This window comes from Cheilinus undulatus, linkage group 2 (genome assembly GCF_018320785.1).
Source record: "Cheilinus undulatus linkage group 2, ASM1832078v1, whole genome shotgun sequence".
NCBI classification, from domain to species: domain Eukaryota; kingdom Metazoa; phylum Chordata; class Actinopteri; order Labriformes; family Labridae; genus Cheilinus; species Cheilinus undulatus.
This window is the reverse complement of record NC_054866.1, coordinates 53385081-53456836: the sequence shown is the minus strand read 5'-3', so window position 1 is coordinate 53456836 and position 71756 is coordinate 53385081. Positions and strand designations below refer to the sequence as shown.

At 39.9% G+C, this 71756-nt stretch overlaps 3 protein-coding genes across 5 annotated transcripts; 2 read left to right on the top strand and 1 right to left on the bottom strand.

Annotated features, from left to right (window-relative positions):
• The first annotated feature begins 17019 nt into the window (after positions 1-17019).
• On the top strand, positions 17020-30855 carry chp2 (calcineurin-like EF-hand protein 2). The gene is made up of 7 exons (XM_041808017.1): positions 17020-17171; positions 20487-20559; positions 21925-22005; positions 22406-22527; positions 25484-25545; positions 29244-29366; positions 30500-30855. Exons 1-7 carry the CDS (start codon positions 17105-17107, stop codon positions 30551-30553), a joined length of 582 nt encoding a protein of 193 aa, XP_041663951.1. The 5' UTR covers positions 17020-17104; the 3' UTR covers positions 30554-30855.
• Positions 30856-37171: 6316 nt separating this feature from the next.
• Positions 37172-48956, bottom strand: LOC121516091 (cytochrome c oxidase subunit 7A2, mitochondrial). Its single transcript, XM_041797185.1, has 5 exons — positions 48728-48956; positions 45545-45601; positions 39548-39634; positions 39327-39411; positions 37172-37381 (listed from the first exon to the last, which is right to left on the bottom strand). The coding sequence occupies exons 2-5, from the start codon at positions 45557-45559 to the stop codon at positions 37323-37325; spliced, it is 246 nt and encodes an 81-aa protein (XP_041653119.1). The 5' UTR covers positions 45560-45601; positions 48728-48956; the 3' UTR covers positions 37172-37322.
• Positions 48957-52750: 3794 nt separating this feature from the next.
• On the top strand, positions 52751-67080 carry rnaset2l (ribonuclease T2, like). 3 transcript variants are annotated; one of them, XM_041809489.1, is made up of 10 exons: positions 52751-53021; positions 53578-53806; positions 54505-54572; positions 54671-54728; positions 54941-55008; positions 55469-55582; positions 55814-55862; positions 59129-59203; positions 62004-62058; positions 66286-66489. In XM_041809489.1, the coding sequence occupies exons 2-10, from the start codon at positions 53600-53602 to the stop codon at positions 66345-66347; spliced, it is 756 nt and encodes a 251-aa protein (XP_041665423.1). In that variant the 5' UTR covers positions 52751-53021; positions 53578-53599; the 3' UTR covers positions 66348-66489. The 3 variants fall into 3 exon arrangements, with proteins under 3 accessions (XP_041665423.1, XP_041665416.1, XP_041665409.1); XM_041809482.1 differs by having other exon boundaries at positions 61998-62058; XM_041809475.1 differs by lacking the exon at positions 62004-62058 and having other exon boundaries at positions 66286-67080.
• The last annotated feature ends 4676 nt before the right edge of the window (positions 67081-71756 follow it).

The following is a 71756-nucleotide window of genomic DNA, read 5'->3' as shown; positions in this document are numbered from 1 at the left end:
AGGTCAAAATTCTGAATTTAAAAGGTCAAAATATGAAATAAAAAGTCAAAATCCTAAGTTTCAGTCATGTTCTTGGGATGCAAAATGAAAATATGAAATGAAAACACAAATTAATTTCTTTCCCTCATTCCTGACTATTTATCTAATTATTTCTACTCTCTACTTTTTCAAATTTTTATAACTTAACAAGGATTTTTTTAATCTTCAAGGTTAAATTTACATTTTTATACTGGAGGAAATCCGCAGACCTCATAGCAGCAGGCCAATTCTAATTATTTGGCATTTGGCCCCGGGCCTTGAGTTTGACACCCGTGGTGTATCGGAACAAACCTGCATTCTTACTACAGCTCTGCATCAAATAAAGATACTGTAAGAAAATGTAAAGAGGCGATTTTGCAGGCATATTTAGGTAGTCTAGTGTAACAACCTCACCATAACTGTCATATTTCACATGCACAAACCTTCCTTTTGAGGTCATTTCTATCCTAAAAAGTACAATATGGCAGCTCCCCTCACTGAAACTCTGCAGATTCTTTAATCTAAATTCAAACCACATTGGTCACGGTACAATCAGGACCATCAAAATTAAGAGCAGGAATATTCTGTAAGCAGGAAGCCTTTCTGTACTTCTGACCTGGCCTGCAGATCTCTTCTAGTGTCCAAGAGAGTCTTCTGCTTCTGATTGACTCTAGGGTGTCAGGTTCTCTGATGAACCAGGACTACAGTCAGAGGAGTTATCCAGCCTTTAGTACTAAAACTAGAAAGACCACCAGGTGGGTTTCTACCTCTACAACTGTGGTTGGAGTTCTGCTGTATGCCAAATAAAAAACAACTGCACAGTGGTATTTCTAAGGCTCCTGAAAGACTCGAGCAGGATGAAAGACTGCTGTGACCTTTGACCTCCAAAATGTATTCACTCACCCCTGAAGTCCAGAGGGAGCTCTGGGACAGATTTAACTAAAATTGTATGTTTTCAAATGTGAATAGTTTCACCAAAACTGTTGGACCAAATCACACGACTTCATTAGAAATGAAACCAAAAGAATAAGAAATCCTCATTTATTTGTTTTTCTCTCCATCGTCTCAGTGGAGCCGCTATCAGCTAAAATCAGAGAGACCAGTTTAGTGAGTCAGCAGGAAGGCAGCTTTATCGTGTTTAAAATGCTTACAGTAAATCACAAACATAAACCAGAAGAAAAGAACATCAGAATCTCAATGAGAGATCAACCTGAGTGGAAACTCCCAACAACAAAAACCAGAAAGAGGAAGAGGCGTCACCGCAGGCCTCTGGGCTTTCAGTAAAGACCTTTCAGGAATAAGAAACCGCTTTTATTGGGATGATTTACGGCTTCAGTTACACAACACGTGTGCCATATGACTGTAAAGAACAGCATGGCAAAATTCAGGAAGGCAGAGAAGGAAGTAGTGAGATATTCCAGCATGTTGGTGATAGTGAAAGTTGAAATCAAACAATTCGAGGTCAGAAAATGCAACTGCCACTGATGTCCCAGAAAGTCTCATTTCCATCATTTATTTCCTGATTAAACGAGAGTGAAGGTCAGAAACAGCTCAGCTATTCTCTATCAGGTGGCACAGACATCACCCATCATCAGCTCTGCTGGAGCTTGATTTTTGACTTTTATGGGGTAACTTTAGGACCAGTTTGCTCAATTTTTAGCCTGATTTGAAGAATTTTAGTTTGGATTTGTTCAGTTTTGTGCCCAACTTGCCCAGTTTTTGGCCGGATTGCCCTATTTTGTGCCCAATTTTGCCAAATTCTAGGCAAATTTTCACAATTTTGAGCCACACTTGGCTGTCTTTTGGTCCAGTTTGCCCAGTTCTTGGCCAGTCTGCACAGTTTCATGTCCAAGTGACTAATTTTGGCTACGTTCACACTGCAGTTAAAAGTGATCTGAATCAGATTCTTTTGCTCACATGTGACTCAGATCTGATTTTGTTCTGACAGTGTGAACAGCACAAGTCACATCAAATCAGAATTAGGCCACTTTCAAATGTGGTTCTAAATCAGACACATATCTCATTTTTTGAGATTTGACTGCAGTGTGAACAGGCAAACAAAGAAATCAAATCTGAGAAAAGATCAGAATCGAGCATTAAGGCCTGAGCATTAACGTAGCCTTTGAGTCCTAGACTTTCTCAGCTGTAGGCCACCTTGTACAACTTGACTGACCTTGGGCCCGATCTGCACAATTTGGAGTCTGGCTTCCCAGATTTCAGGCCCTTTAGACTCAACTTGTGGCCCAATTTGGACAAAAATTGGGTTTGCTCAGTTTGTTTCTAAATTTGCCTGCTCTTGGGCCCTATCAACATAATACGAGGTCTGATATGCCCAAAATCAGACCCTTTCTTCTCAATTTTGGGCCCGATTTAAAAAATCAAAATGAAATTTTCACAGGTTTGCACCAAATTTGTTTTGTTTTAGGCCAAATCTGTTCAGTTTATAGGCATGATTTACCTCAATTTTGGCCATATTTTTCGAACCCTGGGCCCAGTTTGCTCAACTTCAGATCAGATATCTCAACTATGAACCCAACTGTCCTTATTTTGGCCTTACAAGCACAATTTTTTCCCAGTTTGCCCAATTTGCACAACTTTGGCCCTAGTTTACTGATTTTAGTCCCTATATCTGCTCAACTTTGTGTCATATTTATCCTTTTTCAGGTCCTTTATACCCAGTCTTAGGCCTGATTTGCGAAGTTTAATGTCAAAGTTGTATATTTTTTGCTAGATTTTCCCTGTTTTAGTCCAAATTTGCCCAATAGCAGGCCAGTAAAGGCCCAATTTGACAGATTTTGGTCCCAATTTGAGGCCCTATCTTCTTAGTTTGGAGTCTGAATTCTCTGATTTTAGTACCTATCGACTCAAATTTGGGTCCAATTTGGAAAAAAAAAAATCCAGTTTGCTGAGTTTGTTCCTAAATTGCCTACTAGGCCCAATTCGCACAACTTTGGGCCTGGTTTGACTTCTTAGTTTTGGGCACGATTTATCTACTTTGACTGAAAATTCATGTAGAACAAAGAACGAAGTATGGGTGAAGACCTGGTCAGGTCATGTTACAGATGGAGGGTCCTAAAGTTATTAGCTCCAGTTGATTTTCCTCCTTCTTCTCTCAGCGTTTGTCCAAATTTGTTGTTTTGTTTACATCATAATCCACAAAGTGCATGCTCAGCTGTACTTGGCGTGGGCTAGACCCACTTTACAGAGATCAGCCCACGAGAAAATCTGACCAGATCTTCTTTAGAACTTCTAAAAATCAGCTTATTTCTGGCATTCAGCAGAAATGAGGAACCAGGCATAAAATCAGCTGGATGTCTTATCTAGAGATGGATAAATATAAATAGATGCAAAAACATCCAAGCAGACAAAAGTTAAGATGAATTAAGATGCTGTTTCTCAGATTTCTGATCATTGTTGACCTGAAGGTCAATTTTTTCCATTAACTTTAATATGTCAGCATACGGGAAGTGTTTGTTTTGTCTAACAACCACCTCTTTGTGTCATTCTGAAACTAAACCTTCAAATGTGAAAAGACAAAAATGTGGATCTCTTAACCGACGTAGCGTAACCTGATTAATGTGTTTACCAGAAACACTCCATTAACAAACTGACATAATCAATAGATGTCTGTGGGGAAAACCTGTCATTGTTACCAAACTGAAAGTGAACTGAGTTTTAGTGAGTCACAAACTATGTTGTTTTCATAAAGCAGTCAGCTGAAGAAAAAAACTTCCTGTGCAGCTGGCGTTTCAGAAAAAAGTTTGTCATAATCAACAGTCTCTGACTTGTTAGAGGCTAACTGTTGGAGGCTAACTATTAGAGGCTAACTGTTGGAGGCTAACTGTTAGAGGCTAATGCTGTGTTCGATTGTACTTGGAACTCGGCGAAGTGAGGGTTGGAAGTGTCGATTTCTGAGGTAAATGCGTTTCATTGCGTAAGCTCGGAAAACATGGCTGGCCGCGGTAAGCTGATGTTTGCTTTGATGTTTTTCGAGGATCAAAAATTACTGTTGGGGAAATATATTAGCTACTGGAGGGAGAGCGAGAAAGAGAAACGTCATATGCTGTAAGTATGACTTGAATGCACCAGCGAGGGAATCCTGCATGCATCATTGAACTTATATGGGCATCAAAATGAGCTGTGCAGAGGCCTGTACTGTAGTAACACAAATGTTCAATTAGACGTCACATAAAAGTAAAAGTTGAGGAAAATGTGACTCTCACGGTGTCCGACGCCATTTTGCTAAGTCATTCCAACCGACTCAGGCTGCTTGGATCCTAGCCGGATTCCCAAGTCGGAGTCCCGAGCTCAAGGGCCGTTCTATTGCACTTTTCCAATTCGGGGGTCGGATTTATCCGAGTTCCGAGTACAATCGAACACAGCATAACTGTTGGAGGCTAACATTTATTTGTTTTAAAATGAAAGTACATTTTGATTTCATTTGTAAGTTTAGGTCCCAGAATCTGGAGGAGGATCAGAGAGGTCCAGAATCCTTCAGGTCTTGAAGTCCAGTGTTTCCAGTCTCCACAGTCAGTGATGGTTTGGAGTCCATGTCATCTGCTGTTGGTCCACTGGTCTTTATCAAGTCCCGAGTCCATGCTGTCAGAGCCCTTCATGCTTCCATCTGCTGTGAAGCTTTATGAAGATACTAATTTTCTTTTCACCTGCCCACAGTGAAGCCAGAACTAGCAGAAACTGGTTCACTGACCCTGGTGTTACTGGGTTTGATTCTGACCTGAACCCTGTAGAGGATCTCTGGAAGAGGAGAGACACCAGACTCAAAATGAGCTGAAGGCTATCAGTGCAAGCTGGGCTTCTTGTTTCTTTCACTGAATAATGCACAAAGTGGCTTTATAATGGGCTAAATGATCAACTTTTTTAAATTATCACAGATTCTGAATTTGATGTCATGCAACTCAATTTAAAACAGGTGGGATAGGAGCAAGAAAATACTGGAAAGGTTGTTGAATGCTCAGAGAACACCTGGAATGTTCCATAGGTAAGTAGGTAAATTGGTAATAGGTGATAGTACCACGATGGATATGAAAGGAGCACTCCTGAAAGGTTCGGTCGTTTATAGTCAGCTGTGGGACAAACTTCTCCTCTGTATTAACAGATAAAGCATGAATACTGCAGGGCTACGGACCCTGTTCTCAAGTCTGTCTGGTTGAGGACGTCCTGAATAAAGGTCAGTAGGTTCACGGTGGATGATTCTGTGTCACTGTAACAGGTTTCTGTTCCTTTCTTTCTCTCCTGTGCAGAGCTGGAATTTTCTCTCTCATTACCAGCCGGCCCTTCTCAGCAGGACAGTCCTCCTTCTCTTCCTCCTCCTCCCCTTCTTTCTCGTTAGAAGCCATACTGCAGAGCATCACCTCTCATTTGTCTCTGAAAACAATGGCTCAGTTATATAACCACATTCTCTGCATACTTTAAAAAAAAAAACAAGAGTTTTAACGAGACAAATGTTCAGCCTTTTGAAGGAGTCCTTTAATCTTATGACACTAATTCAACCTGAAGGAAAATTCATCGTAGCGCTCTTTGACCCCAAGACGTGAGGACGAGACACTATTTACGCTTTCTAAGGACAGAGTTCACCCAGTTCAAGCCAGTCCTGCTCGAGTTGAGTTCTGAGAACAGACCATTAGTAACCATGGCAACGCAGTCCATACTTATATCAGTGGGAGAAAATTATCACCCAACTTCTGCTGAACCGACTGTCTCTAATTTGATGCTGTCAACCCAAAGTTCTCAGAGTTCCTTATTGTAACACGGGGAAAATCTGCAATCATGTGCCACACTGACGAGGATTTATTTCATAAATATCAGGGCTCCACGCCATGGGTTTGTCCCAACCCACAGTGCATGCCCTTGTGCATTCAACCCATTTTGGGACCTCCTGGAAGAGGTGACCATGTGCTCTTTGATAGGCCAGACCCCCTGGGAAGGTTCACCACTGTTCACAATTTTCTACATTTGTGGGTAATGGCTCTCAGTGTGGTTGGCTGGAGTCCCAAAGCCTTAGAAATGTCTTTGCCTTTCCAAACTGATATATGTCAATGATTTTATTTCTCATCTGTTCTTGAATTTCAGTGCTTTTTTACAGTACTGCTGCTCACTACATACGTGTTCCTCCACCTGTGGAATGAAAAGGTCATGAATGTTAGGATGAACTCCAACAGTTACCGTAGCCCTCTCCTTCTGTGTAGTTACAGTGTGATTTGTGTTGTATAATATCAGACCACCATCCTGCTTTCGTCCATGTCAGAGTTCATTCAGCCAGGAAAACTTTAACCATTTCCTCCTGGCTCTCATCCAACACACACTGACAAGCTTTCAGTTTTATTGCTTAAAAAGCCAGTTATGCTGAAGTGTGGAGAGTACCTGTACTCATACCTGTGCCAATAACAATAACCATAAATCCATCAACACTCATCTGACAATCAAGCTGCCTGTAAATCAACCAACCTGCCATCATTGAAGGAGCTGTGATTTTATGCTTTTTTGGCTTCTTTCTCTGCAGCTGAAGTTTAAATCTGGATCCACATTAAAGGAATGTTTATGCAGGTTGTGAGGAACTTCATGCAAAGTCGCAAAACTCGCTCTCTGGGCTCGTGCAATGCAAATCATGCAAAATTGAACATTTGGTTCATATAAACAAATTCTCCTGATCCTGAGATCCTGCTGTTGACACTGATGGCTGCCATCCTACAGACTGTGTTCATGCTTTGTTAAGACTATGACACACTGATGACCTACAAACCGAACACACACATAGGTTTCTGCACATATCACTGGAATATATTTCAAATCCATATGGGTAACACCTCAGAGATGGAGGGCAGAACCTTTAAGGCAGTGTTACCCAACCCTGCTCAACCAAAGAGCCAAACTGTTAAAAAACTACCTTTGCAAGAGCCACAATCTAAGTGGTAAAAAAAGGTCAAAAAATGGTAAAAACGGGGCAATAAAAATAAGTTAATGTAGGGAATGGTCAAAAAGTAGCAAAGAAGTGGCAAAAAGTGAATGAAAGTTGGCAAAAATGGGGATAAAAGTCACAAAAATTGATTAAAAAATAAGTTACAGGTGACAAAAATGGTCCACTTTCACTGCTTCACGGATGACACCCAGCTCAACCTCTCCAGCAAACCCAACTCCTCACTTCCACCCCCTCCCTCACAAACTGCCTATCTGAAATAAAATCCTGGTTCACCTCCAACTTCCTTAAATTAAACAGTGATAAAACAGAAATCCTCCTCATTAGCACAAAATCCACGTAATCCAAAACTGACAGTCTCTCCCTCACTATTGACAGCTCCTCTGTCTCCCCCTCCCAACAGGTTAAGAGTCTGGGTGTCATCCTCGACAGCTCCCTATCTTTCCAAGCTCACATCAATAGCATTACCCGGTCTGCATATTTCTATCTACGCAATATCAATCGCCTTTGTCCCTCTCTCACCCCCCATACCACTTCTATTCTCATCCACAGCCTTGTTACTCCCGTATTGATTATTGCAATTCCCTCCTCTCTGGTCTCCCTCACAAATCTCTCCATAAACTCCAACTGGTTCAGAACTCAGCTGCTCGTATTATCACCAAAACTCCCTCATTTCACCACATCACCCCCGTCCTACAGCAGCTCCACTGGCTGCAGTCAAATTCAGAATAGAGTTCAAAATCCTCCTGTATGCATTCAAGGCCATCCACAATCTCGCCCCCCCTTATCTCTCCAATCTCCTCCACGTTGCCTCCTCCCGCTCTCTCAGATCCTCCTCCTCCACTGTGCCCTCTGCCCACCTCAGCACCATGGGGAGCAGAGCTTTCAGCCGCTCTGCTCCCCAACTCTGGAACTCACTCCCACCAAACATCCGGGACATCGACTCTCTCCCTCTCTTCAAATCAAGACTCAAAACCCACATGTTCAGAATTGCTTATTCTTCGTAATTTTTTTTTGTCCCATTTTACATTTTATGTTGTGTTTGCTTTTATCTATTGGTTTTATTGTACTTGTTCTTATCTGTTAGGTGACCTTGAGTGTTCAGAAAGGCGCTTATAAATAAAATGTATTATTATTATTATTATTATTATTAAAAACAGTAAAATGGGTCAAAAAATGAGTGAAGTCTGAAAATGGGCAAAGATGGGAAAAAGTAGCATTTAATGGAAAAAGGCAGCTTAAATGGCAAAAATGGGGGGAAAAAACGTGACAAGCAAGATAAACGAGGAAAAAACTGGTGGAAATGGCAAAAAATTATAACAAAACATGAGTTACATGTGGCAAAAATGGTCAAAATGGTTAAAAATGTGGCCAAAAAATGGGTGAAAAGAGATTAACATGGGCAAAAGTGGCAAAATGGTCAAGAAACGGTCAAAATCTGGCAAAAAAATGAGTAAAATGACACTAAAATGAGCAAAAATGGCAAAATGGCAACAAATGGGTGAAAATTGGCAAAAATGGGGAGAAAAAGTGGCAAAATTCATTTCAAAAAAGAGTAACAGGAGGAAAAGAATAGTAAAAATGGTGAAAATGTGGCAAAAAAAAATCAGTGAAAGACTAGAATGGACAAAAGTGGCAAAAATTCAACGAAAGTGTCATTTCAATGGAAAAAGGCAGCTTAAATTGGTGAGGAGGGACAAAACATGGGAAAAAATGGGGAAAAAAATGCAAATAGCAAAAGCAGGACAGAAAAGGAAAAACTGATGAAAAGGAGCAAAAGAAGACTTTGGGCATTAAAAGCTGTATTTTAACAACTTTTCAATGTGTTTTCCACCCATTTTTGCCACTTCTTTTTGCCACTTTATAGCCAATTTGCTTCTGTTTTGCCATTATTTAACCATTTTTACCTTTTGTTGCCCCTGTAAACCCATTTTTACTGCTTTTTGCACATTGTTGCTGCTTTTAGCCCATTTTGCTGCCTTTCACTCCTTTATGCCAATTTTTTTCACATCTTTTGCCAGCTTTAACCCATTTTTGCCACTTTTTTCCCAGTTTTGATCCATTTTTGCCCCTTTACAGTTATGTTATTGTTCTCCATCTGTTTTTTCGCTTTATTCTGGCATCCTGACATTTGTGGACATGATGGCTTAGCGCTGAAGTCTGACTTTACTTTCCAAACGCTTTAGTTTAGTGTGCCCATTCACCAATGAAAAGGCACTCGTGTTTTCAGAAAAGGGACTACATATCTTGAGAAAGGCTTTATTTGAACTACAACATAAATAAATAAAATTCTTTTAATTTTTGTTGCTTTGATAAGAGTGGCTTTTATTCAGTTAAAATTTAAAACATGGTTATTACAGCTTAACTTTATATTGACCATAAAACCCCCCGACCTCCATGGGTCCCCAGTGTGGCTGAGCCCCAGAAAGCTTTCCTCTCTCCCCCTCCTCTGCGCGGCCCTGACTGTCATTGATGTTGGAATACAACCAAACAATGCTGGTTCCTTTTTTAGGCCAACAGCCATGGATGATCAAGCACATTAAATAAAAGCTTCATTGTTAGGATGAAGTCTGTACAAATATAAAAAGATTAAAAAATGGATTGCAGCAGCTCATTTCAAGTTTGCTGTGACAGATATAAGGAAAACAGGGGCATAAAACTGAAGCAGAGATATCCTGTGTCATTCCAGGTAAACTGCTCTGCCAGGTGGTTTATAGTTTGATCTTTCATCTTTGAACCCGCTCATGTGTCACCTGTCACCTCATTCTGAACATACCTGTACTTTCATTTCCAGCGTGGAAAAAAACTTAAGTGGCAGACTGGAAGGGCTGCAATTCTGAGAAACAGAAAATCCCTGTCTGACGTTTCTGACAATAAACAGGACCATCGGACGCCACGAGAGAGCAAAACAGAAATGCTTTTCATAAAGACTGCACACTTCATTCAACACATGCAGGATTTTTTAACATAGGACCCAAATAACATCTTAGATCTCTTATTCACTTAATATTAGCAGTGATAAACGCATCAGCTAGAACGGCCCCCCCGGTGGTTATATTCCAACACCAATGGTCAGTGGTCCAGAAGAGGGGCTGTAGTCTTTTCTGTGGTAGATTTTGTAGAAATGTTGCAGGCAAGAGTTGACCTTTGACCCCCAAAATGTAATCATCTCATCTTTGACTCATAGTGAACATTTGTGCAATGTCTTTAGAAAATACACTAAAGTGTTCTCGAGAAATCACAAGAACGGTCCAGACGTGACAGACAACCCTAAAACATAAGAGTTACACGCATTCTTCATTGTTTGATCATTTTGGCTGTGTTCATGTAAAGGGCATGAATTGAATGAAAAGAGAAAGATTGTCCATTTTTATGTGATCTTATTTCCAGCTCAGCTCCTACAGTAAGTCTAAGAAACACTGTTTACCTGCAAGAGTCACACTCAGGCTGTTAAGAGCCAAAAATGCACCACTGAAACTCATTCAGACTGCAGTTTTTGAACACACCTCCATTTGAACATAATACATGCATTTTATCATATCTGGGTGTCAATCTGGGCTTTTCCATTGGAAGTGATCATTTTTACGACTCTCCACCAGATGGCGTTGTTTTGACCATATTTGGCATATGGAGAAATAACCTGCAAAAAATTATATTGCATAAAACTAAATGTTGTTGCTAATCTTTAACATATCCCCATATCCCAGGCTGTAATAATTCAAAATTACTTTGCATGTAGTATATTAAAAATGATTAATTTTTCTGATTTTTTCATAAAAAACATGGTGGCATCAAGACAAAAACAACCCTGGCATTTAAAGAGTTAAAATCTTTAAAATTTGTAAATATTTGACATCATGATTGGGCCAGTTGTAGGTGAAAAAATATCTCAAAAAATGTAGAATAAAATATTAATGTATAATATTTTTATAACTACCATATGAAAAGTGCATTTTTTTTGCACTTAGCAGAGTCAGTATTTGGCACTGCAAAAAAAGAAAAAACTGCATAAAAATCGATGTTGCTGCGAATCATTGACATATCCTAGGCTGTAATAATTCAACAAAAAACAATTACTTTGCATGTGGCAAATTAAAAAAAATGCATTCTTCTGTTAATTTTTTTTTTCTTCAATAACATGGTGGCATCATAACAAAAAACTGGAGCTCAAATGGTTAAAATCATTAAAAATCAATGAATATTTGGTATCGATAATATAAAATATTATTTTCTAAAATATTATAAAATACTAATATATAATATTTTTATAGCTACTGTATGAAAAGTGCATTTTTGCATTTAGCAGCTTGAGAGTCAGTATTTGACACTGCACCAAAAATAATAATGTTTAAAAATCAATGTTGCCACTAATAATTGACATAACCCAGGCTGTAATAATTCAACACAAAAAAATTTGCGTTGCATAAAGTATATGAAAAATAATTCATTTGTCTGTTTACCTCATCAAAAACATGGTGGCATCATGACAAAAAAAAAAATAATAATAACTGGCAATTTGAGGGTTAAAATCTCTGAAAACTAATTAATATTTAGTATCAGTATAAGGTCAGTTGTGGGTGAAAAAAATGAGCTCCATGAAAGTAGAATAAAATCTTAATGTACAACTTTTTTTACAACTACTGTATGAAAAGTACATTTTTTGTGCTTAGCAGCTTGAGAGTCAGTGTTTGACACTGCACCAAAAATAATGACATATAAAACATATGACGTATATACACACACACACACACACACCCCCCCCCACACACACACACACATATATATATATTTGAATGTGGCAAATTAAAGAAAATATATTCTTTAAGTATTTTTCTTTCATCAAAAGCATGTGGCACCATGACAAAAAAAACTAGCATTCAAAGGGTTAAATCATTAAAAATCAATGATTATTTGATATTAATAATAAGGTCAGTTGTAGGTATTAGCTAAGTGAAGGTAGAATAAACATTGATGTTTAATAGTTTTTATAGCTACTGTATGAAAAGTGATTTTTTGTGCTTAGCAGCGTGAGAGTGACTAATATTAAAACAATCCCTGTGGGTTAAAGGGTTCCGTAAACGTCACCTCATTTTATTTTCTAATATTTGTGTTGGAGTGTTTTCTCTGGAGGAGAGTTAACACACGCTCTCTACAGAATAAATAAAACAGACAAAGCTTGGCCGTGTCTTTGTTGCAGAGCTGCACACTGATGTTGCTTGGAACTGACCTTCAGTGTGAGATGTTCACATTTTAAAGATCTAAACCTGACAGCTGGTCTGTTTCTCCTGCAGCAGCTCTTATTGAGATGAACAGAGCTGTAAATGCAACCAGAGAGGAATGCTAGCTCTTAGAGAGCCTGCCAGCTCTGAGTGTGTGTTTGTGCTGACCTGTTTAGACTTTGGCTTTGACCCAGTTTTAGTTCAGGAGCAAAGGCTTAACTGCTAATGATCAGACAAGAAATAAATGTAAATCCAATGGAAACTTTAGACAAACACTATAAATGTCCAAAAGTACACTTGGAGCACAACTAAAGCATAAAGCATTATTCATTTCATGGTTTAGTGCATGCAGTCCCATGGAAAATATGTCTGAATTCTTTCAGTCTATGGTCTAAAAATGGCCATCACAGATGACAGAATTACCTACAAATCCAGGTGGCTTTAACCTTTCAGATCACACCAAAAACTCAACCACTGTGGACCAACCTGAAAAATACCTGAATATTCACTTTTGTCATTATGCCTTCTCTGGCAGTTTGCTCTCCTTGATATGCATCTTTCCTGGTTTTATGACAGCCCTCATTATGTATGAGTGTACACAGCCTATAAAAACTATTCCTCCCTTTTTTATTAATTTTATAAATCAATCATGGTCAATATAATTTTTGTTTGTACGAGGAACAAATTAAGAAAAAAAAAGTCAAAAAGTAAAGAGATTTCTACAAAGTAATTTCAATTAAACAAAAATATTTAATATAAAAGGTATAGAAGGTCCATCATTATTCCTGGCTACCATTACACCACGAAGACAAAAGAACACTCCAAGCAACTCAAAGAAAAGTTTATTGAAAAGTCTAAGTCAGTGGATGGAGACAAAAACATTTCCAAGCCTCTGAACATCCCCCAGAGTTCAGTGACTGTGTGACGTGAAAATCTGCCGTCCTCACAAACTGAGTGGGCGTGCAAGAAGGAGACTAGTGAGAGAGGACACCAAGACACCTATGACTACTCTGAAGGAGTTTCAAGCTTCAGCAGCTGAGATGGGAGAGACTCTGCAGACAACAACTGTTGGTTCTTCACCAGTCAAAGCTTTATGGGAGAGTGGCAAAGAGAAAGACACTGTTGAAGAAAACTCAGATTCAATCTGGACTAGAGGTCACCAAAAGACATGAGGGAGACTCCATGGTCAAGAGGAAGAAAGTTCTTTGGTCTGATGAGACCAAAATGGAGATATTTGACCATCGGACAAGACGCCAAACAGTGACATCACCACAGATACGTCATCCCCACTGTGGAGCACGGTGGTGGCAGCATCATGCTGTGGGGATGCTTCTCAGCTGCTGGCCCTGGAAGGCATGTAAAGATAGAGGGCAAATTGAATGCAGCGAAATATAGGAAAATCCTGGAGGATAATTTATTCAGTCTGACAGAGAACTACGGCTATAAAGAAGATTTATTCTCCAGTGAGACAATGAGCAGAAGCATCCAGAGAAAGCTACACAGAAATAGTTTAAAGACAACAAGGGGAATGTTCTGGAGTGGCCGAGTCAAAGCCCAGACCTCAATCCAATAGAGAACTTGTGGCTGGACTTGAAGAGGGCTGTTCACACCTGATCCCTGTGCAACTTGACAGAGCTTGAGCAGTTAAGCAAAGAAGAATGGAGTAAAACTGCTAAGTCCAGATGTTTGACCCTGACTGAGACCTTTCCACACAGACTCAGAGCTGTGACTGCAGCCAAAGGAGACTCTACTAAACACTGTCCAGAAGGAGGAATATTTATGCAGTTACTTGTGTTATTACAGATTTTCATTTAATTGAAATTACTTTGTAGAAATCTGTTTTTATGTTGACATTAAATAGGCTCTTTTTGTAAAAAAAAAAAATCAAATTGATTTAACTGGTTTATAAAAAATCAATAAAATAGTAAAACATCAAAAGGGTGAATACTCTTTATGGTGCTGTAGCTGTGAAAGCAGGTCAGTATCCAAACAGGAGGTCAAACCTCAGAGTAAGAAAGCAGAAAATACAAAAACAGTGCAATTTTGAAATGGATGAAGAGGATTTGATTAATTCCGATTAACTACAGGAATTTAACAGTGAAAGAGGGGGTATTATACTTTCAAGTCACAATGTTGGGCGTCCATACTTCACGTATGCAAATTTTCAAACCGCAAGATAAACGCATACTGCAGTAATCTTGGAATTAGTGTGTAAACTGATGAAAACAGTTCGCTGAAAATCTCTTTAAGATTCTCCCAGTGTTCTCCCGAGATGAGATTTCGATGGAGCAAACTGATGAGGTCATCAAAACAGGATTTCCTGACTGGTTCGTGGTTCGTCTGTGCTGCTGGCAAAGCGGAACAGACCGCCCCTACAAGGCCTTTAGCATTTAGCATTTAGCAACACAGTAGTTAAACAATTACCAAACAGATACGTCCTGCTTTATCCTTCGCTGCTGCTGGTTTTATTCCCCTTCTCTCTCCAAACTATCAGGGTCAGACTCTGGGTCTAACACATATCAAAATTCGCCATAATTTACTCATTTGGACCGGTTCATTCAAAGTTTACAAGTACTAGCCTAGCAACATAGCCACATCGGAGGGGGCGGACACAAAACATTGAGTTCTGTCGCCGGCCAGCCTCCGGAAAATCGGCCAATCGGAGGAAAGCAAGTCCATGGAGTGGGGGGAGTTAAAGAGACAACAGTGAAAACGAAGCGTTTCAGACGGAGGTTAAAATAAGGGCTTGTCAGGACACCAGTGTGAGAAACATGAGGAGTTTTTTGAGCTGTAAACCATGTAAAGCTACTACATGTGTATCAGAGAGATGGTGTTAAGCCTTGAAAAAAGGCATAATACCCCCACTTTAACTGTTTAAAAATTGTACTTTTGACCGCCCTTATGTAGATATTCCAGGGCCTTAATTCTGCTGCCTTTAAAGGAAACTGCATATTTTAAACCTCACCTGTAAGTAGGGGCGTAGCCAGGGAATTCGGGCCCCCAGACAGAATAATACGAAGAATAATACTCTATTTGATACAAATTTCAGTCTGCTGACTGATTTGTTTTGTCGCTTTATTTTCTGAATTCCTGCCATGTCCAGTAGGTGGCAGCACAGTTGTAAGCTTTGGAGGGATTAATGTGGACTTTGTTCAGGCAGTGCCAGGGCAGCTAGGAGAGCCTTCTGGGGTCCTTAACATGTGCTCTGTATGAGTTACCCCTTTTTCTGATCGGGACTTCAAGGACTGAACAGCATATGAGTGCATGAGGATATGTAAGTTGCAAAAGACGCTCACTGCATCATTTTTGTCAGTTAATACGTACTGCATAACCCTATGTTGCATGTTCTGCGTTGATTGTGTTATGTTCTAGTGGAGTTGCTACTTAGTAATCCAATATGTTCAGAGCTAATGCTAAGCTTAGATGCTAATATTTGTTGCTGGTCGTTCATCTAAAGTTGACCTGTTGTTACTCTGATGCTGGGGGATGTTTTCCACTGCTAGCATGATTTAGCATGCTAATGCTAAAGCTAATGCTAACTTGCTAATGCTAGTATTTTGTAATGCTAATTTATGCCAGTATGTTTAGTGGGCAAGTTATCAATCCTTGTGCGTTGACTGCCTGTTTATGTTGTGTTGTCAATTCTAAAAACCATTTGACTTTTCATTCAGCAATAATTAAAGTTTAACAGAAAAGTATCCCTGTTCTGTGTTACTCTCTGACCGGAGTCCACGGCTGATGAAGAGCCAGCTTAAGGTTGAAGAGTAGTCTATATTATCAGACCTCACTGTCTCCAATACTTTTGATTCACTAATGACACTAATTACTGAGAAAATAAATGAATAATAAAACACTTTCTTTTGCAGGCTCCTCAAGCTCCCCTCCCTACTGTGGGTAATCAGTACCCTTTTTCCCCCCTGTGCTACACCCCTGCCTGTAAGAGTAAAATTTACATAGGCTTATTTTTTTATTGAGAAATATAATGAAATGTATTAATACTATCAATTATATCCTTATAAAACCTGCTGTAAAACATAATAATCATGTTAGCTAATCATTAAATAACTTTAACGCAAAGGTTAGGTTGCCTAAAGACAAGATTTATAATCAATTAATCAAAAAGCTCTTAAAGGTGCCGGTCAGTTCACTGTGGTTTTACAGCTGTTATAATATAATCTGGGTTATTTTATAACAATAAAGAACTGCTTATATGTGGACTTCTCCGACACATTAACAGCCTATAATCAATCAACACATAACTCCAGTGATACTTTGACCTACAGTCTTTGTGCTGCCAAAGATTAAAGTCTAGAGTCTCTGTGGATGTACCGGAGGATGGTGGATCCTGTGGATTTATATGGAAATGGCTCCACCTAGTGTCCATGAAAGGACTGACAGTGGGACATGCTTGACAGCTCCAACAACCATTGTTTACAGTACATATGCTTCTTCACCAGCCACCAATACACAACCAGGAAAAAATAATCGCTTCCTGTGATTTACAAAATAAAAGCTTGAGATGTCTTTGAATCAGCAGGAATGGTGAAAGCTGGTTGCTTGGATTTCTTTTGTTCTGCACACATTAATGAAGTAGCTGCAACAGAAGAACTTTAAAAAGTGTTCACCCCCTTGGATGTTTTACTCTTTCATTGATTGTGGAATCTTTTAACTCTTTTTGTTGGGGGGGTGGGGGGGGGGGGGTCTGAAATATTTTACCTTATGTCAGACTTTTTCGAATACCACAGTGACCATGTGTCTTGTTTTAAAGCCTGTTCAGGACTCCCATTGGTCGGTAAGTTACAGAAAAGTGAGTCCTGATTGGCTGGGCAGCCTGTCGGTCATGTTCATAGAGCACACAGATGAAATCAGCTCAAGCAGCAACAGCAGAGTCTGAAGAGAACAGAAGTCAGCTCTTTGTGGTTTTTCTAGCAGGATGGGCTCCAGCAGCTCCAGCATGAACCACATCCCCAACGCCGAGGAGCTCATGCAGGACACCGGCTGTGAGTTCAAGCTTTTATTGATTTGGTTGCCTGTTTTTGACAGATTGGCCCTCGACTGTACCAATCCTTTTATTCAAACCCTTTATAAAATAGGAAATAAATCTAAGTAGGCTTTTTTTCATCTCAGTCACGAGTCTGCATGGCACACAGCTGTTTTATTTTGAAAAGTCTCTGATGATGATTGTGTTTTTAATGCTTCAGCTGCTCCCTGATGGTACAAACATTACTAAAGGCAGGATTTTGACACAGTGTCTCTGAGGAACAATAACAAGCACTAAGATGTGTCACTGCTGCACTTCATCAAATAATCAGACAGAGACGGAACTTTCCAGTTTAATGGCTCTTTTAAACTGACATGTTTTATGAACGCTGCATGAAAGCTCATTTTGCAGCGTTTAGTCACAGTTTAATCACATTTACAAATATTTAACACACATGTTTGTAAATAAGACGTGTTTTCAAGGTTCAGACTTATCATCTAAATGAAAGCTTTGTTTTTGTGCTGCCATGCTGGCCATAGCCAAGGCTGCACCTTGTAGCTGGTACGTCAGCGAACCTCATGTTCATCCCTTGCTTGTAAATTCAATGACTCAAGAACTTTTTTAGGGATTTCCTCCAACTTTGCACAAATGTTTGCCCTGACTCAGACCTGATATGCCAAATAGACACATATGCATGGCATGGGAGATATTTTACATCCACCTGGGCAACACCACATGTTTGATGTTTGGGAAGGGTGGAACCTTTCAAAATAAAACCAAAGGATGACAGAATTATGACCCGTCTGTCACATTTGTTACAACAAACATGGCGAAACAGGGGAGCCAATTTATGAAGGACAGTCTTGCTAAAGCAAAAACATCCTCTAGACCAAGAAAAGCTTTCAGTGTGCTTCTCTGCTCTTCTTTCATAAAGAAGTGTTAGTTCTGATAAATGAAAGTGCTGCTATAGCTGCATCCATGCTAGTCTCTTCACTGGCTGACATTGTTTACAAGCTTGCAGTTGCTTCAGATAAGCCCCGCCTCTTTCTTCTTAAAATAACTAATTGGTCCACTCATTTTCAGCCTGTGAACAAGCGTATGTAGAGATGGATCCGTCTGAAGAATGACGTTGAATCTGGACAATCCTTTGGCTCTGAAAGTTTACTTTCACACAGACTGTCGTGAAAATGTCAAACAAAAATCAGGAATTCATGTGTGAAACAATTTTTTAGTTAAATTCTGTTCCCATCTTGAAAACTAAACCTTCCTTAGTTACTGTTACAAAAGTTAATCTAATGTCCTCAGGCTCCTTTCTGAATCATAAATAGCAACTATGTTTGACATTATTATCATAATTATTGTCTTAATAAGAATTCTTTTCTCCATTTTTTACTTTGCATAGAACTGTAATGCACAACAGCACAGGCAACTGAAGATTTCGACATCCTCCATGTTTGTTGTTCTTCTGAAATCATTGTTTACAGGCTTGCAGTCACTTCAGCTAAGCCCCGCCTCTTTCCCCTGAACGGACTCTGATTGGTCTGGTCGTTTCTCTGCCCTGAAACAAGCAAATCAGCTTGAAAATGTGCAAGATGGAGCCCTCTGATGACAGACATGGAATCTGGACAACCCACCACCATTATGAGGTCACATTCAAGGATGAGCTGAATATATTTTGGACATCAAAGCCAAAAGTTCTTAAATCACCTTAGTTTTTTTTACTTTCCTTGCAAAGGCGTATGACCACCAGGTGGAAGTTCTATTTGCTGGAGATCTATGAAAGCACAGAAATCACCGATTTTTCATATTTCACAGAGGAGTTTTAAAATTTGCTCAGAGATAATTCAGGCCTATTACAGAAAAAGTTTGTTTTTTGTACAAAAGCAGATTTTCTATGTTGCAGCTGCGTGAAAGAGCTGCGTGCAGAAAGACAGAGCCCTTATCTGACTTAAACTGTGGCTGCTAAATGGTGTGCATGTGTCTGATAGCAGCTGTGTTAAATGCATCTGTTTATCTCAGAGTGAAAACACCCTTAACAGTCCACTCTGATATACACTGGGCATGTTTGGTAAATGTTACAGCAGAGATGCTGCTGATGTTTGCCTTCAGGTATGCAGAAAAGGTCACCTTTATCTGTTTAAATTAGAGGGGAAAAAGGGAAATGTTTACCATTCTGTAAAAAAGCTATGCATGCTGCCTTCCTGAGTGTGCAAGGATGTTTAACACAACCTGAAGCACATTTCCATAGGATGAATAATATCATGCATGATATTTAAATGCAGATTTTTGTTTGTTTTACAAAGTATTCCAACATTAAGTTCACAGAATCAATTTTAAATCTGCAGTAAGGAGTAAAGGTTAGCCATAACAACTGGAGTCACCCTTCAAGTAGGGTTTTTGAAATGAATTTAGCTTCCTGTAAGCCAAGCCAAGTCTCAGGGAACAATCTGGCCGATGACAGATATGGAATCTGGCTTTGCAAGGTAATTTGTGACCAAAGCTGGTAAATAGATTCCAAGCTTTCAAATGATGTATCATACACCTTAATCTGAGCATATTTTACAAAGATATGCTCATTTGAATGTTAACTTCTAGTTCCTGTTTGCTCTGAGAAAACCAGGTTCAAAGTTTCAGAACTTTTCTTACTTTCAGGCAGGCCAGGTAATGGGCGTGAACAATAGAGCCATATTTACATAAAGTCCACCCAAACGGACTGGTGACGCTCATCAAAATATTCCCACAGGAAATCTGCCTTCATCAAACTTTCACAGTCGGGTGATCCTGAAGTCATCCCAAGTCTGTTGATAATTCTTGCTGCTTCTTCATCGTCCCTTCTTCTTTTCTTTGTTGCTGGGTGCATCTTGAGGCTTGTTGATAAAGGTGATAACTAGAAACAGCTGTAGTTACGTGCCAACAGGGGTTGGAGTTTGAGCCATGCAGTGTTTGGTATTGTCCATCTCAATGGGCGAAACTGGGGAAAATGGCAGGCTGAGTGGCCAATTATCACCCAGCAGTTTCACTTTCCCCTCCCCTCAATCTCCTCAATGAAAAGAGGGCATTTTTAAACACAAAATTAACGCTTTTAAATATCACATTTGTGTTACCTTCTTCATCGAATGAGTAGTTTAAATGTCGGACTTGCATAAAATGAGAAAAAACGAAAAATGATCATTCTGAAGAAAATGACTTTGTATCCATTTTTCTCAACCACTGGAATGCTGACTTGCAGGAACTTTATCTGGCTTCGGTCACATTTGTGATGTGCAGGAAGGACTTAGTCTAAGAGCTGATCTGTTATTAACACATTTATAATCATCCGTTCTCTGTGTTTCAGTCTCGGCCGCCCACCTCCTCCGTCTGCACGAGCGATTTGAGTTTCTAGATAGAGAGCAGAGAGGAGAGCTCAGGTTGGTGCATCTCTGTTAAACAAGAACAATAGAGAAAAGTGAGGTAAGGGTTTCTGAAGATGCCGTTTCCTCATTGTTTATTTATAGCCTATCTTAGCCGTCATTGGGTGAGAGGTGGGATACACCCTTGACTGGTTGACAGTCAATCGCAGAGCTGACATATAGAGACAGACAACCAGGCACACTCGCATTCACACTTACGACCTAATTTAGAGTCACCAATTAACCTGATGAGCATTTTTTTGGTGGTGGGAGGAAGCCGGAGTACCCACACATGCACTGGGAGAACATGGGAACTCCGCACAGAACGGCCCTGACCAGGAAGTGGACCAGGGACCTTGTTGCTGTGAGGCAACAGCGCTAACCCTTGCGCTGACGTGCAGCCCCGGTTCTGAAGTTAAAAAACTGAGTTTGGTATCAAACAACCTGGTTAAAATGAGAGTAGGAGGGTTGGTGGGAGGGGTGGGGGGGCTTCATAATGGGTCATGTACCATGATTTAAGTTTAAGACCAGTTCACAGCAGTGGTGGACTCATGACGTTAGAGGGGCAGTGGGGAACCACCATAGACTGTAGAAAGAATTGGACAAAGCCTGTGTGACGTCAGCCATCTGCTTACAATAGGTGGACTCAAACAGCTCCTGAAGCCAATCTGTGGTGGCCTCCATATTGAAATCATGGCCTCAACCGAACTTTGGATCAACCTAGCCCGCCCACTAAGCTCAACATCCTGTTAGCTAAGCTAGCACTAAAGCTAGCCTTCTGGTGGTAGCATCTGCCTTTCGAGCTATCTGTCAATCAAATGAGACGAGCCAATCAGTGCACAGTGAGGTATTCCATCAATATAATTGAAACGATTGCGGTACAATGAAATTCACCCCTGTACAGCGAGAGCACTTGAAGACATTAGCTTATGAGACATGCTTGGTTTTTAAACCAGGCTGTAAACCAGTTTATCTCGAAGTTAAAAAAACGACTTTTTAACAGGTGTTCCTGCAGCCAGCCTCAATACTTGCCATATTGCAATTTTCTGCACTTCCACATTGGCTTCATTTTTCAAGACCGGAGGTTGCCGCTTGGGAACCACCCTAGCACTCATTTTTGGGTATGCTCCTTCTGGTGGTGCAAACTGGTAACTACATCTAAGATGCATTCATCACAAAAAATGCATTAAAATTGACATTTACACGTGAATTAACATAAAATCTACAACTGTGACAACACGTTTGTGGGCATCACATATGCATCTTTAAATGTTTTTGTATAATACTATCGATACACAAGTATATATATATATATATATATATATAGACGGCCCCTAAGAAGGCACTTTATCAAATTTGATCACCCTTTTCTCTCTCTCTCAGGTTTGATGATTTTGAAGCGGTTCGAGAGTTGGCCTTGAACCCCATTGGAGACAGAATTATCGGAGCCTTTTTCTCTCAGGGGTAAAGTTGCTTTTTCTTGGACCAGGCTATTTATTGCCAACAATTTTGTAGTTTTTACCACCGCAGCTATACACCAAAAACAATTAATGCCTGTATCTTTAAAGGCAGGAGTTCCAACTGTTCTATCCTCCTCCCCCTCCTTAAAGAGAAATCCCAATTCAGATTTCCTAAAAACAATGTTTTGTATCATAAAGTTGCCAAAGCTAGCAAAATGTCTATTAGGAAAAGTTAAAACAAATAAGAAAGAACAGCAGAGGACAGGACACAGAAATGTGACATCTTTCATCCAGTAACCTTTGCTGAGGGTTGGTCAGACAGTAGCCGTATTTTAGAGCATGTTTTGTTTGTTACTTACTGATGAGGAAACAGGAAGTATTTCTCTTCCTCTCTCCCTCTCCAGACAGGACACGGTGGACTTCCCCTCCTTTGTTCGGATTCTGGCTCATTTCCGTCCCACAGACCTAAACCGGAGAGACGGACTTCCACAGGACCAGGCCAACAGCCGAACCAGGAAACTCAAATGTTGGTGTAATCTGTGTTTGAGGCTGGCTGCACACTAGATGATGCTCATATCTGAGTTAATTTTGAAAACCATGGAAGACCACAGACAGTTTCATCCAGATATTAACATTAAAGTCCTTCAAACACACACAGTAGATGATTCAGCCAGACTGTGAGGCCACACTGTAGAAGCAATTTCACCTCAGAGATTCTCTAAAAAGCAACTCAGGCCCATTTACATGACAACGTTTTGCTTCGTTCTCCATTTTCGTTTCCAAAAAGTTTCAAGTTCAGATGGCAATGTTTTCAAAACGATCTCCGTTCACATGAGACTGCGGGAAACACCAAAAACGATGTAGTATACATGCTAGGCCAGTAGATGGCAGTGTGATTTTGCAGTGAACCAGGTCTTCTTCAATATTACTTTCGGGCTGCCCTTCGACGGTGTATGGGTCGAGTCATAATCTGGTGCAGGCACGAAATACGTCTCAGCTGATCCAAGTGATGGTGAAGTAAATCAACACTTTGTTGGAGAAGTACAGTTAAATTCAAAAGAGTGAGGAGCACAAACAGTACACTGGTGTCAGCCATCTTTGTTTTGTTTTGGGCTTCCTATCCGCACGTGCGTTATAAGCCTACTCAAGCATTGATATTCACTGCAGCCGCAGTGCGCATGTCCGTTTTCAGAAAGTGCTGTTTTCCCTATTTACATGGAGACGGAGACATATACTTCCACTCTGGAGCCCGTTTCTAAAAAGTTCCGTTTTCAGGCACCAAAATGCCGTTGCCGTGTAAACGGGCAGCCAAAACGCTACAAAACTTTTGCGTTTTCACTCGTTGTCATGTAAACAGGGCCTCACAGGATCAAACGTGACTTCAGAAGAAAAACAAACATTGAGGATAACTGGCATTGTCGGCAAGCTGGTAGGCATACCTACCCACTCACTCACACATTCATACACTGATGGCAGAGGTTTTTATAGAGAAGTGGTCATCAGTATTAGCAAATCCCTTTTGCTTCCATACCCATGTACAGGCCACTGGTACAGCAATGGGAGCAAATTGGGGTAAAGTGTCTTGCTCAAGGACACATCGACGTGTGACCAACCATGATGGTTGGGTGTTAATGTTTTAGCTGAGGTTACAGTTGAGATCATCAGTTTATGAGGAAAATGAAATAATTGGCAGTAAGACTTGATTTTCAGTTGTGATGCAGAGTTTTAAGGTGGTTTATAGCTGCTTAGTTGTTTGTTTTGATGATTTGTTGGTGTTTTTAGAGGAGGGTGGGATTTGGCTGTTGTAAACTCTTAAGTTATGGAAGCAGCTAATGAGCTAACTTAGAGCTAACAGTGCTAATGTCAGTTTAAGTGCTGGTGTTATATGTACACTATATTGCCAAAAGTATTTGCTTCCCTGCCTTGACTCTCAAATGAATTTAGGTGACATCCCATTCTTAATCCAAAGGGATTAATATGACGCCGGTCCACCCTTTGCAGCTATAACAGCTTCAACTCTTCTGGGAAGGATTTCCACAAGATTAGGAATGTGTTTATGGGAATTTTGACCATTCTTCCAGAAGCACATTTCTGAGGTCACACACTGATGTTGGACGATAAGGTCTGGCTCTCAGTCTCTGCTCTAATCCCAATCTCATCCCAAAAGTGTGTTCTATCGGGGTGAGGTCAGGACTCTGTGCAGGCCAGTCAAGTTCATCCACACCAAACTCTCTCATCCATGTCTTTATGGACCTTGCTTTGTGCACTGGTGCACAGTCATGTTGGAACAGGAAGGGGCCATCCCCAAACTGTTCCTACAAAGTTGGGAGCATTCAGAGTTCCTTTGACTGGAACTAAGGGGCCAAGCCCAGCTCCTGAAAAACAACCCCACACCATAATCACCCCTTCACCAAACTTTACGCTTGGCACAATGCAGTCAGACAAGTACTGTTCTCCTGGCAACCGCCAAACCTAGAGTTGTCCATCAGATTGCCAGATGGAGAAGCTCCATTCATCACTCCAGAGAACGTGTCTCCACTGCTCTAGAGTCCAGTGGTGGCGTGCTTTGCACCACTGCATCCGACACTTTGCATTGCACTTGGTGATGTATGGCTTAGATGCAGCTGCTCCGCCATGGAAACCCATTCCATGAAGCTCTCTACGCACTGCTCTTGAGCTAATCTGAAGGCCACATGAAGTTTGGAGGTCTGTAGTGATTGACTTTTCAGAAAGTTGGCGACCTCTGCGCACTATGCACCTCAGCGTCTGCTGACCCCACTCTGTCATTTTACATGGCCTACCACTTGGTGGCTGAGTTGCTGTCGTTCCCAATGGCTTCCACTTTGTTATAATACCACTGACAGTTGACCATGGAATATTTAGGAGCCAGGAGATTTCACCACTGGACTTGTTGATCAGGTGGCATCCTATCACAGTACCATGCTGGAAATCACTGAGCTCCTGAGAGCGACCCATTCTTTCACAGATGTTTGTAGAAACAGTCTGCATGTCTAGGTGCTTGATTTTATACACCTGTGGCCCTGGAAGTGATTGGAACACCTGATTTCTATTATTTGGATGGGGGAGTGAATACTTTTGGCAATATAGTGCATATATTGTGCAACTCACTGCATGTGTGCAGGGAAAAGCTTGCAGTTTTCATCATGTTTGTTTAGACAACATACACAAATACCAATTAAAGAATGCCTTTCTCAGTCATTTCCAAAGTCCGGTCTTGTGTTATAGGACAGGTTAATAAATACTCTGGTTTACTGTCTTGGTCTTGGGTCAGGTTCAGAAATAAAAGTGTGTCCCCTGTCCCACTTGAATGCCGGCATGAATGTAGGCATGAGGTCTGCAGAAACATAAAAGTCTAGCAGAAACTCTGGTGTGTAGCCCGCTTGATTAAACCTTTAAGTTCTGTATCTGTTAATGACACTTCCTCTACAGATGTATTTAAAAACATGTGTCTGTTTGTTCAGTTGCTTTCCAGCTGTACGATCAAGACAGAGACGGAAAGATTTCCAGAGCCGAGCTCCTCCAGGTCTGTAGCTGCTTACTAACCATCTCTCTGTGTTAAACAAAAACAATAGAATCAAACTCTAATTTATCTCACTCCAACTGTTCCAGCTCTGTTTAGATCATTAATTCCATATCTATGATAGCTGCACAAAATCACCCAAATTTGCACTGCAAACAAAAAAGACAAAGTGTCTGCATCCTGCAGGAAGATGTATGTGAATGGTTTAAAAGTGAGACCCATGGAAACAGCTGGATAAAGGCAAAAAGGGGATTCATTTTTCCTCACTCTGAAGCTTAGTAAAACAATTTTCCCTTCAAAAACCGCCTGAATAAATCCAGATACATGCTGCACAGAATGTCCACCAGGGGGCAGAAAGCATGCATCACAGGAGCTTTACACAACACAGATCCCAGAGTTTTTTATTTACTATGATGACTCCAGTTTACAAACATGACAATGACTTGGTTTTCATCCTGTGGGTCTGAACACAACAATGGCCATGAAGCTGTGTGCAGAAAGTGCTACCCATTAAATACTCTTATGTATCGATGATGTTTGTTTCCTTAATCGCTGATCTCACTGACAGCTACATTAAACTTAATGATTCCTACAGTAGTTTCACTTTTGTTGCACATTTTTCTTTTTTTTAATTAACCCTTCTGTTCTTTTCTATTGTCTCAAAATGTTCACACAATCAATGGAAAGGTTTTTGGTAGACCTCTATGCAGATGATACCATGTTAGATTTTCCTGAAGTTCATACTGATTCCAGTCACTTGCTTTAAGAATATGATATCAAAGGACAATAAAGCCAGGCTAGTTTTTACTGTGGAATTTTTAGGAGCTTTAAAAATGTATTTTTAAGTTGTTGAGAGAGTGAGCAGCCCCCCAGATTTTGGCCTGAATTATCTTCAGTGACATTTATAGATTTTAGCGTGACAGCATTAGTATAAAAAAATCTTCAAACTCAAATGAACACTGATATATGAATAAATACTCAAACTTTGCATTTCTTTCTTAAACTTCTTGTAATTTCTTTAGCGGTTGGTCTTAACTGACTGATTTAATGATTAATAAAACAGCTTTTCTTAACCTTGTTAGACTTTGTTGTTCTCCATTTGTTTAGCTCCAGAAACCACTCCCTGCTCTTTAATGACAAATGTGAACCCATTTTTCTGAACAATTTCTTTAACCCTCGGAGCCCTCAGCTATTATTTAATAGCTTTGTCTTGTTTGGACTTATTGTCTCGAAAACTTTGTAAAACATCAGCCCCGTGGTGAGAAGTCAAGCTCTAAACATCCTTTTCTCCAGGACAACCTGGGCTTTAAGAACATGTGTGCTGCAGTTATGTCAATGGAATTTAAAAAATATATATTGGACTATAAAGACAAAAGAAAAAAAACAAACAGAAATTAAAACTAAAAGATTTTGATCCATAATGACTACAGCTTTTTTGCATAAATTTGTTCTCCCATCTCTTAAGAACCAAAAAGAGAAAAAGTTCTTCAAAATATCCACACATTTACTAAAAAGTCCTTACCCTTTTTTTGCATTGGCTCTATTTGTGCCATTACTCAAAGAAGTTTCTGTCTGCAGAGACACAGAGGGACACGTCACAGCCTCACTGTCTCTTTTCTCTCTATTATGTTATTTAAGCCGTCTCCTACAAGATCTACATGTTAAGACATGCACTTTGCTACAGCATGACGCAATGACTAAAGCCAAAAAGCATTGTGGTATACAATATGGCGGATAGCATGCTAAGCTAGCTGCAGAAAGGATTAAAAATTTTAACCCTAAAAAATGATAAAAAAAAATGGATCAAGATGCATTCATTTAATCTTTAAAGACCCCAGAAAACACCCAAGTTCCAGGCTTGCTAAGACAGCTTCTGTAGGAGCTACAAAGACATGGATAGCGTCATTAGAACGGCACAATGACAGGCTTCATGGGGATAAAGTAAGTTGCGACAATATATTAGGGATGCAACAGTACTCGGTAAAATATTAAACCGTTTGGTCTGCTCTGCACGGGACAATACGCCCTTGCAGACCACGGATTTTTGGATTTGTAATTTATTTTGCACTGATGCTTTACAGGCCATTGTGTGTGTCTGTATGTGCGTCTGTCCTGGCAGTAGAAGAGCCCTCCCCACGAGTTAATGTCCAATCATTGTTGTTGCTCCACCCACACACCCCCTCTCACACTGTTTTGGAGCTAGGTTCACGCTGCTGCTCTCACACTTAAGTGGAAAAAAGAAAACAAAGAGGCATGGCGATTACGAGCAGAGTTGAGACATTTGAAGAAACACCAGCTTCATTCAAATCAATGGTGTGGGTTAATTTCGGTTTCGCCGTCAAATACAACGACGAAGGAGTGAAAACGGTAGACAGCGTAAGCATCCTGATATAACACTTCCCAAACACAAGACAGTGGAGCGACTCGACTTGTTTCATGTCTCCTTCTCATCTCACCATCACACATCCATCAGCTGTTGGCTGTGCTATCATCAATCGGAAGCTTAACATGTTTCGCGCGACGGGCTGTTGTATACTGCAGCGGTAAACTTAGCCAAACAAACTCTCTTTAGTGCCATAGAGTCCACTGTTAGCTCCAAAAACTGCAGTTCTAGCCCCATTTAAACATGCCCTGCTATTCGTCGACAGCACAGAGAGCAGAGACATACACTCGCTCACCAACGCACACATGCTCATCTGTGCGTCGTGTCCAACACTGTCAAAGCTCATATGAATAAAAACCGCACAAAACAATCAAATAAAGTATTTCTCTAAATTACAGCAAACATGTTTTTGACAGAAAGATTTCTTTTGAGTGTTTTAAATATGGATGTCCTTAAAGAGGATGAGAAATGGTTTAATTTTAAAAATGTTAATCTCAGTCTGTTGTAAACTTTGTTTGATGTAGCCTACTTTCAAAATAATAAAAATGTTTGTTTTTTTTATTATTATTGTAATTGACTACATAGTGTAGTAAAATAAAGATGTGGTAGACTATTGGAATGAAAGGTTTGATTAAAATGTACAGTTTGAGTCAGAGTTAGACAAGATAAACAGTGTTTAAGCATTGATAGCCTATTCAATAAAAGAAGAGTTAGTTTAAATATTTCTAAATAGACCTGAATGCTTGGCGATTATGACTTATAGCTGAATAAAGGACATATTATCCACCAATCTATTTTTTCCAAAATTGACAAAAAAGTGTTTTATTATTCAGTACACCAATGACACTGGAATTTGTATATTGTAAAATGCAGATTTTAGTGACAAGCAAAATAAAGAGATACTTTCGGGAGAAAAAAACTTCTCTGTACGCACAAAACACGTACCGAAACTGAACCGAAACCGTGGCCCAGAAACCGAGGTACGGACCGTACCGTGGGTTACCTGTACCATTGCACCCCTACAATATATGGTTCAAAAAATTTAACCTCTAATAATCTGTGCCTCTTCTTGTCATATACAATGTTGGTCTCAGAGGGTTAATACAAATTATTTTTTAACAAAACCTGGAAGAAAATATCACATCAGCCTTAAGGCAAACTGGCATGGCGGGGCGTGGAAACGAAACCATTTGCCTCAGATCCCTTTAGTTAGTTGTTTTCTGTCAGCTTTAAGGAAAAGCCGTCAAGGCATAACTGACAAAACAATTAAGTTGAGAGTAATCTAACATGGTTTCTGATTGGCTGATCACTGCGGCAGGTTCTGCGGGCGATGTTGGGGATATCAGTGACGGATGAGCAGCTGCAGAGCATCGCTGAGCGAGCCATTCAAGAGGCCGACTTGGACGGAGACGACGCCATCTCCTTTGAGGAGTTCAGAAAGGTGAGAGGGTCGACTTGAGGCTCATTTATGCTCCAGTGATGCACTAGAGGTGGCTGTCACACATGGAGATCCAAAGCTCCATCACTGCTGCTTCATCTGTCCTGCTTTGGCAAATCTCAGAAACCCATGTTTAATTCACGATAGAACATAAATAACATGTCAGGGGCCAAAAATTAGACATTTATCATTTCATTAAAACATTACCTCATTTTGGATTTGATGGCACATCTACAAAAAGTAGGGACAGGGCAACAGAAGGCTGGAAAAGTAAGTGACACTCATGAAAACAGCTGAAGGAGCATTTTGCAACTAATTAGGTTAATTGGCAACAGGTCAGTAACATTACTAGGTATAAAAGGAGCATTTTAGAGAGGCAGCGTCTCTCAAAAGTAGAGATGGGCCGAGGTTCACCAACCTGTCAAAAACTGTGTCTAAAATTGTGGAACAATTTCAGTAAAAAGTTCCTCTATGTAAAATCGCCAAGACTTTTAATATCCCACCATCTGCAGTCCATAATATCATCAACATATTCAGAGAATCTGGAGAAATCTCTGCGAGCAACGGACAAGACTAAAGATCAGTACTGGATGCTGGTGATCTTGGGGCCCTCAGGGGCCACTGCATTAAAAACAGGCATGATCCTGTAATAAAAAACACTGCATGGACTCAGGAACACTTCCAGAAATCATTTGTCTGTCAGCACAGAAGATAAGTTATATTTCAACGGGATCCAGAAACGCCACCATCTTCTCTGAGCCAAAGCTCACTAAAAATGGACTGAAGAAACATGGAAAACTGTTCTGTGGTCAGATGAAACCACAGACGCTGTGTCCTGTGGACTGAAGAGGAGAGGGAGCATCCAGCTTGTTCTCCTGGCTCAGGTCTAAAGCCTGCATCTCTGATGGTATGGGGTTGCATTAGTGCCTATGGCGTGGACAGCTCTAACATCTGGAAAGGAACAATCAATGCTGAAAGTAGAGAGAGGTTTTAGAGTAACATATAACAATCACTTTTGATATGAATTTGTGGAACACAGATAAAGACTGATAAATTGATTTCTTGATTGTATAACTAGTTGAAAACAAAACTGGACAAACTCAAATCTAAAACTATTTTTTGTTTTGTCTTTTCAGTCTCTGGAGAAAGTGAACATCGACCACAAGATGAGTATTCGCTTCTTAAAATAAAGGAACTATCTGCTGGGATTTCTGGATTTTCCTGCAAGAAAGAAACTCTAACAGAGACAGGGATGAAGAGACTGGTGTGTAAATCTGTGCTAAAAGGGAACCTCTCTCAGTCAGCACCTCCAGAAGTCAAAATATTTAAAATCCAAGTGAGAAGATTCTTCTGGGTCGTTGCTTTTAGACATTAAGAGGCATGGATGAGTGAAACCAATCATGGCTTTCAGCCTGATGAGATCGGGCATAATTTTCATCCCAAGGGCATGTGTCCACATGACAATGACAATAAAACTTGAAAACAATGTAAAGGAATCTTGTTCTCTCATTCCCATCTGGTATTCTGGTCAATAATGCCACCTATGGAAGATCCTAGAACTCTACAGAAGGCTACACAGGTTCTCATTACACTCCAAGATGAGCAGAGTTAAAAACACACACACAGGGTCAAATATTAAACGGTTTATTTCATTAAAGAAGGGATAAAATACAGATTTGAAACTAGTTGAATGTCTAGAATCCCCTGGACTGAGTAAAATAACCAGTAAAACAGTTTAAAGTCTTAAAAGTTCTGTTACAATAGTCTGATAACTCCTAGCTCTAGAGTCAGGTCCTCTCTCACCAGCAGCTCTGCTCGCCCCTCCTCAGCCTCATCGTCTCCAGACGACAACTTAAGTCTCTCAAATTCCAGAAAAGTTGGGATGCTGTGTAAAATGTAAATAAAAAAAGAATACGATAGTTGTTAAATCTCAGAAATCCATATTTTATTCACAATAGAACAGAAACAACATATCAGATGTTGAAACTAAGACATTGTACAATTTCATGAAAAAAAATACCTCATTTTTTAATTCGATGGCAGCAACATATCTCAAAAAGGTAGGGACAGGGCAACAAAAGGCTGGAAAGTAAAAAGTACTGATGAGAAAATGGAGGAGCATTTTGCAGAAACATTTCTGGGTATAAAAGGAGCCTTTTAGAGAGGCAGAGCCTCTCAGGAGTAGACATGGGTAGAGGTTCCCCAGTCGACCAAAAACAGTGTTGAAAAATATTGGGACAATGAGATTTTACATTGTGCAACATTTTTATGACAAAGACTTTAAATATTCCTCCATCTCCAGTCCATAATATCATCAAAAGATTCAGAGAATCTGGAGAAATCTCTGAGAGCAAGGGACAAGACTAAAGGGCCCCTTAGGGGCCACTTCATTAAAAACAGGCAGGGTTCTGTACTGAATCACTGCATGCTGTCTTTTCTGTGCAATAGCTGACTAAAAATGGACTGAGGAAACATGGAAAACTGTTCTGTGGTCAGACGAATCAAGGAATGTTTTTAACCATGGACACTATTTCCTGTGGACTAAAGAGGAGAGGGAGCATCTAGCTTGTTCTTCTGGCTCAGTTCTAAAGTCTGCATCTCTGATGGTATGGGGTCACATTAGTGCCTATGGCATGGGCAGCTCTAACATCTGAAAAGAACTGTCAATGCTGAAAAGTAGAGAGAGGTTTTAGAGCAACATATGCTCCCATCCAGACAATGTCTCTTTCTGCTGAACCACATACTACATCTATCTACAACAACATGACTTCATAGGAGAAGAGTCCAGGTCCTGATCTGGTCTGCCTGCAGTCCAGACCTTTCACCAATAGAAAACATTTGCTACATTTTTGAGCCGCTAGAATCCTACATCAGACAAGAATGGGACAACATTCCTCTCCCAAAACTCCAACAGCTGGTCTCCTCACCTCACAGACTGTTGTTAAAAGACGTGGAGATGCTGCACAGTGGTAAACACGGCCCAGTCCCTACTATTTTTGAGATGTGCTGCTTCCATCAAATTTAAAATGAGATAATATTTTTCATAAAATATTAAAATATCTCAGCTTCATCATCTGATACGTTGTTCATGTTCTACTGGCTATAAAATATATATATATATATATATATATATATATATTTTTTATATTTGACAATCGTCTTTTGTTTTTATTTACATTTTACACAGCGCCCCAATTTTTTGGAACGGGGTGAACTTGACAGTTCACAGACCATACTTTGGCTGTTTTTAGGGTCAGTAGAGATTCATGATTAGAAGTTAAAGAGTATTATTATTGCAGACTGGAGTGTTTCCCTCTGAATCCACCAGGGGGAGCTGCTGTTAAAGTCTTCTCTAACAGCTGCTGGTGTTAACCAGATGGAGAAAAAGACTGCTATGTTGTCTCTTCAAATTCATGTTACTGTTTATTTTATCAGAGTGAGACATTTTAGTTAATTGTGTTGGATCCACATCAGTCCCCAGAGCTGTCATGGTGAGGCCTGCTTTTGGTCCCTGCTCTTTGTTGTGGTTCCTGCTCTTTGTTCTGATCAAACATGCTGACAGCGTGCCTCCAGAGGTTGTTTTATTCAACTCTCTTCCCCTCTTCATCCCTGGCGGAAGATCAGTGAAAAATCTTTTTGATAATTGGGGTGAAAAGGGTAGGGAAAGATCCTGGAGCAGATTTTCACAACTCAGATCTAAACAGAATGAAACCAAGGGTGATGTATTGTTTTTCTTTGTGCAGTGGTAAAGATTATTCTCTTAGAAATACTCTGTGTCTGAGTGCTTCTTTTCTGTTAGACATTTCCATTTCATTTCTATGTTTTCCCTCTGGGTGTATTCACTGTTAGCGAAGTTAAACTGGTCATGAATGAAGCCACTGGTGGGCTTGGGGGTTCCCAGACCGACCCTCACCCTTCCTGGTGCCCTAATGTTTGACAAAACACTGCCAAAGTGCCCTCTTGAACGCTTCTATGATTATCATAAACAACGTCATAATATTGACATGTCCCTCTAGGAGGCCTGCAGAGTAGGCAGATTGTTTAAAAAGTGCTATAAAATCTGGTACTTTTTAAACAACCTGCCCACTCTTTTTGGTGCTCTCTATTTGGACTCAACTTGACTAAGTTCCCTCTGTAAGCGGTTTGAAAAAGTGCATCTTTCAGTGTACCAAGTGTGACAGTGCTCTCTAAGATAGCCAGTTAGAAAACAACATATGGCAAAGTGCCTGCCTAATGGGAAAATCATGAAGAAGTGCCACTCAGTGCACAAAAAACACCTTTCTTAAAACAGGATTAAAATGGATTGGAAGTGGCAAAAATTGGCAGAAAAAGTGATGAAAAGGGGGGATATTTGGTGGAAATTGAGTGGGAAAAATAGGTAAAAAGTGTCCAAAACTGACAAAAAGTGCTAAATAAGAATGGCAGAAATGGGCAGAAAAAGTGGTAGAAAGTGGCACAAATGAGTGAATTCAATAACAGAAGTGTGATCCACTTTTTCGCTCCAAATAACGTAAGTTTAGCAATACGTTAACTACAATGCTAATAATATATATCGCACAAAAATGGATTCAGTCAGTAAATCACAGCTGGGGAGGGTCCATTCTCTGGGTTTATCAGGGGCCATTCTCTGGGTTTATCAGGGGCCATTCTCGGGGTTTATCAGGGGCCATTCTCGGGGTTTATCAGGGGCCATTCTCGGGGTCTATCAGGGGCCATTCTCGGGGTTTATCAGGGGCCATTCTCTGGGTTTATCAGGGGCCATTCTCAGAGTTTATCAGGGGCCCATTCTCTGGGTTAATCAGGGGCCCATTCTCTGGGTTTATCAGGGGCCATTCTCAGGGTTTATCAGGGGCCATTCTCTGGGTTTATCAGGGGCCCATTCTCTGGGTTTATCAGGGGCCCATTCTCTGGGTTTATCAGGGGCCCATTCTCTGGGTTTATCAGGGCCATTCTCTGGGTTTATCAGGGGGCCATTCTTAGGGTTTATCAGGGGCCATTCTCTGGGTTTATCAGGGGTCCATTTTCTGGGTTTATCAGGGGTCCATTCTCTGGGTTTATCAGGGGCCATTCTCGGGGTTTATCAGGGGCCATTCTCGGGGTTTATCAGGGGCCATTCTCTGGGTCTATCAGGGGCCATTCTCTGGGTTTATCAGGGGCCATTCTCTGGGTTTATCAGGGGCCCATTCTCTGGGTTAATCAGGGGCCCATTCTCTGGGTTTATCAGGGGCCATTCTCAGGGTTTATCAGGGGCCATTCTCTGGGTTTATCAGGGGCCCATTCTCTGGGTTTATCAGGGGCCCATTCTCTGGGTTTATCAGGGGCCCATTCTCTGGGTTTATCAGGGCCATTCTCTGGGTTTATCAGGGGGCCATTCTTAGGGTTTATCAGGGGCCATTCTCTGGGTTTATCAGGGGTCCATTTTCTGGGTTTATCAGGGGTCCATTCTCTGGGTTTATCAGGGGCCCATTCTCTGGGTTTATAAGGGGCCATTCTCTGGGTTTATCAGGGGCCCATTCTCTGGGTTTATCAATACTCCATTCTCTGGTTTATCAGGGGCCATTCTCTGGGTTTATCAGGGGCCCATTCTCTGGGTTTATCAGGGGCCATTCTCTGGGTTTATCAGGGGCCATTCTCTGGGTTTATCAGGGGGCCATTCTCAGGGTTTATCAGGGGCCATTCTCTGGGTTTATCAATACTCCATTCTCGGGGTTTATCAGGGGCCATTCTCTGGGTTTATCAGGGGCCCATTCCCTGGGTTTATCAGGGGCCATTCTCTGGGTTTATCAGGGGCCATTCTCTGGGTTTATCAGGGGGCCATTCTCAGGGTTTATCAGGGGCCATTCTCTGGGTTTATCAATACTCCATTCTCGGGGTTTATCAGGGGCCATTCTCTGGGTTTATCAGGGGCCATTCTCGGGGTTTATCAGGGGTCCATTCTCTGGGTTTATCAGGGGGCCATTCTCTGGGTTTATAAGGGGCCATTCTCTGGGTTTATCAGGGGCCATTCTTGGGGTTTATCAGGGGCCATTCTCTGGGTTTATCAGGGGCCCATTCTCTGGGTTTATCAGGGGCCTCTCTCTGGGTTAATCAGGGGCCCATTCTCTGGGTTTATCAGGGGCCATTCTCAGAGTTTATCAGGGGCCATTCTCTGGGTTTATCAGGGGCCCATTCTCTGGGTTTATCAGGGGCCATTCTCTGGGTTTATCAGGGGCCATTCTCTGGGTTTATCAGGGGGCCATTCTCAGGGTTTATCGGGGGCCATTCTCTGGGTTTATCAATGCTCCATTGTCTGGGTTTATCAGGGGCCCATTCTCTGGGTTTATCAGGGGTCCATTCTCTGGGTCCCAGTGAAATCTGTGCAGACCTGAGCCCCATCCGTGTATGAATGTGTGAACAGTTTGAACTGAGCTTTGAGTTGTCAGATGACCAGGACATCCCTACAGGCTCAAGTCCATTGACCATGTTATATTTTTTTAATGGTTAGTTCCTCATTTTTTCATTCTATGGTACCTTATTGTTAAATGCTGTCCATTTTTTGTTTATGTAATGGTTTTATTTTGATGCCAAATATACTGCCTGGCTGAAAAAAAGTCGGCACCAAAAAAAGGTCACGCACTCTAATATTTCGTTGGACCGCCTTTAGCTTTGATAACAGCACACATTCGCTGTGGGTCTGTCAGGGGGCCATTCTATAGGTTTATCAGGGCCCCATTCTCTGGGTTTATAAGGGGCCATTCTCTGGGTTTATCAGGGGCCCAGTCTCTGGGTTTATCAGGGGCGAATCTATTGGTTTGTCAGGGTCCATTCTCTGGGTTTATCAGGGGCGAATCTCTGGGTTTATCAGGGGCCCATTCTCTGGGTTTATCAGGGGCCATTCTCTGGGTTTATCAGGGGCCCAGTCTCTGGGTTTATCAGAGGCGAATCTATTGGTTTGTCAGGGTCCATTCTCTGGGTTTATCAGGGGCCATTCTCTGGTTTATCAGGGGCCCAGTCTCTGGGTTTATCAGGGGCCCATTCTCTGAGTTTATCAGCGTCCATTCTCTGGGTCTGTCAGGGGCCCATTCTATAGGTTTATCAGGGGGCCATTCTCTGAGTTTTTCAGGGGCCTATTCTCTGAGTTTATCAGGGGCCCAGTCTCTTGGTTTGTCAGGGGCCTTGCCAAATCTGTGGGCAGGCCTGCTCCACGCTGTAAATCGATTACAGAACAATGATGATATTTAATGCAGCTCTCCTGTCAAAGGTGTCAAAGGTCACAGACCTTCAGTGCTGGTTTCATCTCCTGTTGGCATTATCCTACTTAAGTATGAAATGTTCCTAAAGCATTTCACAACATTCCCAGTCTTTTCTTGCCCCTGTCCCAAAATTTTTGGAATGTGTTGCTGACATCAAAGTCTAAATGTGTGTTTATTTAAAAATAAATATATCAATAAACTTCAGTTTTGAGCATTACATTTCCTGTCTTTGGACTGTATTTAGTTGCATATAGGTTGAAAATGATTTTGAAATCAATGTATTCTGTTTTTGTTCACATTACTCATTTTCCCAGCTTTTTGTAACTTTGATGTTAACCTGTGTTTTCTACTTCTACATTACAGCTAAAGTTGACCACTGTAGAGACATTCAAAACATACATTTACGTCCAAACTATATTATATTAGGCTTAGGTAAAAAACATGGAATGATCCTTTAAGTTGGGTTATTTCAAACAAGAGCCATTAGTTTCATGAGGGAACTTGCTCTATTCAGTCTTGAAGTTCTGCTTTTGTAAAGCACAGAAACACAAATAAAGACTCTGAAAGAGTTGAATGTATGGTTTCTACACTTTATACAGCTTCATTAAAGTCATACTCATTAGAGACTGCAGTAAAATCAAACAGAATTGAATAAACACACTTAAAGATGAATGTCAGAGGAGCATCAGCTCTCCAGGCGATAGACTGAGCCCAGGTCGACTCCTCTCTACGCTTTCTTCTGAGGCATGGAGGCGACGAGCAGCCAGTAAACAGAGTAACACGTTCCTGTGGAGAGAAAACACACCGTAAATACAGCAGAAGACAACACTCTTCACTTCCTTCATTTTCCTCTGTGATTTGTGTTTTCATTGTCTTTGTGTGCATATTTGTAGCCACAACGGACTACAGACTACAGAATCCAGTTTGTTATGAACTGGAAACAACTGGAAACACATTTTCTGAACAGAATCTGACAGAAATGTGTTTTGTGTCTGAACTCATGAGGTTTTCTCACAGAGTTGTGGCAAAGCTTTTTTTAAAAGAAAATATGGATGTGTTTCTCAATCTGCTAAAGTTTTTTTTTATGTTTATGTGAGTTTAGGAAACAAATATCTGTAATTTGAATATTTCACATGTGAAAGTGTCAGCATTAACTAAGGATGCCACATGAGGATGGGAAGATCCTCTCCATGGGAATCAGGGAAATCATCTGTTATTTAACAGCAGAGATAATAAGTTAGTGCATGCTTTTTTACTGCTTCCATTCTTTTCTAGATATGATTTAATATTTTACATAACAATGTGACATTTGAGAGGTTTTCTCCCCAGATGTGGAGAGCAATTTTTTTTTTACATGAAAACAGTGAATGTAAAATGATATGACATGTGATTGTAATCTGGACTCTGGGATTTTACTCCATTCTTCTTTGCTAAACTGCTCAAGCTCTGTCAGGTTGCACAGCAGGGAGCAGCCCTCTTCAAGTCCAGCCACAAATTCTCTGTTGGATTGAGGTCTGGGTTTTGACTCGGCCACTCCAGAACATTCCCCTTGTTGTCTTTAAACCATTTCTGTGTAGCTTTCTCTGGATGCTTCAGCTCATTGTCTTACTGGAAAGTTCTCATTCGATTTACTCTCTAAGCTCTTCAGGGCTGTCTTCTGAGAAGCATCCCCACAGCATGATGCTGCCACCACCATGCTCCACAGTAGGGATGGTGTGTTTGTGGTGATGTCAGTGTTTTCCGTCTTGTCTGATGTCTTAAAAGCTCCATTTTGGTCTCATCAGACCAAAGAACTTTCTTCCTCTTGACCATGGAATCTCCCACAAGCCTTTTGGTGAACTCTAGTCCAGATTCAATCTGAGTTTCTATCTCAGCTGCTGAAGCTTGGAACTCTTTCAGAGTAGTCATAGGTGTCTTGGTGTCCTCTCTCACTAGTCTCCTTCTTGCACGCTCACTCAGTTTGTGAGGACGGTCTGATCTAGGCAGAATTACACATGTGACATATTCCTTCATTTCTTCATGATGGATTTAACTGAACTCTGGGGGATGTTCAGAACTTTTGAAATGTTTTTGTCTCCATCCCCTGACTTAGACTTTTCAATAACTTTTTCTCTGAGTGTTCTTTTGTCTTCATGGTGTAATGGTAGCCAGGGATACTGATGAACCAGTGACTTGACCTTCCAGGCACAGGTACATCTATTAAATACTAACTAGAAAGGGGTGAATGTTTATGCAGCCCCTTATTATTGTTTTTGTATTTTTTTATTTCGTCAAAAAGCCAGATTATATTGACCATTATTGATTTAAAGTTTCGATAAAAGGGAAAAACCTCCAAAGGGGACGAGGGAATACTTTTTATAGGACTGTTTGTCCCTTTGAGTGTAGGGGAAATGAGCGTGAATTCAGGGAGGATAAGTTTAAACTGAACCAGGATTAGAATTAATATTAAGTACTTTGACTCAGTATCTCACAGACTGCATGGAGCCTCTTTGAGTGTTTGTGCTGTATAAGGAGCCATGGAGAAAAAAAAACTTTGTGATTTGCAGCCAAAAGCAATTAATCGTGTCGAGTTTGACGACAGCGAAGTGATCTTAAAGCTGCAGCTCCTTCGTCTGTTTATGTTTATGTCCATACAGCTCCTGAACTAGTTCATTAAGGAACAATATGAGGAAATAGTTGAGTAGTTTGATAACTTTAAATATTTTCATCCCATCCTGTGGGTTTGACCTACCTACTGCAGTCAGCGTCATGGTCGCCCGGTACATTACCACGTCAACTGTTCCTCCCTTGATGTGGACTGGCAACCCGTTGTCTGCCTGTAACCGTGGAAACCACACAGGCCATTAAGAGCATAGAGCTTAAAATGACTGGAATAGAATTAAAGTTCACATATTTATCCAACAGCTGAAGCTGTCTTATAAATCAGAATCAGTAGAGTTCATGTGGGGGTACCTGGAAGAGTTTCTGGGCCTCAGGGACCCGGTTCGTCAGCTGTCTGGCAGAGCTACTGAACGCCCTGCTGGCCAGAACAGGAACTCTCTGGAAAACACAAAGGATGTGGAGCAAACCCTTTACTTCATTTCTCAGAATCAGAACAAGAATCTGGTTTATGGGCAGGAACGTTCTAATAGACTAAGAGTTTTACTTGGTGTTTGACACAAAAAATAAATACTTGAAGATGAATAGATTAAAAGTAGAAAGAGGCTATAAAAACAGCAGTACATCAGGGGACTTACATCGATTAATATGAAAATAAAACAGCGGTATTGGATGGACTGCAAAGACAGAAAGCATTACAAGGTAGAATAGAGGAGCTGTACAGATGTGTCACGAATGTCAGCCATTTTTCCATATTTGGCATGAATGGAAAATGCATTTTTTTTGTCCTGATTTCCTGGAGGGGCGCTGTTGTAACAGTTTATTCAAATAAAACTAAAAAAAAACACAGAGAGAGAGAAGTGGAAGAAGGAGAGAGGGAGCGAGCAAGAAGGGAGCAGCAGATACTACTCTGAATCCTTAATCACCCATCTCTACGACGTGGACTGAAGCAGAAATCCAGCCTGTTCTATAAAACAATGACGTGTGACTGTTATTAGAACAACATGAGCTTGTTTTCTTTCATCTAACAAGCAAAAATAACAGACCACGTGTGCAAAGACCTTTAGACAAGCTGTTTCAGTATGAAGGAGGCGGGGCAAAGCCCTCTGGACTCCTGTGACAAGGCAAACAGGTTGAACGCTGCTGGGGGTCCTGAGGTGTTGACGGCCAATTCTCAACTGTTCCAGCTCAACCAGTCCGAGCCGGGGCCTGGAACAGGACTTCTTATTAGGAGGACGTGGAGAGATGGGGCACAGGCCTGGAGCAGGCCTGGACAATGGCCCTAAGGAGGCCAGAAGAGCACAGGACCAAATATGCTGACTCAGCGCATGCTCCCACACCTGACCTGACCAAATAGACTGTAGTAATAATCCATGTCCATGTCTTTGTTTTTCTCCAGGAAAATTAGTTTTAAAATTGTCCTGCAAAGAGCTAAAAACTTAAAAATCGAATAAATCTGGAAATCCGTTGGACAAAAATGAAATCCATGTTGTTAAAGTCATTAGAGTCTTTCTTAGAAAGAAACAGAAGAAGACAGACCAGCACTGGGGTAATAATCCCTTATTTACCCTCTCTGGTTCTGTAGAACTTGGAAAACTTGATCTTATTCTTCAGAAATCCCTCCTGTTGTGTTTTCACTGCTAATAATAGTCTGAGAGCATCAGTGAAAAAAAAAAGAGAACTGATTCAGTGCCTTTTCCCCCAAAGATTACACTGCAGCCAAAGCTGCTTGCATGCTGAAGCAATAAACATGAGCATGCCCAGAGCTCCATGAAACACCAGAATTACCCTTTAAGAGTGTAAAGTCTGCCTGTATTTGCTCTCTGCCTTATAATAAGGAAGTAAAAGTGACTTTATGTTCTCTGGAGGTTTCACTTCAATCCTCCAGGTGCTGAATAAAAGGAACTGCTGCTTTCTACGAGGACGATGTTTTATTTTGAAAAGTTACCCTGCAGCTGTCGTTTCCTGCTCTGCCTGGGTTTGGTTTCTTCATGCAGCAGCTGTCTGTCGCTTTAAGAGAGCTGTGTGACTTTTTACTGCCCACCAAGGTCACCTCAGGTAGTTGTGGGCATGACGGACACAACTGACGGCCAATCACAGCCTCTGAATTGGACACTTGGACCAATCAGGAGGCAGAGATGAAGAAGGACCCAGTCTGATGTGTTAGTGTGTTTGATAAGGCGTAAGAAGTGTGCCAGCTGGCCTGTTGTGTAGAGTGTTTGCAGTCATGTGTGCAGAGACGAATCATTGACCTTAGTTTATGTTTAACATGTTCTTTCTCTACATTTTGACTGTTTTACAGACATTATAAAACACTAGTGGGATAAAATCCCCCTCTGTCTTCTTTCAAAGTTCATGTTTTTGTAGGGAAGCACGCAGGACTAAAGAGGTACAATAAACCCGGTCTCAGACCTCACCATTAGCTCTGTAAATGATGACATTTACTGTAATAATAATGACCAATCATGTGAGACCATGTTTTGGGGGAAATGTAAAAATGTGGCTTTCCAAACAACAAAACAGCACTTCAAATGTTGTAAATGGTGCTTTGGTGGGAGAAACTAAACCAGGGAATATCCTCTTTAAAGAAGCAAGGATCAGAACATTTTTACTTTATTTAACCTAGAAAGAACCTTGGATTAACAGATTATCAGCTGTGGTTATTTTTCCTTTATTACAGACACTTTATTGATCATTTCAAGGTAACCCTTCACAATAAGCTAAACAAAACTGCCATGTTTAACAAGGTATTGAATGTCAGGCTGGTTGTTAACCCAGAGAAAAATCAGCAGTTAAAAAGTGTTTAAGGGTTCCTGGGAAAGTTCACCAATGTTCTGAGTTTTCTCCATTTGTGGATAATGGCTCTCACTATCATTTGCTGTAGTCCCAAAGCCTTAGAAATGTCTTTGTAACCCTTTTCAGAGTGATAAATGTCAATGCCCCTTTTCCTCATTTGTTTCTCATCAAGGGCAGATTTCAGAGCTTTGGGACAACCCTACACCCCGCCCACATGGCCCCCTAGGCCGCTGGTTACCAACTTTTTTTCCTAAGGACCCCCATTCTCACATCTAAGAAAAGTAACGCATTCCAACAACCCAGCAGGAAAAGTTAAACATCAGTTTTAAGTTTCTTTTTTTTAACATCCCGACAGTTACACAAACTAGTTCTATCTTTATATAAACCAGCGTTACTCAACCCTGCTCAACCAAAGAGCCAAATTGTTGATTGCAAGAGTTATAATCTAAGTGGTGAAAAGTGGCAATTAGAATAAGTGCAATGTGGCAAAAGAGGTCAAAAAGTGGCAAACATTGGGAGAAAAGAGGTGAAAATGGGTGGTGACCAAAAAATAACCTGAAGTTAGCAAAAAATTGTCAAAGAGTGGCAAAAATCTTTAACAAAAGAAAATTTAAAAAAAAAAAAAAAAAGTGGGAAAATTTAATTCCATTTAATTGCAAAAGGCAGCTTAAATGGGTGAGAAGTGGCAAAAAGGGGCAAACACTGAGGGGAAAAGCGTCAAAAAAGGGCAGAAAGTGGCAACAATGGGTGAGAAGTGGTTAAAAAAAGTGAGTTACAGGTGACAAAAACGGTCCGAAAGTGCCAAAAATGTTGCAAAAAAATGATTGAAAGTGACTAAAATGTGCAAAAATGGGTCAAAATGGTAAATGGGTCAAAAGTGGCAAAAGTAGGCAAAAAGGGGCAAATAATTGCTAAAAAAAAAAGGATCAAAGTGTCAAAATGGGTGAAAAGTGACCAAAAAAGTAGTAAAAATGGGCCAAAAGTAGCAAACACTAGGAGAAAGGTGGCAAAAATGGCAACAAGTGGCAAAATTGGGTGAGATGTGGCAAAAAAAAAAAAAAAAAAAAGAGTCACAGGTGGCAAAAATGGTCCAAAAGTGCCAAAATGTGTCAAAAAATGATGAGAAGTGAATGAAATGGGCAAAAATAAGCAAAAAGGTGGGAAAATGGGAAAAATGCGAAAGGGGGCAAACATTGAGGGAAAAGTGGCAACAATGGAGAGAAAGACAGTCCAAAAGTGCCAAAAATGTTGCAAAAAAAGATTTAAAAGTGACTAAAATGTGCCAAAATCATCAAAAAGTTGGGAAAATGGGAATTAAGTGGAATTTAACTGCAAAAGGCAGCTTAAATGGTTGAGAAGTGGCAAAAAAGGGACAAAAAATTGCAAAAAGCCAGATAAAAGTGTCAAAAACAAATGGCAAAAATGGGAATGATGTTTCAAATAAAGACATAAAAGAGCCACAAATAATCACATAGCCACATGTGGCTCCTTAGCCATGCAATGAGTGTGACTGGTATAAACTACCCATTATTACTGCGGTGAATTAGGGCCACTCTGTAAATAGGTACAGGAACTAAGTTAATCATAGAACTAAAAAAGTTGGTTTCCATACACTCGGACATGGACAGATGTCTTTGAGCAGGTGTGCTGATTGGCTGCCAGAACATTATTGCTGGGATATGCAGTGAGAGAGGGAGATACAGAGAGAGACAGGGGCTGTGAGGGGGTGAGTTAAGCTCTTCAAATAATGAGTGCTCCAGCCCACACACAACTGTGAAGCCTGTAGGATCTATTTACTATCACTGCCCACCCTCACAGCCCTGAAACCGGCCAGCCCATGGAATCCTCCAAGTTCTCCAGATTAGCCAAACTGGGCCAGCTAAACTCATCTCATTGTTTCTCAATCCTGCTCAACCAAAGAGCCAAATTGTTAAAAAATACCTTTGCAGGAGCAACAATCTAAGTGGTGAACAGTGGCGAAAATGGGATAAAGGGGAAATAAAATAAAGTGAAAGTGGTGAAATTGTCAAAAAGCTGCAAAGAAGTGGCAAAAATTGATGGTGTGGGCGTTGCCACATCACACGTTTGGCAAAACCTGCTGTTCAGCGAAAACGATTCAGGAGTGGTTGCAATGAGTCCGAGTCCAAGACCACTTTCAAGACTTCCCATTCTCTGGGGTTATCAGGGGCCATTCTCTGGGGTTATCAGGGGCCATTCACTGGGTTTATCAGGGGTCCATTCCCTGGGTCCCAGTGAAATCTGTGCAGACCTGAGCCCTATCCATGTATGAATGTGTGAACAGTTTGAACTGAGCTTTGAGTTGTCAGATGACCAGGACATCCCTACAGGCTCAAGTCCATTGACCATGTTATATTTTTTTAATGGTTAGTTCCTCATTTTTTTCATTCTATGGTACCTTATTGTTAAATGCTGTCCATTTTTTGTTTATGTAATGGTTTTATTTTGATGCCAAATATACTGCCTGGCCCAAAAAAAAGTCACCACCAAAAAATGTCACACACTCTAGTATTTCGTTGGACCGCCTTTAGCTTTGATTACAGCACGCATTCACTGTGGCATTGTTTCGATACGCTTCTGCAATGTCACAAGATTTATTTCCATCCAGTGTTGCATTAATTTTATTATTGATGATGGGAGAGTCTGACCACTGCGCAAAACCTTCTCCAGCACATCCCAAAGATTCTCAATGGGGTTAAGGTCTGGACTCTGTAGTGGCCAATCCGTGTGTGAAAATGATGTCTCATGCTCCCTAAACCACTCTTTCACAATTTGAGCCCGACGAATCCTGGCATTGTCATCTTGGAATATGCCCCTGCCATCAGGGTAGAAAAAATCCATTGTTTAAGAAATGAGAAATTACTCATTGCATCAGCTGGGGTTAAATAACTTGTTGCCAGCTGAAAGATAATCACCCATGCAGTAATTATCCAATAGGAGGCTCGAACCTATTTCCTTAGTTAAATCCAGGTGGTGACTTTTTTTTGGCCAGGCAGTGTATTATGACCAGAGTAAAGACAAGCTACCTTCAAGTTTTGAACTAAAGTATTATAGTAACAACATTCTGTTGCCGTGGATATCCAGGGAATGTGTGGTTAGATTTAAGGAAATAAATTCATGAGTGCATGAGTGTGAGCTCTGTGCGGCCTACGTGCAGCGCTGCATTGCCCCTGTAGCCTCAGGTAAAGCTGAGAGATAAGGTGAGAGTAGAGGGAGAGTGTGACCGAGCAGTGGGTCATATGAGGTGAGTCAGTCGGTAAATATAGACCAGATTCTAACCTCACACGACTCCACAAACTCAGAGACACAGAGAAAGAGCAGAAAACACTCTTTCTAACACTCACACACACTTTTAACACTCCTGTCCTACACGGTCTCAAAGGTCAGGCCTCGCTCTCCTCTGACGCCAACACAAAGTTTAATCTTCTTTATAGAACTAGTCAAAATATTTTAAGTCTTAGAACATTCCAGAAGCTTCAGACACAAACAGAGTGATAAAGCAGAAGGAAAAGGAAGTAAAATAAGAGCTGTAGTTACCAGCAGGTGATTCATGTCTGTGGTGGCGTGTTTGGAGCTGCTCCGTCTAGATTCACCCTGACAAGGACACACACACACACACATTTATAAACCCTCATACACACACACGCACACAACCAATATGAGAGAGTCTGAATCAGAGCCAAACTTCTGCAGGAGCCAAACTGCCTGAGCTTAGCGACACTCACAGGACAAACATGAGGTAAAGACTGCTGCAGCTCTGACAAGATTCATGAAACCAGAAGTATTCAGATCCCTTCACTTTTCAGTTTTAATGTCACAGTTCTGATGCTACTGTCAGAAGAAATCTGCATGCAAGCATGATATTTCTAGAGAGGTTTCATTTCAACTTTTGCACAAAATACCATCCAAAATCAAGGATGAACTCATTATATTTTGGAGGTTATAAGCCAGAGATGGAGGTCACTGGGCCTCATAATGACATGAAACCCTGTCTGACCCTGATGGCCTAGACTTTGGGGCCACATGCAGCATTTATCTGGCACCTTTGGTGAAGACGTAGATGTGTCACAGCTGAGAAGCTGGTCAGAGAGCCACATCACTAAGTTGCTGTAAACATTATGTCTATGTTTACACTTGCACTCGTAGCTCCTCTCAGCTTTCTTTATACAACATCTAAGGCTCACAGCCAGTAGACAGCTCTTCTGGCTACTGCTGCTTTGTTCGGACACCCATGATTTTTTGCTACCTTGTCTTGCTCTCATGTTAACAAATGGGGCATTTCCTTGTTATTTTTACCATCCAGCTCCAGCTCCAGCCACAGATGTAAGCAGGCAGCCACTAACACAAGCATGCAGGCACTGCAGACTAGTTCATCTTTTTGTAATCAGATTTTGCAGGTCAGGTTAACTCTTAAAGGTCACATATTTTACCCTTTAAGACAAGTTCATATTGGTCTCAGTGGTCCCCAAACCATGTCTGTGAAGTTTGTTGCCAAAAAAAAAAACACTCCAGTATTGGACTTTTGCACGTCCAAAAAACCCCTCTGTCTCTGTGTCTGTGGTTTTATATGATAATGAGCTGTCTGACTCCGCCCTTCTCAGGAAATGGATGTGGTTTAACGGATGTGGCGCTCTTGATCCTCCTCTCAGCTGCCAGCTGAGAGGAGGATCAGGAGAGAAGGGCGAAACGTTCTTCCAAGCTGGGAGGGCCAACTGAATCTGGGGACGGAGCTAACTCCCCACATGACATCATGAGGGGAGAAAGAGGTGGGTGGGGGGATTTTCTGATTCTTGGGGGATTGTGGACAGACCAGGGGCACATATATTGTTAGAAAAGCCTGAAAAGGTGATTTTTGCATTTTTGGTATAACGTTACCTTAACTCTAAATTGAGGTTTAATCGGATTTTATTTGCAAAGTTTTAGCAGTTGTGTCTGTTTTGAGATATGGAGTGTTTCAGATGGATGGTCTGTGAGAGAGGAAGTCAGAAATGAACGCTTGAACTTGTGAGAATTTTAAACCAGGTCAGAAGATTTCTGAATCTACCAGAGACTTCTGTACAAACACCAGTTTGTTTTAACCATTCCTTTTTACCTCCACAGTCAGTGAAAGGACATAGAGGGGTCTAGTTTCCATCAAGGACTTTTATGTAAACGGTTAGTTAGCATCCCTCTACAGAAGCGGATTAGGGCCACTGAAAAAAAAAAAAAAAATGGAGATGCAATTTTTTTCTACTTGTGAGAAACAAGTCTGAATTCTGACTTTAATCACAGAATCCTGACGTTAATCTCAGAATTCTGACTTCAATCTCAGAATCCTGACTTTAATCTCAGAATCCTGACTTTAATCTCAGAATTCTGAATTTAATCTCAGAATTCTGACTTTAATCTCAGAATCCTGATTTTAATCTCAGAATTCTGACTTTAATCTCAGAATCCTGACTTTTTCCTCTTATCCTCTTCAGTATCCTTCAGTCAGTTACAAGATAAATTTAATTTTCCACTTCACTACATTTTTCTGGTACCTGCATCAGACATTATGTCTGATCTTAAATCCAGAACTTTCAAACCTTCTTATCAGAACATGCATTTCTGACATTCTTAAAGAAAAACCCAGACTCCAGGCTTGTCATCTCTAAGTTTGCATGTTTGTTTGATGGTTGCACTTCAGCTCACACTGATGGAAATAGGAATGCATGGAAAGAAGAATGTAGTGTAGGTGTTACACCACTGAGGCAGAGGCGAAGTTCTTGGTGTAAACAGAATGTTCATTTTATTACTTGAACGGCGGGACACAACACCAGTCAGGCAAGCGAGAGATACTGTTTACGTCAGTCCCTTCTTTACCATGGCAACAGGCGTCATTTCTTCTATGATTGACACACAAACAAGAGGTCACTCTGCCATCTAGTGGCCAAAAAATAAATGCATTACCCTGTACAGGTGCCACATATGTATACGTATGAGGGAGGGAAGTCTACGATGCATTCATGCTCTGTAATCATCAGCTGATCCAGTTCAAGGTCGTTCATCATCGGCATTATTCCAAAGTCAGACTGCATGAATTTTATCACTCAGTTTCACCGCTGTGTGACAGATGGAAAGTGTCTGAGTGAACGCTGTCTCATACATGTCGGTTTTGCCCATCATTAACAGAATTCTAGTCTGAAATGTTTTACTGGTATTCAAAAGCTTATAAAAGACCCTCGTTCCTGCATCTAATTTGTAACACTTCCCTTTTCTCAAGTCAGCGTTAACCACACACAAAGGGGGAACTTTTAAGGAAAATAGAAAACCTTTTTAGGTAAAGAATATTATAACCAAAATAACCAATAAAGCTCTCAAGCCAGCGTCATAAATTCAAAAGATTTCACATTTAGTAAATCACAACCAAAACAATGCGCGCACCGCGCGTAAAGTTAAATCAAAACTGGGTCACAACCAAAATAATAATTAGAACACAGTCTTTAGGATTTCTAAATAAACCACAAGTCCCAAACTAACGAAAACCGCAAACTTGTCCTTCTCCAATCACTTTTAAGTGTCTTTTAAGAGTTTTAAAAGTCCGCGACGCACGCAAACGTAATAGTCCTTAATCCATCAGGAAACGAAGAAAAAAACGCAATAAATACACAGATAGAAAAAACCCCGAAAACAAAAATATGCGATCGATCGCTGCTACTGGTATACCAGGCTAAAATGTACAAAAAGAGTCGGTCTCACCCAGACCCAGGAATGTATCCCACGGGAAAGCTTTCTTTGTCCGGCTCCAGGCGCATGTTCCAGCGTCCGCACAGAGAGGTCCAGCAGGAAGATTCAGTGTTGTTGTTGGTAAGCTGCTCTCCGGTTTATTATTTTGAACTTAATGCTTATTTTCCAGACAGCTAGTTACTTTTTTATCTTACTTTAAGCCCCTTATTCTTCAGGTATGCCTGCTTCTTTGTCTCTTTTCCTGGTCCTCTGCTTCTCCGCCTCTTCCCCCACGACACATCCTCCTTATATTATCTCGTCTTTTTTTTCTCATTATTTTGATCACATATTAATACAGATAAATGACAGCAGGTACCCACATTCCATACCATTACATATACAGGGAATAATTTCTTCTTACATATTTAAAGAAAGCCTGCCGTTTTCATCATTCCATTCATTATCCTTTCTTCACATACACTCATTAATTTATTTATTTGGTGACACCGTCACAAATTAATATGACTTGAAGCATGCCCAGTCAGTGTGTGGAAGGCAGCACTGAGAAGACAGGCTGCTGCTGCTGAATGCAGCATCTCACTTGGCCCCTCCCCACTGCGTTCAATCAGCTCACCTTATAAAATGCACTTGGAGCTGAGGCTTGGCCTCTTGCTCCTGCCTGACATGCTGCTGGTGGTGTTTCTGCTGCTGTTACCCTTGAAGGTAAGAACAGAGCCCCTTTATTTAATTTTAGAATTGGACAGTTCCCTAACTAGATGCCTTCTACTGCAGTGGTGATCTTGGAGCGTGGTTTTGGTTCCCCATTAGAAGCTGTAGGGTTTAACAACGCTTGGTATTTGACTTTTAAAACCATTACACAGTTCTTTTTAATAGCATTAGTACCATTTATTTTCAGAATGTCTGCTGCGGTTTTGCCCCTTTTTGCCCCCTTTAGTGTTTGTTTTTGTCTTTTTTAATTTAACTATTTATTTGGTTAGGACAGTGCACACCAATCAACATTTTTGCAAAACACGATAATGTAAATATGCCGGAATTAGCACAATAGCTGAATTTCATCTGTTGTCCTAAGGCAGGTAATTACAGAAATAGCCAAAAACAGATTAAAATAGCTTGATTCACAAGACAGTATACAGATAAAACAGTTTTAACAAACAAGATGGATGCAAATTGTACACAACAAATAACTCACAAAAAGAAAGCTATCTAAAAGCAAGAGGCATAAAAGCCTTCAGCAGCAAGCAGTGGAAGAAGAGACATTAGGAATGATTACATGATTGGTTTGTTTTCAGCCAATGTTTAAGTTTCCTTTTAAATGTTAAATAGTTTTCACTGTCTCTGATATGTGCTGGTAATCTGTTCCATGAATGTGTGCCTCTAATAGACGCCACCTTCTGGCTAAACTCTGTTCTACGCCTCGGGATATTGCGGTCTCCTCTAGTTTGTTCTCTGGTATTCATTCTGCTGTCCTTTTTTCTGAATAAAATCATTTAATGGTGGGGGAGCAAGCCCATTTGAAACTTTAAAAATAAGACAAACATCAGAATATGTTTGGTAAGAGTCAAGTTTAAAATATTATATTTACTAATGATATTACAGTAATGGAAATGAAACTGTTTCCTGTCGAGAATTTTGACTGCCTTCTTGAAGAGAGATATGATGGGTTTTATTGTACTTGCTATTGTATGTGACCAGGTTGTATTGCAGTACTTTATATGAGAGAAAATCATTGCGTGCATATAAGCTTTAGTTGACTGTGCAGTGAGAAAAGGTCTTATATGATGAAAATTTGCCAGATTGAACTTTATGACATTTGAGATTTTCTTAACATGGTCTTTAAAAGTCAGATTTGAGTCAAAAATTACACCAAGGTATTTACATTTTTCCACCACATCAAGTCTCTCTCCATTAACTAGAACGTATGGTTGCCGGCCCCATACTGGCTGGCGGGAGAAGAACATGCACACAGTCTTTTTTGTGTTAAAGTGTAAACAGGAATTCTGGAGCCAATCAGACACTGGTATCATAGCTGCAGATAAAATGGCTGCAACTTCTTGCTTTGTTTTTGCATGCGCATATAATACAGTGTCATCAGCATATAATTGTACCTTTACATTTAAACAAACATTTGGCAGATCATTAACATAAAGACTGAATAAGATCGGCCCCAAGATGGAGCCTTGTGGAACTCCAGCTGAACAACTGAGGTATGATGAACTTGACTCTCCAATATGTACAGCTTGGTTTCTGTTTGATAAATATGACTTCGTCCAGTAGAGGGCAGTGTTTGAAAAGTTAAAATGAGACCGTTTTGTGAGCAACAAACCATGGTTAATGGTATCGAAAGCTCGTTTCAGGTCGAAGAAGACGGCCCCAACATAACTGCTCTTGTCCAGTAGACTTTTTATGTTTTCTAAAAAGTAACAGGAGGCAGTCTCAGTAGAGTGATGCTGGTGAAATCCAAACTGCATTGGGTGCAGAGGAGTCTGACTATTTAGATGTTCTATTAATTGCATTGACACCCATTTCTCTGCCACCTTCGAAACAATAGGCAAGATGCTGATTGGCCGATAGTTATCAGGTTTTGTTCTGTCACCAGCTTTAAAGACGGGTGACTTTGGCCGTTTTCCAGCCAATTGGTACAAAACACTCTTTAATAGAAAGATTTATCAAATGTGCAATTGGACTTGCCAGAGCCTCTATTAGATTTTAAGAGATTACAGTCTAAACCAAATAAGTCCTTGGCTTTGGAGTTTTTCATTGATGAGATAATCTTAAGGACATCAGGGATGGTTATGTCCCTTATGCTGAACACTGGTTTGTCAGCATCAGGGGGTTTAATGGGAGTGTCAGGACATTTAAAGTTCTTTGGTAATTCCTCAATTGAGTGTATGAAAAAATTATTAAAAGTACTCACAATGACATCCATATTATCACATAGCGCACCATTCACCTGGAGCTGTATGTCACTGGTTTTTGTATTCTTGTTTTGACCTAATAGTTTGTTAATGTTTCCCATACCAACTTTCCATTTCCGTTTGCCCCATCTATCATTTTAATAAAATCGGCGTTGGATTTATGAATCTGGTTGACCACTTTGTTCCTCAATGAGTTAAAGATATGACGGACACCAGTAAGCCCTGTTAAGGATTTTTTTTTTCTTTTTTGTTTTTTGAGCTCTATCTCTCTTTCATTAGTTTCCAGACATCATTGTTCAGCCATGGTAATTTATTTGTACAATTTTTGTAAAAAGGTCAAGAACTTCCTTAACCTTTGTTGTGAAAATATTGCTGCTGTCCTCAATTGCATTGTCAGTACACTGGACCAGTTAAATTGTTGCAGAGAATCTTTCAAGTTGTCCTGTGCACTTTTAGGTATTATGTTAACTTTGTTAACCCTAGAAGATCCATCAACATGTTTTCCATTGAGTTTTTTTTTTTTTTTTTTTTCCGGCTATTTGGTTCTCTTTTGTCTTTAGTTTGCTTTAGCTATTAGTTTGGTTGCATTTTGAATAACTCTATTCAGTTGTTTAGTCATTTGAATTATTTTTACTTTAACCAATTGGGTTTCATTTGTTTTAGGGTATTAATTCTGTTTTGTTCTTTTCCAGAGTTGGTGTAACCTAGTTGGGAGGCTAGGCACCCAGGGTGAGGGTCCTCCACCTCCTGCATGCGAGTGTAGAGCACTGGGTCACTAGTAGGCTACACCTTAGTTTGTTTGAGGATTGTTGTGGTGTTTGATGTGCTGCACAAAAGGGTGAGTAATAGGTAGCACCCCACACCTTCCTCAGTGTAGTCTACCTCTCAGTTAGACTCCACTTTTTGGTTGATTTATTTTCAGTTAGGGCAGCAGTTGTAGTTTTAATGCCTTTTAATGATCTATACTAGGCCTTTTTAAACTGTTCTTAAAATAAAGAATAACCTTAATCTTATATCACAACACCACTTTGCCACAAGTGCATGCAGAGTGATTTAATCCATGCCAAGAGAAGTAGATGAACCTTTCTAACCTAGAGACCATGAACTCTGATCAGAAACTCTGAAATTTGAAGCGCTGGTATTCTAAATACTGTTTATCCTTTAAAATGCATTGTTCCATAGAGGCTGAGCATGTTTAATTTATCTTTCACTGGTACTAATGTGAAGTTTCAGTTCCCTCAGCTCCACAACTGTCCGGTGTGTCTGAGGTGTTTACTTCCTTAAATCAGTTCTCAACATTAAAGCTGAAGTAGCACCTGAAATCTGAGTTAGACTTCTTGTTTTCTGAAGCTATGATGAAGTGAAGTTTAAACAGCAGCGGCAGCTCTCAGGTGAGTTTTTTTTAAACTTTTTATCACAGAACGCTGAAAAATGCTAAATAGTAATCTTTAAATGCTGTCAGGAATGAGAATATGTAGACAAGAGTCATTGAAATTTGGGAGTTTGAGTTTTTTTTCCTTATAAGAGGCTGTAAAACATAAGCACTTCTGCTGGCAGGAGACATAAATGTAGGTTCCTTCAAAGGCATTTACACGCTTTCAGGCTGATGTACATCTATGAGGGAAGAGTTTTGGAAGGAATGTAGGTTTAAGATTACAGGAGGTCTATCAGTAAAGTACTCCCATGTTGCTGATTTAATCAAGTGTCCTGGATCATAAATACAAGTCTGATGTTTAGGACCAAACAAACACCTTTAACACTGATTTCTGTGAGAAATTCCCATTTTTTTTCATGGATAGACCTCCAGCCATGGTAGACTTATTCATTTTAAGCTACAGCCTTTCTAAAACCCTGCCTTCATAGATAACTGCTCCTGTGAACAGGAGCGACCCAGGCAGCATCTATAAATCTGTATCTTAAGGTTTCATTGATCTTTGATTGCTGCAGTTGGATCATTTATTCAGAGGAGATGTGGTGCTCAGCGCTGCCCCTGCTGGTCAGTCTCAGTGCTGCAGTTCTATTCCTGCTGCACTTCCCTGACTACATCAACACACAGGAAGTAGGATGTGAGGACTACAAATATGGCCACCAAGGCCCAGAGGAACATGGCAAAAAGCCTTTCTGCTCCTGGAAGTGTCTCGTGTTCACTCTGCAGTGGCCCGCAGGATTCTGCCAGGTGAGCTTCCTCATCATGATAAACAATAACATCATAAATACTAGATTGTAAGACTGAATACTAAAGGAGGTTGAAAAATACAAATACAGGCCTAACATAACAGCTGATATAGGCCTATATTTACAGAAGATACAGGCCTATATTTACAGCTGATACAGGCCAATATTTACAGAAGATACATGCCTATATTTACAGCTGATACAGGCCAATATTTACAGAAGATACAGGCCTATATTTACAGCTGATACAGGCCTATATTTACAGCTGATACAGGCCTATATTTACAGCTGATACAGGCCTATATTTACAGAAGATACAGGCCTATATTTACAGCTGATATCAGCCTGTATTTACAGCTGATACAGGCCTATATTTACAGCTGATACAGGCCTATATTTACAGAAGATACAGGCCTATATTTACAGCTGATATAGGCCTAACCTTACAGCTGATTCTGGCCTATATTTACAGCTGATACAGGCCTAACATTACAGCTGATACAACCCTTCATTTACAGCTGAAATTTTGGTTTTAGATATAGGCAGAAAAGTTATATCTGCTGATACTGATATAATGCTAATGATATTGTGCATCCCTTCTCTTAGTATTTAAAATAAACATGTTTACAGCCTGGTTAAAAAAAACAAGATGGAGACAGAAACGAGACGATGACCTACTGTCTGTCTGTGTCTCTGCAGTCTTTGAACAACGAGACTCTCTGCATGATTCCTCCAAGCATCAACAACTGGACCATCCATGGACTGTGGTAAAAACAAAGACTGAATATCAGTCAGCCTCTTATATTAATCCTCCTCACTAATGTTTAATTCAGTGGCTGGTTTCATCGTCTGTTTGTACCTGCAGGCCTCTCCGTGCATGGAACTGCTGTAACTGCTGGCCCATGTTTCAGTCAGACGTCCAGGTGAGACCCACTCACCATCTGCTCACCTGGTTACCTCCAACATCCGAAAAAAACATGTTTTCATTGATACATTGAAATATAGTTAAAAATTAAATCAGAAAGACTTTCATGAAAATAAAGGTTTATAACATTCAGACATTTTTTATCAGATAGCTGTTTTTGTTTGTACTGTAAAGCTGCAAGCTGATTGGCTGATGTTTCCTTTCTTTCAGGAGCTGGAGGCGGAGCTTAATGAGTACTGGCCGTCTTTACTGAAAATAAAGTCGAGCTTCCACTTCTGGTAGGAAGAACTGTTGATGTGAAACACTCACAGGAAAACTCACTATATTTATGAATCATATTTAAGCTTTTTGGAAGACAAATGTCAATCCAAGTGACCTAAAGGTACAATATGTATATTTTTTTAACTGAATTGTTTTAATTGATTTAGTTACACAAACCACAATTCAGAAAAGTTGGGACATTTTTAAAAATGTACATAAAAACATAAATCAATTAAAAATCCTTTCCTACCTTCATTTTCAGTTGAATCCAACACTACGACACAAAATGCAATGTTTAAGTGATAAACTTTGTTTTCTTGGTAATGTATACTCCACTGATTTTGATGCTGGCACACGTTCCAAAAAAGTTAGTAGAGGAGGATGTTTCCCACTGTGCTCCATCACCTTTTCTTTCTTCACTCTGTAAGCGTCTGAGGACTGAAGAAGCACTGATCCTTGTTTCTGTGTCTCAAACAGGAAAAATGAGTGGGAGAAACACGGAGCGTGTGTGGCCTGTGTCGAAGGACTGAACTCTCCTCTGAGATATTTTCAGATCAGCCTCAAACTACGACAGCAGTTTGACATCCAGAAGTTAGTACACATGCACACATTCAGCAGTAAAATTGGAGACGTGTCTTGTAAATAAGATGCATTTTATTTTTTTCTCATGGTAATACAACTGTTTTTCAGAGTCATCTCTGACCTGTGTTGTCTGCACAAATGGGAACATTTTCTATGCTGTGAACTAGAGAATATCTAATAGATCATGCACTTTATACAGAGTCACGGTAAAGCCAAAGTAAAGTTTTATTTGTGTTGCAGGATCCTGGAGACAGCTGGAGTCACTCCGTCCTGTGAACAAGCCTACAAGGTAACTCATCAGTGCAGTTCCTGGAGTGTCCACTAGAGCAGTGGTTCTTTTTTTGCCCAAGGCACACCTAACATCCAGCCAAGTTTTCAAGGCACGCCATATTTATTTCCATGCAAAACAACCTATCTAACATGTGTTAAAAAATCATTTCGTAATTTTGACTTAATCTGTTCATTATTGTCTAATATCTAATATAAGCCAAATGACAAATGATTATCATGATATTGTCTACTGGCTGTGTTTTTTTTTTTTTTTTTGGTGGGTCTCAAGGAAACGATCCATTTCCCCTCGATTTCCCTCTGTCACAAAACTGTCAATCAAGCCCTTTGATGTGTGTGTCGTTGTAGCAATCCCCCACCCGCTGATTTAACAAACTGCAGAGACAGCGTTCCTTTTAAGGTGTTATAGGGATTTTTAAATTGGGCAAATAGAATTTGCAGCTGTACATGGAAATAAATGTTTATAAAATGCTGATTATGTAAATTAAAAAAAAAATCAATCATGTGCTGCTGAATAGTTGTAAATATGACTTATAGTAGCAAAAAATCTCACGGCACACCTAGACTTGCCTCAAGGCACACCAGTGTGCCGCGGCGGCACACCATTTGAGAACCACTGCACTAGAGGCTGTGCTTACAAACTCTGTAACTGCGGATGTTAACAAAGAAAATGATTGGTGCAGTTGCAGAGGAAGAGCCAGATGTGTTAAATATCTGGGTCTACACCCGTACAAAAGACAGTCTGGGGGAGGGCTCTTCCTTAGAAATCTTTTGCTTATCAGGAAATTCTGTGTGCCAATTTTATACTATATTAATACTAAAATTTCCATTTAAAATATTAACACATCTGTGCAACACATGGGCAAAAGTAATGCTGTTCACCCTAAAAAAGTACGTCATTGCCTTTATAATAATAATAATAATAATACATTTTATTTGAGAGCGCCTTTCCTAGCACTCAAGGACACTACAAGAATAAAAACACAATAAAATAACACAATAGTAAATAAAACCAACAAACAAAGGGGCACAAATTTAAAGTGAATCAGGGGAATTTACAGAGTATGCAATTTGAAAAAGATGAGTTTTGAGACGGGATTGAAAAAGGGGTAGAGAGCCCATGTTTCTGATGTCAGGTGGGAGTGAATTCCAGAGTTGGGGAGCAGAGCGACTGAAAGCTCTGCTCCCCATGGTGCTGAGACGGGCGGAGAGCACAGAGAGGTGGAGGGAGGAGGAAGACCTGAGGGAGCAAGAGGAGGTGGCAATGTGGAGGAGATCAGAAAGATCCGGGGGGGCAAGGTTGTGGATGGCTTTAAAAGTGTACAGTAGGATTTTGAATTGAATTCTGAATTTGACCGGGAGCCAGTGGAGCTGCTGGAGGACGGTGGTGATGTGGTGGAAGGAGGGGGTTCTAGTGATGATGTGGGCAGCAGTTTTTAATCACTTATTTCTACTATCACTCTAAAGCACAGGTGTCAAACTCAAGGCCCGGGGGCCGAATCCAGCCCGTAGAACAGTTTAATCCGGCCCACAAGATGATCTCATATTTTTGTTTTAACTGGCCCATCAGTCTGAGGTCTGCAGATTTCCTCAAGTATAAAAATGTGAACTTATCCTGATGATTTAAGATATCCTTGTTAAGTCATCAAATCTGATAAAGTAAGGAATAAAAATATTTAGATAAGAAGTCAGGAATGTGGGAAAAGAAATTTATACAGTATGTGTTTAAATTTCACATTTTCAATTTTGCATCTCACATTTGGCACTCAAACTTAGGATTTTGACTTTTTATTTTGTACTTTAAGCATTTCAACTCATAATTATGACTACTCATATAATATTTTGAGCTTTAAGATTCCTAATTCTACATTTTTATTCATATTTTGTCCTTTTTAGCCAGTTAATTTGTATTTTACCTCATGTTTTCAACTCCAAACTCTGACTTCATAATCCCATAGTTTGACCTTTTAGACTCACAATTAAAAATTTTAAATCAAATTTTGACTTTTAATTTCGTGATTACAAATTTTATTTCATATTTTGACTCTTTAAACTCATGATTTTCAGTTTCTTTCTAATATATTTGCCATTTAAAAACATAATTTTTCAATTTCATGTTTTGACCTTTTTGAACTAATAAATTTACTTTTCTCAGATTGTGAGCCTTTAAACCAATCTTTTGAACTTTTTAAATGTCAAAAATTTTATCAGTGCTAAGTTTTTATTTCATATTTATTTATTGGTGAAACGATGTTGACAGTTTATGGTTAAAAAGGGGACCCTGTTAGGCCCTCAGGTTAGACCTGAACCCAGAATCCGGCCCCTGCTGTGATTGAGTTTGACACCCCTGCTCTTAAAGCATGATACACCAAGTTGAGTTTAATAATTTTCACTTCTGCAAGCAAAGCAATAGCTGGGATTACACATGTTGATTAATTCACGAAATGCTGAAAATCATATTCTTAGACCAATCATAAAAGTGCTTTTTGTTCTGCAGTGAGTGCAGAAGTTTTAAAGGTTAAAAAATATCAGATATTTTATTAAGTTTGGCTTTAAGAATTAAAATTTCATGTTGTGATCAGCAAAGCCCAGTTGTTTATTGCTTATTTCTATTTTCATTTACCATCATAACACTCATAAGAAACATGCTTTAAACAGCCTGAAAGACTGGGCTTTTAGGAAAACATGTGGGGCTAAAGCCCCCTGAATCACCCCCATGCTCCGCCTATGCTTGGATGTATATTTTGATGTACATGATGAATGTATATTTTATTCAATAAGATGGGAAGCAGCTGACTGTGTTTTAGATCTGTGATATGCTGTTGTCAGCTGTGAGGCCTTCTACAGAGAGGTGTGTGCCTTTCCAAATCATGCCCAATTGGTTTATGTTACCACAGGTGGACTCCAATGAAGGTGTAGAAACATCTCAGCAAAGCTCAGGAGAAATGGGAGGAAGCTGAGCTAAAAAAAAAAAAAAAAAAAAAAATCTAAAATACTGTTTTCAATTTTTCATGCTGGTGAGTGTAGATTATGAGATAAAAATGATTCTTTTCATTGTTGCAACACAGGAAATGCAGGAAGTGTGATTTATTCTGTTGTGGGGATAGCCTAATTTAAGTGTCTTTTGATGCCTCTTCTCCAACAGGCTCTCTGGGTGGATGTTTGCAGATGTCGCTGCAGATAAAACCAGACATCTGTTTAAAACCCATGTATTCAGTCGTTACCCATCAGCCCTCCTTCATAAGGTTGTTCTTCCTGTTTGTGCAGGTTTCTGAGGTGCATCAAATCCTGGCTCCACACCTGGGGGACAAACATGAGATCCAGTGTGTCACAGACCACAAGGTCAGATATCTCCGTAGTACGGTGGCCGTGAGAGCTCCCAGCACTGCAACTTAAGAAAACACATGCAAAAAGACAAAACACAAGCAAATTAAGAAAACATCTTCATCAATTTGACAACACATGCACAGCATTTAGAAAACGCGCTGCAAAGACCACAACACATTAGAAAAATGCGCTGCAAATACACCACACCACAGCACAACACATTAGAAAAACGCACAGCAAATGGACCGCAACACAACACATTAGAAAAACGTGCTGCAAATAGACCACAACACAATGGAAGTGTTTCCAGAGGACACTTAAAAGTGATGCACACAAACATCTTCATCAATTTGACAACACACGCGCAGCATTTAGAAAACGCGCTGCAAAGACCAACACAACACATTAGAAAAACGTGCTGCAAATAGACCACAGCACAACACATTAGAAAAACGCGCTGCAAATAGACCGCAACACAACGGAAGTGTTTCCAGAGGACACTTAAAAGCGATGCACACGTTTGGACACACTTGTTGATGTTGTTGACGCAGATTTTGAGTCACAGTGGTGTTGGAAAATGAAATAAAAAGTAAGTGTTTTTGATTAATTTTAACATTGTGATCGTATGATTCAGATATTAGCCTATTGCAGTGATCTGCTGTTAAACTGTCGTTAGCCTTTTGCTTGTAATTAGCCTGCCAATTCTCATAACCTGATGAAGTAATACACACGGTTAATTCGCTGTGAAACCATAGACTGTATATAGTGTGAAACACGCTGTTAGCTGGCTATAGTTACTATCAGAACCCTTAATAGGGGACAAATAAGTTAAACTACCGGTGGGTTTTGCTGACATGGTTTGCTGACAATAGTTTAACAGCAGATCACTGCAATAGGCTAATATCTGAATCATGCGATCACAATGTTAAAATTAATCAAAAACACTTACTTTTTATCTAATTTTCCAACACCGCTGTAACTCAAAATCCACGTCAACAACATAGATGTCAAGACGTAAATGACACGTTCGCTATTTGACGGTACGTCTGTGGGGCCGCCATCTTGGCACGGGCAAATGAGTTAGAGTGCAACAGAGTTATAAGGGCAGACAGCATTGAAAAAGCCAACTTCCTTTGCTGACGCCCACAGATACGATGGGTTTCTCCCTCTGATGGTAGTGGTCTGGCTTTAAATATGTACAGGACTTCCGACCAGGTTGTTTATTAAAAGTTGTTACCTTATTTAAAATACAATGCACCCGCTGTTTTGGAAGGAAATGTGGAATCTTTCACTAGGTGTAGTACTGACCGTCATCTGAATGTTAAAAGCCAGACTGGTCATTTTAATGTTGCTGGCAGAAAGCACCTCCTGGCTTTAAGTATTTATTTTTTTACTCAGTGTTATTTTAATGTCATTAAATACAATACTTAAAATATACAACTAGGTGATATAAAATTTTTTGGCATTAGTAAAGCACGCAGTTCTTATCGCCCACTCCAAAAATATATTTGCCTTAATTTTCTGCTGTCCCACAAACCAATAAATCAGTCATCAGAAGACTGGTATTTGACTTAAATGCAGGAAAATTCTCTCGTTTAACGATAAGCATTATTATATGCACCGCAGAGAGAGTCAGTGTGCACCGCGCTGTACAGACAGTGTGAGTATCAGTTTGATTTAGGCTTTTTAGACAACATAAAGATGATCAAAGAAGCCAGGAACATTCAGCTTAAACTTTGCTCTTTCCTTCTTTGTTTTGCCACTTTTTGTTGTACCGTAAAGAAGAAAATCATGAGAAATTAGAAATCATGTGACTCGTCGGGACTTTTACCTGTTGAGACTTTAGTTTTCCTCATGTAGCTCTCTCTCTCTCTGCCTCCCATATGATGATCCGCTCAGAAAATTTTACTGGAATCTGCTAGCTCTGCGGGTGTTTAAGTCAGAAATCCATCCCCTGCATGAGTAATTAAGCCGAGATCGGCCGTTGTGTCCTCACATGGCTAATATGCACTGCAAACTCAAAAATCATCAGGTGAGAAAGGGCGTGACGACTCCCAGTGTATGCCTGCATGCAGCCTAGATTAAAGACCAGTTGCAAGATGAGAGGGAGAGAAATTATCTATATAAATCTATTTGGAGAAACAAAAACTATCTAATTATAGATTCTAAATATTCAATTACACGATGTTCCCTGTACACATCATAGACATAATAGGATTTTTAATTTAAAGTTGATCAGACCCACAATAAGTACCTCGATTTAACTCCAGTAAGTAATCAGTATGATGTTCAAGCTTTCAGCTTTATAACAAAACAAATTTCATGTAGATTGGTTCAGGATTAAGCAAGGTAGGGCGGATTTTACAGGCGAAGTGGGCTTGTTTATATTGAGCGTTCACTAATCCCGCCAGTTCCAAGATGGCGGACCGGCAGATGCAGAGCGGCTACGTTAAATAGCTGTGGACGCGTCATCTACGTATCCATATCTATGGTCAACAACATCAATAAGCGTGTCCGAACATGTGGATCAGTTTTAAGTGTCCTCTGGAAACACTTCCGTTGTGTTGCGGTCTATTTGCAGCATGTTTTTCTAATCTGTTGTGGTCTATTTGCAGCGGGTTTTTCTAATGTGTTGTGGTCTATTTGCAGCGGGTTTTTCTAATGTGTTGTGGTCTATTTGCAGCGGGTTTTTCTAATGTGTTGTGGTCTTTGCAGCACGTTTTCTAAATGCTGCGCATGTGTTGTCAAATTGATGAAGATGTTTTCTTAATTTGCTTGTGTTTTGTCTTTTTGCATGTGTTTTCTTAAGTTGCAGTGCTGTGAGCTCTCCGGGCCACCGTACTGCCGTCTGTCGAACTCAAAGTTTCAAGGTGAATTACTTTGTTAATTCAAATGTCAATCATATAAATATTTCAAAATGCAGTGTACCAAATTATTAATAGTCAATAGTTTCTAAAAGATTAAAAACAGATCTGTTGTTTTTTTCAGTTAGAAGATAATTTTGATTAAATCACAGCTATTTCAATCAAGACCATCTTCACAGATCCAGTTCCATATTAACACAGGAGCCCTTCTTTGATATCACCTTAAGGACCTTTTAAGGATGCTCCATGGGTTCTCAGTAGGGTTAAAGGTCAGGGGATGGTTGTGGCAACACCAGGATTTTATCTCCCTTTATTCCCAAAGCAGCCTAGGCCTCAGTGGGATTTTCTGCAGCATGGGATGGTGTGTTATCTTGCATGAGGTTGATTTTACTCTGGAACGCACGGTTCTTCTTTTTGTACCATGGCAGGAAACGGGCAGTTAGGAACTCCACATATTTAACTGAGGTCATTCTGACATCACAAAACATCACTCCCACCAACTCCTTGCTGACAGTGCAGCCTTGTTGGGACATGGTGGCCATCCACCAACCATCCAGAACACGATCCTGCATTTTGGTACTCCTCCCAAGGTTATAATAGTTTTGCACTTTCATTAGTTTTTATTTTTATTTTGTTTTCAATTTCTGTATTCAATTTCAGTTTAGTTTTGTTTAGTTTTGACTGCTGGTTTGTTAGTTTAGTTTAATTTTGCTAAAATGCTTTGTTTTTATTAGTTCTAGTGTTAGTTTTAGTTTTTTTACAATAGATATCAGGGTTGTGTGAACATTGTACACTTTTCAAAACGCATTCAGGCTACTCTTCACTTATCATTTTATTTATTTAAAGATGATGCTTGAATAAACTTCCAGACATAATCTTAAATATCATTCCCCTAGAAAACCTTAAAAAGGGGAACTTTTTTGCCCCTTTTACCATTTTTTGCAACTTTTCATCCATTTTAGCTACCTTTTGTCATTAAGTACCACTTTTTTCCTACTTTTTGCCCATTTGCCACTTTTTCCCATTTTTGCCCTTTTCACCCATTTAAGCTGACTTTTCAATTGCCCCTTTTTTTTTAACCATTTTTGTCCATTTCTGAAACTTCTTTCAGCCATTTTTGCTACTTTTATCCAATTTTTGCTCTTTTCATAATTTTTTGCCCATTTAAAAATCTTTATGCTATTACATACCACTTGGTTCCTATTTTTTGCCCATTTTTGGCACTCTTGACTGCTTTTTGCCCATTTTAGTCACTTTTCAACTTTGTTTTTACCACTTTTTGACCATTTTTCTACCACTTTTCACCCATTTAAACTACCTGTTGTCATTAAATACCACTTTTTTTCCTATGTTTTGCCCATTTTTGCCACCTCTTTTTGCTACTTTTATCTCATTTTTGCTCTTTTCATCTTTTTTTCCCATTTAAACATCCTTATGCAATTATATACCACTTGTTTCCTATTTTTTGCCCATTTTTTGCCACTCTTGACTGCTTTTTGCCCATTTTGGTCACTTTTCACCTTTGTTTTTGCTGTTTTTTTTTTTTTTTTTTTACCTTTTTTCTGCCACTTTTCACCCATTTAAGCTCCTTTTTGTCATTAAATACCACTTGTTTCCTATTTTTTGCCCATTTTTGCCACTTTGTTTTGCCACTTTTCCCCCCATTTTTTTGCCTCTTCTTTCCAACTTTTGCCCCTTTCACCCATTTAAGCTGCCTTTTGCTATCAAGTACCCCCCTTTTTTACCAATTTTTTTGCCACCTATAACTCATTTTTTTTTTTGTCACTGCTCACCCATTTTCCAGTCAGTATGGTTGTCAAAGACTATAACTAAGGATATTTTGTCTCTATTCTTATTTCATTTTATTTAGTTTTGTAAGCACACTGTACAGTTTTAGTTAGTTTTTTTGTTAAAGCTTAGTTTTTAATTTAGTTTTAGTTAACTGTAACAACCTTGACTCCTCCATTCCAACACCCACCCCAAACCCCCTTAAGACATTCTGGGAGGGGTCCAGGCCCTGATTGGTGCAGCGAGAAAAGGACGTTTGTGTGCACACAGATCATTATGTATCATTATATTTAACTTGATGCTTTAAATTGAATTAAAATGAAATTAATCATATAAATTTATTCATGTTACCTGTTGCTCCAGTACCAACAGCCTAAACAGTCAGGTTTTTCACCTAAAGAGGTCTACAGTAGACCACATCCTGGCGCTGCAGGTCCTCACTGGGCAGGAATTTAGTTCAGTAGAGGGTTGTTTACAGCCTTTGTTGAGTTCTGTAAGACAGTCCACTCTGAGACTTGAGATGACCATATATCAGACTAGACGAAGATGGGCTAAAAATAGATCTTTATTGATAAAGATTGTGTCAAAAACTTTGACAACAAATGTAATGATCATGTGTACCAAAAATCATCATCCTTTGTTTATTTTAACTTTATTTACCTTGACTTTGGGAGCTTTGAGGCAGTCATCCTTCTCTCCAGGTCCACCCAGGACGTAAAAATCTCTGGTCATGTGACATTCAATCCCTGTCCACTGGAGTTTTTCCTCCAATAATTGTGCGATTGTCATATTTCAAGCTTCCAAATCACTAAGGACCCTGTCTTTCTCCTTTGCCATCATTCATTTTGATGGTATGCTTTCACACAAGAATGTACGGGATGGGTCGCACTTATGATGGAGGGTTGGATGATCTGTTCCTTTAGAATATCGACCTGAGGATGGCGTTAGATCCAAAGCTAAAGCACCAATTGATTTATTGGAGCCCATCCTGATGATTGAGACGTCTCAGTTTAAGAGTGAAATGATCCACACCCTCTGGAGCTGCTCAGTGACGGTCTGATAAGAGGCCCTAATCCTCAGAGCAGCCATGAAAACAGACCATAGGTGAACCAACTGGGTCAGTTTAGCCACAAAACATGGAGCTGGTTTCACTCTGGTCTCCTGCTCATAAAACAGGAAGTGAATGTGTGCATATGGAGTGAATCTGAGCATGAGAACGAGAAGAGATCTACATCTTATGAACACTCCTCCAATACACTTAAATCTCAGAGCTCTGTTACAGGGTCAGACTTTACCAAAGTATTCAGACAGCAGGCATGAACAGTCATTCTGTTTGTGATAACTCATCTGGAGGCTGAAAGCTGCTTGGAATCTGTCTGACTCATTAAAATACAACAACCTCATTTTCCAGTGAAAACGCTGTTTATGCTGAAATAACCAGTTCCTGTAATCAAATATCCCTTAGATTCTGCCATGCCTGCACCAGTCCTACAGAGAACACATGATTTTATTCGCCATAACCAACAGGCTCAAATCACGACTTTTATTCAGCCGTTTTCAACTGTTTGAAATCAAATTTAATGTATTTCTTTCACTTTCCAGGATTAGCTTTTGTAGATTTTGGTTTAGTATTAAAGCCTAAAGTTGGTTCAAAAGGTCATGAAAGGACAGGAGAAAATACAGGGAGCAATGTTAATTTTGGCAGATATTTTTAATTTTAGTTTTAGTCACATTTTAGTCATTTCAATCCTTTTTAGTTTTAGTCTAGTTTTAGTCCATAAAAAGTCCTCACATTTTAGTCTTTACTTTTAGTCCAAGCATTTATTTTCTTGCCTAAATCTGGTACCAAATCATGGTAGTGAGTTCTCTGCACTCTGCCAAACCTGGGGTCCCTGCTTTCTACAGCTGAGAGGCAGAATAGACACAGATACATTGTTTTTTGACAGATTTACCCACAGTGGAGAAATATCACAGATTTGGAATGTCTGACGAAAACTAAATTACATTTTAGTCTAGTTTTAGTCATCTTGACGAAAACTAAACTTAGTTTTTGTCAGTTTTGGTCATCACAGATCTGTTTTTGTTAGTCTTAGTCTAGTTTTTGTCATGGAAAAAAAGGCTGTCGACGAACAGTTTTAGTCATAGTTTTAGTCGACGATATTAACACTGACTGCAGCACTGGAAGCATTGAGCTTTCAAGTTTGTTGTGTTTTTACTTTAAATGAACCAAGTCTTCAGGGTGCGTTCACATCAAACCTCTTTGGTTCTGTTCAAAAGGAAAAAGGCTGACATAAATAAGAAAAGTCAGAAAGCATGTAAAAAGTCCTGGCAGAGCTATTAGCAGTACTCTCAGTCGTTCTTATACAAGCAGTGAAATATAAAAAGTCATTCAAGTGTTTCAGCAGGATCCACTGCTCCCTCATCCGGCTGTCTTCTCTCCCTCAGGACAGACAGGTGTGGTTCCAGGTGAAGATCCCCCTGTCCCACAACCTCACCATTGGATGTGATCACCCAGGAGAAACCAACAGAGAGCCAGCATCCAAGTCTGAGCCCAGAAAGACCCCCTTTCCTGGACACCCGTGCTCTCCAGATGATCCTTTTTATTACCTACCGATAGACCATGAGCGGCCTCAGAGACCCTGTGACTGACAGGACCATGGCGAGAAATCCTGCAGATGCTTTATGACCAGAAGTTGTGATCTCTGTCCTTTTATGTCTCTTAATTTCCAATCCCTGTGTTTTCATAGCTTTTATTACTATTTTTGTTTTTTATTAACGTTTTGTTTCGTTTTTATAGTTTTTTTGTGTTCTTATCAGCTTTTATTTCTTTCCTCCTAATATTTTTATTTTGTCCAATGCTGATCAAGTGGAAAGTGGACTGGTTCCAAGTTCTTGAAGACGTTTCGCCTCTTCTCCAAAAGGCTTCTTCAGTTCTGAGGGTGGCTGGGGAAGAGTATAAAGCCTAGGCCAGGGGTGTCAAACTCAATCACTGAAGGGGCTGGATTCTGAATTAAGGTCCAACCTGAGAGCCTAACGGGGTCCACATTTAACCAAACTGTCAACCTCATTTTCACCAGTGATAAATTATGGGGGGGAAAAGTAGCACTGATGATAAATGATTTTTAGATTTAAAAATCAAAATGATTAGTTAAAAGGCTCATAATCTGAGATAGAAAGTCAAATTTATTAGTTCCAAAGGTCCAAACACAAAATTATATGTTAAAATAATGCTTTTAAAAGGCAAATATATAAAAAAGAAAGCCACAATCATGCTTTTAAGGCAAAAATATGGCTTCAAATTTAAAATGGTGCACCTAAAAGGTCAAAATATAAGATAAAAGTTGAAATAATAAGTTGAAAAGGTCAAATGACTAGATAAAAAGTCAAAATTATAAATTGAAAAGGTCAAACAACTAGATAAAAAGTCAAAATTATAAATTGAAAGGTCAAAATATGAGTTTAAAAGCGAATATAATAAACTGACAAAGTCAAAATATGAGTTATAGTCTAAGTTTTTGATTGAAAAAGCTGAAATTATTAGATAAATGAAAATTATAGATTGAAAAGCTCAAAATACGAGATAAAAGTGAAAATAATAAATTGACAAAGTCAAAATATGAAACAAAAACTCAAAATAATAAATGTAAAAGGTTAAATTATGAAATAAAAGTCTAAATAATAGACTGAAGTCATAATTGAGCAATGCAAAATTGAAAATATGAAATTGAAATATCAAATTAATTTCTTTTCCCATGTTTCTTTTTTTAATTATTTTTATTCTTTATTTTTTCACATTTTTATGACTTAAGTATATTTTATATCATCATGGCTAAGTTTACATTTTTATACTGGATGAAATCTGCAGACCTCATATTTTAGGGCCAGTTATAATAAGAATACGATATTATATTGCGGGATGGGTGTAACTGTACCATTGGCTGGATTTGGCCCCCAGGCCTTGAGTTTGACACCAGTGACCTAGGCTGATCATTGCTATGCAGATGAGCTGTGTGGTCACCTGACAGCTGTTAGCAGAGTCGTTTCCTCTGGACAGGACTCGGCTGTTCACCTCCATCTTAAGGACTCAGGACATTCCAAGACACTTCCTATCACCTACATTTGTTTTCATTTTTGCTGTTTGTGCTCTGTTTCTGTTTTTACTGTGCAGCGTTTAATGTTTCTTAATGTGCTATATAAATAAATTGGCTAGGACTGGACCCATGGACTGCAGTTTCAGTGCTCATTATGGAGCAGAGAGAAGAGAGACTAGTGAAGAATCGTAAACACATAAACACACGTGAAGCTATCATTTCAAACTGCAGGTGCTGGAGGAGGGTGGACTCACTGGGTTTTGTCTTTTTTTGCCTTTCGTTGGATTTTTGTGCTTCTGTCATCAGTAATCTGTGTATCATTCGTTCAGTTGATATTTAGGTCATTTTCACACTCTGATAGTCCGGGGGACTCGGTCTGCTTTGGAAGGGAAATTGCAACATTGTTGCACTTTCCTTTGATTTGGTTTGCACTCACACTGCTCTTGGTCAAATGGACCAAACCGTCTGAACACCTACAACCTCTGCCCGTTAGGGGTGCTGTCGTCATAAACAAAAGGCGACCAAGAAGAAAAGAAGGTGCAGATGAAGACAAAACAGGAAATTCATCTCCTTTCACGGTTCTTTTCTTCCACATAAACAATGAAAAAACACCAAATTTACGCTGTCTTGGAGTTTCTGCTCTTGCATTGGGGCTTTACAATCAGCCAGCGAAGCGGTGAGCTGTCCAGCACGTTGCTCTTTACGTGAGACTAATAAATCAGAACCGAATACTATGTGTTGCTATGATTACACAGACACCAAGCGCGGTACTGACATGTATATGGGTGTATTACATCACATATAAATCCATATATCGTTACGCTTTATGCCACTTCCTGCCTTTGGGTCACAACTTGGTCTGCTTTGCTTTCACTCTAAATGAACTGCACCGGGGTTCGTTTGGAAGCGGACCGAGCCCACTGTTTTTAAGCGGATCAGAGTCTGTTTGTTTGGTCCGCACCAGAGTTGGTGTGAGCTTTCACACCACCCCAAACAAACCACACTATCCAGGAAAATGGACCAGAGTTCGTTTAAAGCAGACCAAACAGCTCTGGTGTGAATGCACCCTTACTTGACAAATGAAAAACAGTCTGTTTTATATTTATTTGTTTCTAAGTCAAATTAGATAAGGAAATATGATATACGATTCATTTTTTTTAAACCTTGATATTGATGTTTGGATCAGAGAATGAAATATGAAAAAAACATTCATGAGCAGTCAATTTGTATAACTCAGTGGAGGTGTTGTGTTTAGAAAAGCATCCAGAGTAATAACATTCCCAGCATGTTGTTGTAATTATTATATCAGTTATTTGGTGAAGTTAGAGGCCAGCTCAGACCACACAAATTCAGCCAGATTTGAACCCAACTGCAACGTCACAGCTCACCGTCAAAACTTGGCCTGATTTAGAGCGTCAGAAACGACAAACAGATGACATGTCTAAGACGCGCCAAGGAATCGACTTTACAAGCCTAGCATGTCAGAATTTTTCTTACATCGTCGCCTAGTTTGACACCCTGACCTGATGTCAAAGACCTGAATCCTGACGTCCACCAACAGGAGAACATTACTCCTTATCTTTGCATCATCATTTACAAGAATCCCCTTTTTCCCTCTTCAGCGTTCTCCAAAAGGAGAAAAAGGGATTCTTGTAGATGATGATGCAAAGATAAGGAGCAAATCAAGGTGATAATAGTTTGGGGTTTTTAATTGTTTTTTATTTTTATTTCATTTTGAACTTTTGTTTTACATTTCAGTTTTAGTTTTAATCAGTTCTTCTCACTGAGTTGCTAGTTTAGTTTTTATTTAGCAAAAATCCTTCATTTTAGTTTAGTTTTTTTAGTATTTATGTTACTTTCAGTTTTTCCGGCAATATCAGATACCTGTCAGGAGTGAGACCCTCTTCACTTTTCTTTCATTTATTCAATTTTGATGTTTGTTTTATAACTTAAGACCAAAAACTACCTCTGTGTGACAGTGTTAATATCGTCAACTCAAACTATGACTAAAACTATTTGTCGACAGCCTTTTCTTTCCACGACAAAAACTAGACTAAGACTAACAAAAATAGATCTGTGATGAATAAAACTGACAAAAACTAAAGTTAGTTTTCCTCAAGATGACTAAAACTAGACTAAAATGTAATGTAGTTTTTGTCTGATATTCAAAATCTGTGATATTTCTTCACTGTGGGTAAATCTGTCAAAGTGCAGCTATATCTATTCTGCCTCTCAGCAAGAGAGAGTAAGAGAATAAATGCTTGGACTAAAAGTAAAGACTAAAATGTGAGGATTTTTTATCAACTAAAACTAGACTAAAAATGAAAAGGATAGAAATGAGTAAAATGGGACTAAAACTAGAAGGCATTTCATTTAAAGACTAAAACTAAAATTAAAAATATCTGCCAAAATTAACACCTCTGTGTGATGTCTTCTCCAATCAAATCAGGGGACGTTACTTTCTCCAGGCTTGGGCACACGTCTGTCAGTAAACTACCATCAAAGACTAAAATTAAGGAGATTTTGTTTTTAATTTGATTTTAGTTAGTTTTGTGAGCATAGAATTTCGTTTTACTTTTTGTATTTATTTAAAAGCATAGTTTATATTTAGTTTAACTAAAGCCTGGTGTTCACGGTGCGATTTTCCTGCGATTAAGCCACGAATTTGGAGTCGCACGACTCTCAGTTGGATCATGTGTCGTTTCTCGTGCTGTGTACGGGGGCATACGACGGCTGACCACAGCCCGTCGTACGACCAGCTCTTGTGTGGTCAGGAGGATTTCTGGCGTGTTTGATATTTTGGTCATACGACTCCTGACACTTCACAGTCAGAACAGAAAAGCGAACAAAATAAACAACTTTGGGGGATTGTTTTCCTTTGTAAACGGTCATACGATGTCCTAAATTACCCTGACAATGGCTGGAATGACTTTCTGATGCACCCCGCCATGATAAAGTAAATAAACAAGCAGGAAATATTCCTCTCCTCAGACCTGCAGCTCACAGACAGACACAGAAGGTGATGATGTTTGTGTGTGTGGGATAGAGAGAGAAAATGAATGGAGACACTTCACCCAGAGTGTGTGAGACTTTTTGGAAAGGAAACTCCGTGGGTTTCTGTCACAGTCCGTCCCGATTTTAGTTGCACAGTGTGAGCACACAACTCATGCACGATGGTCGTGAGTCGTAAACGATTCAGTTGTACAGTGTGAGATGACATTCTGCCACGTCCGTCCTATGGTCGACTTGAGATCGCACAGTGTACACCCGGCTTAAAATGATTTTCACATTTTAGTTTTAGTTATTTAGTTTTACTATAATAACCTTGGAGTAAATGTTCTCCTGTTGGTAGACGTCAGGATTCACGGTCAGGGTGTCAAACTAGACGACAATGTAAGAAAAATTCTGACATGCTAGTCTTGTAGTTGTAGTCATGTGGCGTCCTGGACACGTCACACTACACATCTGTTTGTTGTTCCTGACGCTCTAAATTGGGCCAGTTTTGACGGTGAGCTGCGACGTTGCAGGTGGGCTTAATCTGGCTGAATTTGTGTGGTCTGAGCCAGCCTTTAGAAGCCATGGGGTCAGAGGTTTATTTCAGTTATTCTCACTGGTTCTAATGTTAGCTGCAGAGCTTACACACAGTCAGATGTAGGGAAAAGTTTTAATGTAGCTATAAATGTTCATTAAAAACAAGAGTATGAAAATGTTCCAGTTATAAACACATTCTTCCATCAACATGACAGAAGCAGCAGTCATCAGATCAGGATGATGCTGTTTGTCCTCATAAAAAAGTGTCTGTTTGTGCTCCGTTTATCATCAAAG

Bases quoted from the DNA above. Each gene is read 5' to 3' on its own strand.
- LOC121516091 (XM_041797185.1), bottom strand. The intron at 39,412-39,547 runs GTACCCCCACAT...CCACGGTTACAG, and splicing joins AGGCCCAGAAACTCTTCCAG to GCAGACAACGGGTTGCCAGT. The intron at 37,382-39,326 runs GTAGGTCAAACC...TTCTCTCCACAG, and splicing joins CATGACGCTGACTGCAGTAG to GAACGTGTTACTCTGTTTAC.
- chp2 (XM_041808017.1), top strand. From the start codon at position 17,105: ATGGGCTCCAGCAGCTCCAGCATGAACCACATCCCCAACGCCGAGGAG. The intron at 17,172-20,486 runs GTGAGTTCAAGC...TCTGTGTTTCAG, and splicing joins GCTCATGCAGGACACCGGCT to TCTCGGCCGCCCACCTCCTC. The intron at 22,006-22,405 runs GTAAAGTTGCTT...CTCCCTCTCCAG, and splicing joins GGAGCCTTTTTCTCTCAGGG to ACAGGACACGGTGGACTTCC.
- rnaset2l (XM_041809475.1), top strand. From the start codon at position 53,600: ATGTGGTGCTCAGCGCTGCCCCTGCTGGTCAGTCTCAGTGCTGCAGTT. The intron at 53,807-54,504 runs GTGAGCTTCCTC...GTGTCTCTGCAG, and splicing joins GGCCCGCAGGATTCTGCCAG to TCTTTGAACAACGAGACTCT. The intron at 59,204-66,285 runs GTCAGATATCTC...TCTCTCCCTCAG, and splicing joins AGTGTGTCACAGACCACAAG to GACAGACAGGTGTGGTTCCA.